The sequence below is a fragment of the Meles meles genome, chromosome 20, assembly GCF_922984935.1.
Source record: "Meles meles chromosome 20, mMelMel3.1 paternal haplotype, whole genome shotgun sequence".
Taxonomy (NCBI): Eukaryota; Metazoa; Chordata; class Mammalia; order Carnivora; family Mustelidae; genus Meles; species Meles meles.
In genome coordinates this window covers 43568413-43640501 of record NC_060085.1, presented here as the reverse complement: position 1 = coordinate 43640501, position 72089 = coordinate 43568413, and the positions used below count along the sequence as shown (strand labels likewise).

General features: G+C 38.0%; 1 long non-coding RNA gene across 1 annotated transcript; it reads right to left on the bottom strand.

Moving 5' to 3' along the window:
• Nucleotides 1-11816: 11816 nt before the first annotated feature.
• LOC123933068 lies at nt 11817-70092 on the bottom strand. Its single transcript, XR_006816503.1, has 4 exons — nt 69963-70092; nt 65106-65245; nt 60907-60981; nt 11817-11888 (listed from the first exon to the last, which is right to left on the bottom strand). It is a non-coding gene; the product is annotated as an uncharacterized LOC123933068 (long non-coding RNA).
• Between the last annotated feature and the right edge of the window lie 1997 nt (nt 70093-72089).

Here is a 72089-nt window from a genome sequence, read left to right as displayed (position 1 = left end):
AGTTTCAAGTTGTGTTGAAAATTATTATTTCAGATTCAAAAACCATTTACCAGGACCTGTGTACACATCATTCTCAAAATTTTGCTTCCACTTAGAAAATGGCTTGAAGAGAAAAAAATAAAATCTAATAGCACTGAAAAACTATTTGGAGAACAAGCCTTCTGATTTTAAAAGCAGTGATGTTTGATCAGTGCCCCCTGCTGGTCATGTGCCAGATTAAAGTGTAAAGAAAAATTCTTTCCCAGCCTACAATGGCCTAGATTGAAGCACCAAAATAAAATTTATTTTATTTTATTTTCCAGAGAATTATCAACTTAGATGTATACAGTCAGTTAATCAGCACTCGACTATACCATATGTCACATTGTCAAAAGAATGTTAGCTCTCGCTCACCTTGATGAAATATGTTCTTATCTTGAGCCAGTGGCGTTAATTAAAATTTGGAGGAAACAAATGGACACACAACTACTTCTCATTCAGCAAATCCAAATGGACGCTACTAATGGCAGCGTGGCAGTAAGAAATTTAAACATGATAAGAAATTTTTAGACCAGATGACTAGACATTTTGTGCAACTTTGTCTCTGGAAGCAGTTAAGACTAGAGGCTACTGTTAATTTAATTTGGAATCTCAAAATTCAAGTTGCAAATGATGACCAATAAATAATAGCTTCTCAGGTAGAACTTCCTGGCACTGCTTTTTTTTTTTTTTTTTTTTTTTAAGATTTTATTTATTTATTTGTCAGGCAGACAGAGTGGCAGGCAGAAGCAGAGGGAGAAGCAGGCTTCCTGCCAAGCAAGGAGCCCGATGTGGGACTCGATCCCAGGACACTGGGATCATGACCTGCGCCAAAGGCAGTTGCTTAACCAACTGAGCATCCACGCGTCCCTCCTGGCACTGCTTTTGATGGTGGGGAAAAACAAATTTCAACAGAAGGTTCCTACTGCTGCAAATACTATTAGGGTGACTAAGAATATTCCTGTATTTTTCCAATTTGGGGGAAAAGTTTAGTTTTCTTCAGTTGTTCCTCAAGAAAGTTTATAATCCTTGGTTAAGTGGCTTCAGGTGGTATGAGCAACATTCAGGAAGGTTGTGAATAGGACCACCAAAGGAATGTATAACCTTCATAGTGGACTTGTTTCCTCTTGGAGCCCAGCTGTTCTTTCTCTCCCTTAAATTCATGCCTTCAGTACAAGCACACCTCTGGCTTCTGTCCTTGTCCTTTGACTTTCTCTCTCACTGAGGTCCTGATGATGCTTCACAAAAAGTCCTAGGATCAGCTGGCAAAGACAAAATTCCCTTAGATTTGGACAAAGAGAAGAGAACTGAAGGATTGATTAATAAACATTAAATAATCTGTTGTGGTTGCTAAGATAGGCTGAAAGCCCATGTCCACATTTATTCTTCTGTAGCTTTTATTGTTCAGGAAGGGAAGATGTACCATGGATGTACCAGGGAAAGAAATTGTTGAAAATGAAGAAATGGTACACTGCTTTTCTTTACTGCCACCAAAGTCAAATAAAGAAGATCTTAAATTACACAAATGGCTCTTTTTGAAAAATGTAGTGAAGTGTTTAAAATAATGTCTTGGGAGTCACATGAAGCCCACTCTGGATCCTGGTTCCACCATTTACTAGATATTTGATGGGAACCAAGTTCTTAACTCGATGAGCCCTTCATCTATGAAATGAGATGATACCCTGCCTCCCTTGCCTCATAATGTTGTTATTGAGAGTTCAACGAAATATGCTTGCGAATTGCCCGATACATTGCACATCCTTCATTTAAAACCCACTCAGATGGGCACCTGGATGGCTCAGTGGGTTAATCCTCTGCCTTTAGCTCAGGTCATGATCTCAGGGTCCTGGGATCGAGCCCCACATTGGGCTGTCTGCTCAGCAGGGAGCCTGCTTCCCTCTCTCTCTGCCTGCCTCTCTGCCTACTTGTGATCTTTCTCTCTCTGTGTCAAATAAATAAATAAATCTTTAAAACAACCAAAAAACTACTAAGATATATAAGGGGTTTTGATCCTTAAAATCCTTAAAGAGATGTCTAAGTATAAATCGTCAGTGATTTATAAGTTCAAATCGTTTAGGAAATGTAGTAGATTGCCTAGTAGAGAAAACTAACTCCCACAAAGCTGCCCATTCCCACTAATGCTATCCTAGTTCAGACTCTCAGTTTCTTCCCCTGGACTTTTACAATAACCTCCATGTTCTGTATTGCTGCATAATAAGACACCCCACGACTTAGTGGCTTAAAACAATGATTCATTATGTTTCATGACACTGTGGTTTGGCTGGGAGGTTCTGAATCTGGTCTAACCTGGGCATATTCTTGTGATAAATAAGCTGAGAGCTTCTTTCTCTTAATCATCTGGTGCTTCTCTTTCATTGTGGTTGTTCATCCTCAAGGACACTACCCTGGGCTTCATACATCGTATCTAAATTCCAAGAGAGCAATCCCAGCACGGCAAGCACTTTCTAAGTGGCATGGGTGTCATGCTTGTTGATGACTATTGGCCAAAGCAAGTCACATGGTTGATCCCTGAGTCAGAATGGGAGGGGACTCCACATGTATGAACAAATGAGAGGCTTAACTCACCTGGACCATGAATGCAGATATCTGCCATCTCGTAAATGACTTCCCTCCTCCAGTCAGCATTAGCATCTCAGCTGATTTGTCCCCTACTTCCACTTAGAGAACCCTTTTTTTATTAGGATGAGTGGGAAGAGGAATACTACTAGCATCTAGAGGATAGAGACTATAGTTGCTACTAACCTTCCCACAGTGTGTAGATCAGCCTATTGCTACAGGGGATTATTTACTCTGAAATATTAACAGTACTACAGTTGGGAACCTTTGTTCTAGTTCTAAGGTTCTGGGATAATACTAGGAATGAAATTAGACCTTATCAACTCGGGGACTTATTTCTTATGGGGGAAGATAGATAGGTAAAGAACAAGTGCAGTGAAATGACAGATGCTTTAAAATATGGGGAAGAACCTGATGGCATGGAGACCAAAGTCTGTTCTATCTGAGGTGAGAAGTCGGGCAACAGTGAGGAGGAAAGGTGAGAATGTAACCAGAGTAGCGTATGAAAGCTGGAGAGGCTTGGAATAGATGGACATATTCAAGAATTTATCATTCTTAAAACATTGCTGAAGGACAGGCTATGGACTGAGAAGGAGATGAGGTTGAGAGAGAAGCCAGAGATGCAAGCAGAGGACAAATCATTGCTGTCACAGTTCATGTGGCTCATGACAGAGATTCTCACTCATAGCTATACATCAGAATCACCTGGGGAGCTTTTAAAATGTAGCCATTCTGAGCCACACACCAGACCATTTAATTCTGACTCTCTGGGCAGTGGGATTCTGATATCTGTAGATTTTAAAAGCTCCTCAGGAGATTGAAGCGTACAGTTGAAATTGAGACCTATGCTGACTTTCTCTCGTAGGCAATGGGGAAACAGAGTTTTAAGCAAGAGGCAGTGTGATATTTTAGAATGGTGTATCAGGGTGTGGAAAACAGATGGAAAGGGGGCAAGACTAGACACGGAGAGAGACCTATTCTACTGGGAGATGACCAGGGCACTCTCTGGAGAGAGCTAATGAGGACCCATCAATAATTTGAAGTAACAGAACTCAAGTATCCGTTTGAAATTGAAGGATAAAAGGGAGGAAGTAATGATAGAGAAGAATTTAGACAGAGGACAAAGATTGCATGATTCCACTTATATGAGGTATTTAAAATAATCAAACTCGGAAACAGAAGAGTGGTGCTTGCCAGGGGCCAGGAAGAGGGGAAAACAGGAAACTGCTGTTCTGCAGGTATAGTGCTTTAGTTGCATAAGATGAGTAAACTCTAGTGATGTGCCATACACATTGGGCCTATAAAGTTAAAGAGGGGAGATCTTGTGTTAAGTGTCCTTACCAAAGGAAAGAAGAGAGGAATTGAGAAAAACTTCTGATTTCCTGGTTTGCCTATTTGATGTAATAGTAAGGCCAGTTACTGATTTGAGATCATGATATGGGTTGGAAGACTATGAGTCATGTTTGGATATGTGGAGTTTGAGATTCCTCTGCTCCAAGCTGCTGTTAGTGTGTAGCATAAGACTGCTGTACAGCAGAGGGACCACATTTGCTTATAGTGCTTGGTGTATCATGGAAATCAATGAGTCTGCACACAGAGAGTGAGAGGAAGAGGCCAAGGACTGGCGGAGAAATCAGCAAAGAACATGGATAAGGAAGGTTCAGAGAGACCCATTCCTTGCCCATACGAGGTCATTTTAGGCTGTTCAGTTATAACAGATGACTGTTCAATAATGAAAATATGACTTCCTTATTCCATTGTTTAAATTCTTCAGTGGTTCTCCACTGCTCATTGGCTGAAGGCCAACATTGACTTTTAAACCTCTTCCCACTCCAGACTTTGTATGCAGTTTTTCCTGGCTTCATCCTTCCCCATAACCCAAGAGGCATGCCATCTCTACTAGCCCTGGACCACTTTAAACTCTCTGAACTTAAGAGGTTTCATGCCTCTGGCCTTTGCACTAGGTTTTCATCTGACCTACCCACCTTCCCCCCTCTTCTTTGTTCTCTTGCTGAGTTCCCATGAGCCATTAAAAATTCATTTTTTTTGTTTCTTTTTCTTTTCTTTTTAAGATTTTATTTATATATTTGAGAGAGAGCATGAGAGCAGGAAGGGTCAAGAGGGAGAAGAAGGCTCCCCACCGAGCAGGGAGCCTGAAGCAGCCCTCGATCCCAGGACTCCAGGATCACGACCTGAGCCAAAGGCAGTTGTCAAAATTCATTTCAAATGTCTTCTTTCTGCTCTAATCAGAAAGCTCCTTAAGGGGGCGCCTGGGTGGCTCAGTGGGTTAAAGCCTCTGCCTTCGACTCAGGTCATGATCCCAGGGTCCTGGAATCGAGCCCCACATCGGGCTTTCTGCTCAACAGGGAGCCTGCTTCCTCCCTTTCTCTCTGCCTGCCTCTCTGCCTGCTTGTGATCTCTGTCTGTCAAATAAATAAATAAAAATAAAATATTAAAAAAAAAAAAGAAAGAAAGCTCCTTAAGCACGTTATATAGACCTTTATGCAGAATGGCATTTCCCAGGAAAAGGCAAATAGAACATAGTGCTGAAAAGCCAGAATTCTGGAGCCAGAACGGACTGAGTTCAACACAGGATCCCCCATTGTACAGTAAGCTTCTCTTGAGAACAGACATGCCTTCTTGCTAATATCACCAGTGGGTTAGCACAATCCCACTTACATTAAAAAAAAAAAAAAAAACAAGTTTTAATAATCTTAAAAAAATCATTTCCTTTTTTCCTATTATTCTCTTAGTATTTCCTAGTATTATTTTCTCATTATTTAAAAATATAATTCTTTTAAAGAGCATTTACATGGAATATTTTATAGGAATATTTATAAATATATCCATAAATACTTTATTTGTTTTAAAGATTTTATTTATTTCTTGGGGTCGGGGGGAGAAAGAAAGAAGCAGAGGAGAAGAAGGAGAAGTCGACTCCCCACTGAACAGGGAACGTGACACAGGGCACAATCCCAGGACCCCAGGATCATGACCTGAGCCAAAGACAGCTGCTTTACCCACTAAGCCACCCAGGTGCCCCAAATTAAAAAATTAAAATCATTTTTTAATGATTTTAATTATACCAGGTAATAAATTCAAAAGCTAGGACTTATAATTAAATTTAATTTTTTAAAATTTTTTAATTTAATTGTTAACAAAAATAATAACTTTCCTGTGTATGTTAGGAAACAAATGGATATTTTGTCAAGGAAAACATTTTCTGTCTTTATATCCTCCATTAACTTACATAAATTTTGGTATGTGGATAACCACTTCCCCAATGTAATCAAAACTGCAGTAAAACAGTTAATTAAAATACTGATTCAAGTAGAATCATCCACCTCAGCTGCTGGGACAAAAGTACTTGAACATCATCTGTTAGAGGCCTGAGTCAGCATATTTTTATCAAAGGAGATGGTATGAATTGCTCTGGCAAGCTGGTTAAGTGGAAAGGTTAAGGGAGTCTCTATTCATGTAAATTTTAAATGTAGTTTCCAAGAGATAATAGGATTCAGGTTCAGAATGACTGGGTTCAAATTCTGCTTCTGCCACTTCCTAGCTACATTTACTCATTCGTGTTACGAATTGTCTGTTGAGCTCCTATCATTACCCAGTCCATTTTGTTGCACAAATTCAACTCTGCACAAAAGCAGCCACAGAATGACTAGACTATATTCCAGTAAAACTTTATTTACAAAAACACTGGCAGCCAGATTCAGGCCACATTCTATTATTTGCCAATACCTAGAGAACAAGCTTGGTAACATACCAAATTTTATCTGTCTTTATCATTAATTATTATCTATTTTATTAATACCATTATCTGTTATTCCCATTATTTCACATTTCTGAAGGAAATGCTTTTTCATCAGAGGCATCTTACTTTACTTTCAGCCAGATTTGTATTTGTGTCTGCCTGTTATTTGGAGCACCACGTTCCTGACAGCACTTTAAATTGTCTGCTTAAGGTTTCTGAACTTCTCTTATAATGAGAATACATATCAGAAATCCATGTTAATAAGAGCTTGTCGTCCTAATTCTGAGGGGAGTTGTCTTTTTCTTCCTCCTATCCTGTGCCAAGGTTGAAACATGAAAGTTCCTTACTGCTCTTTTCATGGTGATTTTATTACTCATTCGTTCTGACACTAAGGATTTAGCTCTTGGGTGTCCTAGTTTTATGTGGAGGTTTCCTATTAGATCCCCATCTTAAGCATTTTTTTTCTTTCTTTATAGTACTTAAAATAATAGCGCATTTTACAATCAGTGGGGTCCTAAATTTGATGAAATGTGTTAGTAAGGCTCAGGAAATACTACCTTTTTTTTTTTTTTTTTTTTTTTTTATCATTTCTGCAATGGACACTATAGGGTGCTCTGCCTAAATTCCCTTTCCCAGCCAGTACATCTATCCATGCCCCAGCTGTTCTAAGTGCTTTTTCTAGCGCCACCTGGAAGGTTACTCATACCTTCCCCTTCACAGAGGTGGCCTACAGCCACTGAATGACAGATTGGTGGATGTTATGGGCTGAACTGTGCCCCCACGCACAGGCATATGTGACTCCTAGTACCTCAGAATGTACAGTATTTAGAGATAGTTCCTGTGTATAGACTGATTAATAAAACTGAGGCCCTGAGGGTGGGCTCAAACCCAATCTGATGGGTGTCCTTGTAAGAAGAGGATATTTAGACAGAAAAAAGAGATTCCAATGACTCTAATGCAAAAAGATAGGACCATGTGAAGAGGCAGCAAGATGGTGGCCATCTGCAAACCAGAGAGAGAGAGAGTCTGGAACAGAGGCTTCCCTGTGGCCCTTGGAGGAAATCAACCCTGCTGCTTGATCATGGACTTACAGCCTCCAGAACTGTGAGACAATACACTTCTGTCATTTAAGACCCCCAATCTGTGCTATTTTGGTAAGACAGTTCTAGCAAAATAATAAACTGGGGTAGGAAATGCTGACCTTCTACCTCAAAGTAGAGCAACTCTTGCTGATCTTCTTCCTGTCTTGCTTCCTTCAGTCCTTTCCTCCTGAGCACACTCCTTCAATAAGTCAAGTCAGATTCTGCTTCTAGATAACTGGTCTAAAATAAGGTCTATATTTGTCTTCATCTGTTCTAGCTGCTGTGCCACAATACCATGGACTGAGTGAGTTAAACTACTGAAATTTATTTTTTACAGCATTGGAGGCTGAGAAGTTCAACATCAGGGCACCAGCAGATTCAGTAGCTGGTGGAGGCCCACTTCTTGGCTCATAAATGGCCATCTGGTTGATGTGTCCTCAGATGGAGGGAGGGGAGAAGGAGCTCTCTGAAGCCTCTTTCTTAAGGGCACTGATCCTGTTTATAAAGACTCCACCTTCATGACCTAAGCACCCTCCAAAGTCCCTATTTCCATATATCATCACATTAGCATTAAATTTTAACATACAAAATTGGTGGGGAGGGGACACAAACATTTAGTATATAGCAACACCTCAAAACTTTTCTACATTCCAGAAGCCTCTCAGTTTGGGCAGATAAATGGTAAATGAGGACATAAATCAGATCAGATTATAAAGATCACTGTTGTCAATCATCTCTTAATGATAGTGTGTTTTTACATCTGTGCTGATATTCCCAGCATACCAGTGCATTCCAGTGATGTTAAAATATCACGTGTATATACTACCACTGAAATAGAAGACACATTCAAACACAGCATCTGAATTGGCAAAATGACTCAGGAAAAACCTGGCATCCTTAAGCACATGTGGGGAGCAGATTTTTAAATACTCACATCAATCTAATTACAAAAAAGCAGGGAAAAATATTAATATCCTAGGCATATGCAGGAATTTCAATTATCTTTTGCAATATGTTATAATTTTGCATGTTACAAAACATTGTTATTTTTAATCATTAGATCATGATTCATACTGAGAAACTTTAATTTCTGTGGACTTTTTCAAAGTTTTCCTTTATTAGAATGCATTAACATAAATAGCTACATAGTGTATATGTGTAAGAGAGGAAAGAGAACAGAAAGATAGATGTACAAATGTGTTCCTGAAAAAATTTAGATATTCATTGTTCCATGGTTTTAGAAGCAAAGAAACTTTAAGTATATGGAAAAAGGTAAGGGATTTTATGTACTTTTTTATAAGGTGCTGTGGTCTATGATAAAATTGTACCTTATTAAAAGAGAACAGTGCAAGTATTGTTAGGATCACTCAACCAGGAAGTAAATTATGGTTTGGTCTCTACAGTCTGATTGAAATGGAAACTGAAACAATTATCAGGTAATTCAGTGAATTTCAAAATAATTGCCACAGTTCTCCACTCCCACTTTCTATAAGTCAGGTGAACCATTCCAAATTAGAAACAAGAGGTCCCTAAAACCTTGATGGTGATTATATTCTATCTCATTCTTCTTTTCCTGGACAATACTGTGTCTCCCTTTTATTTCCCCAAATTTATCTCCAAGCTAATAAAAACATGCACATGCAAATAAACAAAACAAAACAAAACAAAAACTGCAAAGGACAAAAGTCATCCTTTGCCTCTGTGAAATAAGAATTTGGTTAGCTCCCTTACCACCTCCTTCTACCCATCACATACATGAACATACTTGCTGCTTATCACTTGGAGCCGCAAAAGATGTTTGATATTAAGTCTGGTCCTTAAAACAATGTTTCCCAAACCTGGCTCTTCATTGGGATCACTTGGGAAACTTCTTGGAAGTTTGCATTTCCAAACCCCAGCATTCACAGCTCTAATTCTATAAGTACTGGAAATATTCCCCTAGAGCAAAGAAGTTAAATAATAGGAAAGTTGAGTCATTTGGCTCTTTACCTTTATAAACACCAGGAATGCAACATGTTTTACAAATACATGCGACCGCCCTCCCTCTCAGATTCATGATGGATGTCAGTAGTTGGTCATGATAATCTTTCCACTAACTTGACATAGTCAAAATCCTTGTTACCACATGATTGGTGGCTACTAGCAACTGATGTTGGGGGAGAAAATCAAACCCCTTTGCTTTAAAAGAGAAAAGAGAGAGTTGATTCAGTTGCCATAAAGACAATAAAAACTTAAGCATAAAATACATTTATATCAGAGTTCTTCCATTTGCAGTATATAAATTCATTTTTTTCCTTAATGTCATAAGCTGACTTAAATATAAAGAACAGAACAACCTCCTCTTTACTCTAGAGTGGTCCATTTTATGTGTTACCCAGAAGATAACTCATAGAAGTCAAGTCAACAGACAACTGTCTCATTAAGTAGCATACCTTCTTAAATCTTCATTAGGAGAAGCAAAGATAAAGGTATTAAAATCTGCAAACCTCCCTTCCCATTTTTTCTTCATTCTGAGAACACATTAGTTTTAAACTATCGATATCAAGAAGATACTGATTTCTAAAGCTTGAGTGAAAAAGTTCTAGTTTTATAAACTTAGTTGAGGAATGCCACCCTTCCAAGAGTAGAATAAAATTGTGACTGAGAGCTTGTTCACAAAGACAACAGGGAACGCAGGGTGAAGACAAAAGTGATGTTGGAAGCACAGATCCAGAAACAGTAGCACAGGGCAAATTAATCATGTGATGTAATGATAATCAGAGGGGTGTCCAACATTAACATTTAATTGAAATGAAATTCAGACAGAAAGCTTCAGCTTCTACACTTCTTCCTTTAAAAAAAAAATTATTTATTTGAGAAAGAGAGAGCAAGCACACGCATGAGGGTTGGAGAGGGGCAGAGGGAAACGGACAAGCAGGCCCCGAGCAGAGCACCTGCCATGGGGCTCAGTCTCATGGCCCTGAGATCATGACCTGAGCTGATAGCAAGAGAGTCAGATGCCCAACCAACTGAGCTACCCAGACACCCCATCAGCTTCTACACTTCTAACATGAGCTTTTCAAGGTGACATGATCTTGAGAGGCCAGACATCTCCACAATGCCTTTCCTTTGCTATTTTCCTTCACAAATAATTGAATTAGAATACTGTGAATCAGTAAGCCTTGGACCATGCATCCAGGAAAAGGTGGAAATGTGAAAAATATAATGGATATTTGTTTAGGCTTTTTGACGTATGGCAGGGGCCATGGTGTTATTTATGGCCTAATTGAGTAAGAAAAGATTTCTCCCGAGAAAAAGAGGAAGGTTTTGGCCCCCAAGTCCCATGCTTTTTAGTATGGGAGTGGTTATTAGGTAGGAAATGGAAAAAATGAAGGCGGATTTGAGATGATATTAAAATGTGTGAGCTTATTAAAGTTATGTGATAGCCTATTTTTCTTAGTCAGACCTGGCCCTGGACAGAGCTTTATTTCCATAGCTGGAGGGATGCCACACAGTTAATAAAAAATCCAAAGCTTGTGCAAACCAAATAGGTTTTGTCTTAATTCACATTACTCTAGAGCCAAACACCCCCTGATATACTGGGGTACTGGGCATGTTTTACCCTAACAGATAAGAGCAAAGTGTTGGGGTTCATCCTGAGCCCATCTCCAGGTAACTGCTTCAGCTTCAGTTTCTCTTGGCCTTTGTACGTGTTGCCTGACTCAGAGACTAGATAAAAGGGTTACTATTAGTAACTTTCATTTGTTCTTCTTAAGCATATGTTCATATTTTAAAATAAATAACATTCACTAATTATTTTTACACAGTATATTTGTTGTTATTTACCATTTTTTATAAACCTAAACCCCAGCCTTCCTGTGGCACTTTTATAACATGCTCATTAGTATCTGTTTGAAAATAGAAAGTTTCAGTCCAGTTGTCATTTTTTTTTCTATCAAAAAGTTTTAACTGACAATTTTAATATATATAACAGAGTCTTTTTGCTCTTGGTGGTGTATACAAATGTATGGAACTTTCCAACCCCCATCACCCTCAGTGCACGCCTATGGAACTCACATTCACGAGGTAAATATCTGGTGACAGGGTTATTCCCTTAACACTTAAATGCAAATGTTATATAAGCCAGAAGGAAAATAATAATGTAAAATGTCTTCTTCAAAAAAAGATGAGCTCTTTATCTGAAGCGTGGGCTCTGCCCTTTGAACATAAGGGTGAAATGAGCCTCTGACCTGTCTAATGATAAAATCTCTTTTTGGGGGTTTTTAAGACCAAGTTGGCTTTAAAAGGATCTTTTATATTTTATATGTTACTGAAACGTATCCATGTAGAAACGTGTTTGATATTGGTGTGGTGCCAACTTACCTCCAGAAGTGATGGATTGAAGTTAAAATCGAATGTACCAGAGGTAATGGTAACTGAAAGTTTTGGGGTTCTAAGCCCAGTTACAGCATCTGTGTGAGGAAGAAATTGAGATCTAACAACTTCACATTTAACATGTGTAAAATGAGGATAATAATAATACCTATTTCCAGGATTGATGTTCAGAATATTTAACTGGTTGGGCACAAACAGAAAAATCAGAACAGACACACATTTGCTTGAAATAAATGCCAGTGAATACATGTACCACTGAAGATTAACTGAATTTCAGCCATTTTAATCTCATCAGATTTTTGGCACATATAATGAGACCACAGGTCTTAGCTATGACCCCCGAGGATTCATACTTTTTACCAGGATTGGTCTGTGTGACCAAAAGAAAGAATACAGGAGAAGGAATGGCATGTAAATTCTTTCTGAGGTTACATTATAAAAGTCACTGAAGCTTCCATCTTGGTTGCTTTCGTCCTTCTTCTCATTTGTCACTCACTCTGGGGAAACCCATGTTACAAGTGGCCCCATGGAAAGGCCCCTGCAGTGAGGAACCTGGCCCCTGCTAAGCCTGTGGCAGTAGCCATCTGAGCAGGATGAGAGGCAGATCCTCCAGCCTGAGTAAAGCTTCAGAAGACTGACACCCTAAGAGCTTGATTATACCCTCATGAGAGATGCTAAGCCAGAACCACCCAGCTAAGCTGCCGCTGGATTCCTGACCCTCAGACTCTGTGTGAGATAATTTTGTTATTTTAGGCTTTAAGTTTTAGAATAATTTCTTATGCAGCAAGTTAAGAGAAAGATGAGAAAAAAAAAAAACATTAGGACATAAAGGTATGTAGTTCTTCTTAAAGCTGGAATCTGAATAACGGAGAGATCTTAAACAAGAATCTTTTTTGGCAGAGGTAGTGTTGAGGAAAGATCATCCCACTCAGTTCTACAGGTTGTACTCCATGGAAGAGAGACCCAACCATGGATGTGAATGGAGGTGAAAATCAAACCCATGCTCTATTCTCCGAGATGTGTGATCTGGCTCAGAGTTGCACCTATCCCAAGAAGAGGTAACTTTCTCTAATTCACATGGAGGCTAATTCTTCTGCCAAGATGGGTATCTATGAGGATTTGTCCCCATGGAGGAGGCATCTCTTCCTCATAAACAAAGAGACACCAGTGGGCTAGGAATGGTAGCAGTGTGGGTGGGGACACAGGATTTAAACCTTCTCGAAGGTTTTTTAGTTTCAAATCCTGCTTACCTCATTTATTTTCTGTGCATCTTTGGATGAGTTTTATATGTCAGTTTTTGTGAATAGTAAAATGAGAAATAACAATATTATCTCTATAAGTGGATTATGGCAAAAATTGTATGACATAACTTTGACAAGCTCAGTGGGCTGGTACGTAGTAAATTCTCAATAAATGCAATTTTTCTCTATCTTCTTTTTATCTAAATTTTGGCAGAATGAAAAGGCTGTTTATGGAAGAACTTGCTAGCCTGCCAAAGAAGTCAAAACTCATATTGCTCCCTATTATAGAAATTACTAGGAAAGAAAGCTTAAGGAAATGTGTAATGGGCAGACTGTTTGTGTCTCCCTCCACAGTTCATATGTTGAAAGCCTAATCTCAAAGCAACAGTACTTGTATGTAGGGCATTTGGGAGACAATTAGGTCATGAGGACAAAGCTTTCATGAATGGCATTAGTGTCCTTTGAAGAAGAGGGCAGAGAGGTAACTAGTTCTCCTTCTCCCATGTAAAGACATGGCTTTAAGATGACTGTCTACAATGTGAGAGAGAGCTCTCACCAGAACTCAACCATGCTAGCACCCTGATCCCAGACTTCCAGCCTCCAGAAATGTGAGAATAAATTTCTGTTGTTTTAAGCCACTTAATCAATGGTTATTTGTTATAGCAGCCCAAACTAAGAATGCTCAACAGAAAGTCCTGAGCTATCTAGCTGTCAGTATCACAGAAATGAGATATATAGGTGGATGATGGATGGATGGATGGGTGGATAAATAGATACATAGATAGATACATAAATAGAAATAATATATAGGGACACCTGGGTGGCTCAGTTGGTTAAGCATCTGCCTTTGGCTTAGGTCATGATCTCAGGGTCCTGGGATTGAGCCTGGCATCCATCTCCCTGCTCAGTGGGGAGTCTTCTCCCTTTGCCCCTCCCCCCTGCTTATGCTGTCTCTCTCTCTCTCTCAAATAAATAAATAAAAATCTTTTTAAAAAGAACATATAGAGAACAGATATCTATATAATGAATATATATATCATATATATCAAATATGTATATAGTGTATATATACACAACACAGAGACTAAGCTACATTACACCCCTATTGTATAATAGATGTAATAAGTTACCAATAAATAAGAATTTAGGCTGTTTTTCTCTAGATATTTAATTACTGGATTTACTCTCCTAAAATGAGTAGGGAAAACAATTTACATGGTTTACCAAGAATTGAATAGTCTTTTTTTTTTTTAAAAGATTTTATTTATTTATTTGACAGAGAGAGATCACAAGTAGATAGAGAGGCAGGCAGAGAGAGAGAGAGATGGAAGCAGACTCCCTGATGAGCAGAGAGCCTGATGCGGGACTCGATCCCAGGACCCTGGGATCATGACCTGAGCCGAAGGCAGCGGCTTAACCCACTGAGCCACCCAGGCGCCCAAGAATTGAATAGTCTTAATTAAAGATTTCTATATCAATATTACATATACTCCAAGAGATGTAAAACAATCTATAGGGGATGATGAAATTCTCAAAGGGGAACAACAAAAAAAAAAGCCTTGTTGTAATGAATTTCTCTGCCCCCGTATTAATTAATCTCATATTGGAGAAAAATGTAAAAATAAAGTTATGCCCTACTTTATTAATTCAGGGTTTTTAAAGGAGCACAAATACTGAAAAAATATTAACTTTAACAAAATGAATCGATTAGAAAGCTTTCTCTAAGAGTGAGTTGGACAAGAGATGTTGTTCACTGAACATAGTAGTAGCCATGGGATTTCTGGAGGCTGTGAAGGAGTTAGGGAGGACAGTCAGGACATTGCCTTGCCACAGTCAACACTGCAATAAGTTGTCTGCATCATTCCTTCTTATCCCTTTTTCCTTTACTCACGATCCAACTTAAAAGGAACCAGCATGTCATTGCTGAGCTTCAGTGAGCTTTGGTTTGGTCATTTATTTGGCAGGTACTAGAGCGAGGAGGGTAGAACTGGTATATCAGTCTTCTGTATCAGATGTCCACTACCTGGAACTACATTCACATCAAGACTAGAGATACCAGGACAGAAATACATCCCCAGTGGGAAGCCTTCAACAAGACAGTCTTCATCTAAGAGCCAGCAAGGAAATGAGGTCTTCCAGCACCCATGTGAGTGAGTTTGGAAGGGGGTCTTCTGAGGCCTGTCAACGGCCATGAGAACAGCGTGGAAGACGACGTGCCAAGACGACGTGCCTGGTGAGCCTGGCCCTGACTGTAGCCAGAGTTGTCATCTGAATTGCAGCCCAGTGAGATATGTCAAGGCAGGTGCAACAGGCTAAGTTACACCTGGATTCCTTACTCACAATAACTGAGCTGATAATATACGTTTGAGGTTTCTGTTGTTGTTAAGTTTTGGAGTTATTTTTATGTAGAAATAAATAAATATATATATAATAAGAATATAATAATAATAAATATAAGAAATAAATAATAGGCATTAATTTTTGCAAGAAATGATTTTGCCAGTTACTAAGCTGTTGCCCATACCCACCCATGTCTGCTTGGCTTTGCACTGCTGAAGCTAGAACTCTGCAAACTGTTTTTCATCTTTGCAAGAGGCTCACTGTTAGGTTTTTCCAAAAGGGACAATAGAGAGTAATGGAAGGCTTGAGGAGGAAAAGGGAATTGCTCTTTCTTTCTTGCATGCTCTGGGCCTCCCGTTCTTGTGCCCATCACCTTAGCTATTTTTCACCCTGGAAGCAGCTGCTTCTGTCCTACACATGTTTCAGCACCTGCAGAACCAAACTCATTATATGTTCGTTGGAAATACCAAGCCTTGCAAATATCACAGAATCTTGTAGCAAATACATAACCGTACTTTTAAATCACTACATTCGGGGATGGTCTGCTTTGCAGTAACGATGACTAAATTGAGAAGTTACCACTACCCTTAGGCCCGAAGGAGAGAGGGAAAGTGTTGGTTACTAAAACCCAAGAAGCAGAAGGAGGTTTGTGCTATTAACTCTCCCTCTGAAGAGAGGAAATGGGAAGAATAAATATCCTAATCTCACTATTTTGCCTTCCGAGGAGCTCTTGCTGATTCTCTCACTGGATGAACCCAATGGGAAGCCAGAGGATAAAGATGCCTATTAACAGAATCCATTCAGATTAACATCCAGAGGCACAGAAGAGTTGAAAAAGTTATCAGAGTTCTGGAAGGGGAGGGGAAATATCCAACTCAAAACCCTTCAACTAATAATCAGGGCTCTATGAAATAGTCTAAAACCCACTGATCTAGATAGCACACACCTATGGAAAAGACATTCCCCTGGAATTCCCCTACTGTTTGAAATTCTGCTGTGGATCATCTCATCTTTGTAAAGTTATATACGTGGATACATGGATCTACAGACCTCTAGATAGATCAATATATAGATACAAAATGTGAATGTGGATTAAAATTACAACGTCAAGATGTTATTGGCAATTATCATTTAAAATTTTCTCCTTTCGGGATGCCTGGGTGGCTCAGTTGGTTAAGCGGCTGCCTTCGGCTCAGGTCATGATCCCAGCATCCTGGGATCCAGTCCCACATCAGGCTCCTTGCTCGGCAGGGAGCCTGCTTCTCCCTCTGCCTCTGCCTGCCCACTCTGTCTGTCTGTGCTCGCTCGCTTGCGCGCTCTCTCTCTCTCTCAGGTAAAATAAATAAATAAAATCTTTAAAAATAAATAATTAAAAAAAATAAAATTTTCTCCTTTCTTGTGCCTTTATTTTGTTTTTCTATAGTGACAAGTATTACTTGTGTCATTCTCAAACTCATTATTTAAAAACAAGTCTCAACAGAAATGAGGAGGGAGTAGAAGGCTAGCTAAGGGGAAAGCACAAGCGGACACCCAGCCACCTCCCCCTTCACAGCACTCCTGGGTGGGGCAAGTATGACATTCTTTCCTGGAAGCCTCCAACTATCTTAATGTTAATACTTCACTAGAGGGAAAAACAGCCTTAACTTGACAATGGCTACCTAGGTCTCCACAGTATGTTGTAGGTTCTCTTTAGCATATGAAAGTTCTTTTGAATACCTCCATATTTCCTTACCTCCCCCCAACCCCATAGTAAATAATGAATTGCTCCTCACAACCCCTGTGCAGCTCTTTCTGCCCACGGGTCCTGTCCCTGTGCTTTAATAAAACCACCTTTTTGGTTCCATACAAATTTTAGGATTGTTTGTTCCAACTCTGTGGAAATGTCGATGGTATTTTGATAAGGACTGCATTGAAAGTGTAGATTGCTCTGGGCAGTGTAGACAATTTTCACAATGTTTATTCTTCTAATCCATGAGCATGGAATATTTTTCCATCTCTTTCTGTTTTCCTCAATTTCTGTCCTAAGTGTTCTACAGCTTCTAGAGTATAGACCGGTTACCTCTTTGGTTAGGTTTATTGCTGGGTATCTTACGGTTATTGGTGCTATTGTAAATGGAATCAATTCCTTAATTTCTCTTTCTTCAGCCACATTGTTAGTGTATAGAAATGCAACTGATTTCTATGCATTGATTTTGTATCCTGCCATATTGCTGAATTGCTGTATGAGTTCTAGTAATTTGGGTGTGGAGTCTTTTGGGTTTTCCACATAAAATATAATGTCATCTGCGAAGAGAGTTTGACTTCTTTGCCAGTTTGGACATCTTTTATTTCTTTTTGTTGTCTGATTGCTGAGGCTAGGACTTCTAGTACTATGTTGAACAAAATTGGTGAGAGTGGGCATCCCTGTTGTGTTCTTGACCTTAAGGAAAGAGCTCTCAGTTTTTCCCTCAAATTGCCAGCTAATTGTTGAAAAAGAAAACCAAAGCTGGGGGCATCACAATGCCTGACTTCAAGCTTTGTTACAAAGCTGTGATCATCAAGGTAGCATGGTACTGGCACAAAAACAGACACATGCATCAGTAGAACAGAATAGAGACCCCAGGAATAAACCATCAACTCTATCTTCAACAAGTCAGGAAAGAATATCCAGTGGAAAAAAGACAGTTTCTTCAATAATAGTGCTGGGAAAATTGGAGAGCCACATGCAAAAGAATGAGACTGGACCATTCTCCTACACCATACACAAAGATAAACCCAAATGGGTGAAAGACCTCGATGTGAGACAGGAATCCATCAAAATCCTAGAGGAGAACATAGGCAGTAACCTCTTTGACACTGGCCACAGTGACCTCTTGGAAAGTACATTTCAGATAAAGGGCTGGTATCCAAGATCTATAAAGAACTTTTCAAACTCAGCACCCCAAAAACAAATAATCCAGTCAATAAATGGGCAGAAGACATGAACAGACACTTCTCCAAAGACAACATGCAAATGGCTAACATACACATGAAAACATGTTCAACATCACTAGGTATCAGGGAAATATAAATCAAAACCACATTGAGATACCACCTTCCAGCAGTTAGAATGGCAAAAATTAACAAGATAGAAACAACAAACATTGGTGAAGATGTGGAAAAGGGGGAACCGTCTTACACTGTTGGTGGATAATGCAAGCTGGTATAGACACTCTGGAAAACAGTATGGAGGTTCCTCAAGACATTAAAAATAGAGCTACCCTACAAACAAGCAATTGCACCACCAGGTATTTACCCCAAATATACAGACATAGTAAAAAGAGGACCACATGCACCCCGATGTTCATAGCAACAATGTCCCTGATAGCCAAAGTGTGGAAGGAGATGAGATCCCCTTCAACAGATGAATGGATAAAGAAGATGTGGTTCATATATGCAATGGACTATTACTTAGCCATCAGAAGGGATGAATACCCACCATTTGCATCAACACGAATGGAACTGGAGGGGATTATGTTAAGTGAAATAAGTCAAGCAAGACAATTATCAAATGGTCTCACTCATATGTGGAACATAAGGAAGAGCATGGAGCACCACAGGGGAAGGGAGGGAAAGCTGAATGGGAAGAAATCAGAGAGGGAGACAAACCATAGGAGACTCTGGACTCTGGGAAACAAACTGAGGGTTACAGAAGGGAGGGGGTGGGTGGATAGTGCAGCCGGATGATGGGTATTAAGGATCGTGATGGACACTGGGTGTTATACACCACTAATAAATCGTTGAACACTACATCAAAAACTAATGATGCACTACTATATGCCGGCTAATTGAACATAATAATAATAATAAACAAAACAAAAAAAAAAAAAAACACCATTTTTTGCACCAAAGACATCTCAAGAATTCTTTCTTGGCTGTTGGCTCTGGACCTCACCCCACCAAACCTCACCTATGTTCCAAAAACCACATCACAAAGATTCTTTTAAGTTTGTGACCTTCTTGACTTAAAATGCAAATCATCCTAGGATAGTGAGAGTGGGTTAAGATGTAAGCCATCGATCCTTTAAGGTAATGCAATACATTTTTAGGACGCAAAGGCTTTGAAGGGATTGCAAAGGAGGCCTTGTGGAGAATGGAAGAGGAGATGCAGGTGAAGAGATACAGTAAAATCACCAGGCGAGGCTTACAAGGGTTAAATTTTTGAGTCTAAAGAAGATTTTTGAACATTCAGGTTTGATTAACAGCAGGGCTACTGTTCAAAGAACAAGGTCAGTGAGTAACAGCGGGTGATCGCAATGGCTGCCACACTGGAGGGCTTGTTCGCCTACATCCAACTCAGTCCTCCTCCCAGTCGCTGATCTGCCTGGGTCTCTGAGGTACTTTGGTATCATCGAAGAGAGGCCAGAACCCCAAGTCTAACAAAAAGTAATTGTGCCAATGCCTTGAACTCAAACCCTGTATTTAAGAATCATGTCTCTGTAAACCAGTGACCTAATTTATAATATGAGCCTTCATGATACGGTTACAGTCCAGCTAGACACAGGTTCAATGGCCTCAGGAGATAGGACCCAAGGAAATCGGAGCTATATTTTGGATTGTTTGGAAGAATCCTATTAAACATTTCCTCCAAAGCAGTAATCCAGGCTTTTGAGAGTCAGCATGACACTTAAATGAATTATTCATGCAAGACTCTGCAAGATGGGCAAGTTTCCTGCCAAGAGATGCACAGCAAGGGGTGTTATAAAACTGAAATTTGTATGTGTAGAAGGGAGCTGATGGAGAAGATTTCAAAAGATGATCTCTTTGCTGGGGGGGTAAAAAAAAAAGAAAGGAAGAAAACCTCTAGACCCTTAAACCTTGCTTTCACAGCAGAGAGCTTTCTAAATGCTCTGATTCTCCCCTGCCTTCTCTTGTCATTCAGAAGCCCAAGATGCTAAAACACAGTCCTCTCCTAAGCTAGTTTAATTAGAATAAGAAAGAAGTTATAAAATAGACCAATCACTGCTGAAAGGACACGCTGGCATTTCATTGTGTGACTCTGGTTACTCCTTTCTGTGCGGATGAAAGGGGTTTGAATGGCAAAGTTATTGCAGTGGCGGGGAAGACGCTATCTTAAACAAACAAGCAGGCGGCACATGGCTGTATGCCTTCCGTAAACGCACAAACCCGAAAGTTAACTTCAGTGCTGACATATGGCAGCAGTACAATGACGATTGCCAGTCCGAGGATTAAAGCCTTTGAGTTTTCCCCACATTTGCAGGATTTAATACTTTGATGCAGTGCTCTGCATCTATAAATGAATAAAGCTTATGTCACTGATGGTACATCCCGCTGAGCAGCAGTAAGTAAGCTCACAACAGAGATAAAAGAAGCCATACCCGAGTAAGCAGTCATAAGAATAAATACAAACTGCAGATATTACTTATCTGGTCAGGCTGTACAATTTCTGGGCGAACAAATCATTCAGCGCTGAATAGTCCTGATAATGACATTATGAATAATGCAAACCGTCAGCAGTGCAAAGGAGGCCATCATTAATGCAAAGCTACTCCAATGCCTCTGAAAATGCTCTTTTTATTTTAATTTATATCTTAGTGAATGTCAAATACACACCATTCACAATTAGGCTGGAGAGCTTAACAACCGTTTATTCTAATTCGGTCTCAATTAGGGATTTGGTGGCAACCCAATCCTTCCTTTCAGCAAAGCACAAAGTGATAGTCTGCGGGTTATTATCCCAATTCTGACAATCTAAGAAATAGCAGCTGGAAAGTAATGAAAAATACATGTGAGCTTGAGGTTCCTGCTCTTTCTAAAATGCTCTTAAAGATTGTGTACATAATCTTTAGAGAAACACAAAAATGTTTTGCTACAATGAAGTACAGAACATGTAGATACCTCCCTGGACTCTCACAATGCTCACACTCAAATCTTGTAACTTGGGCTGGGTGAGGAATGCAGATGGACAATGGGGAAGTGAAATGTTCTGGGGGATGGTTTCACTTTCAAGATACTCAACCAGAATTATTTATTTGTGACTGGGGATTTGCTGATGAGACTTATGCTGATATTACTAAACTTCCCTCTGGAAGTTGTTTTGAGTTCCAAATGGGGCATCTTTTTCCTCACAGATCAGCATCACTGGGACTGACTAACTGGGGTATTGTTTTCCTGAAAAATAGCATTTCCATTCTATTGGTCATGGGGATGTTTGAAAATCCTTCAGAGCTTACTTCCATGCTCCTAACTTTTAGAATTACACTTAATTCCTGAACCCCCAATTTAGTTAAGTGATTATGATTATGATTCATGAGGAAGCACAAACTATCTTATTTCAGATTTGATACTCCCCTTTTGAGTATCTGTGGTCCATAATTTTGTTGGGCAGTAACTTTCTAATTTCAAATACCCAAACTTTTAAAGTACAATCATAACATTTCTCTAGAATCACTGAGTAGTTGATTATATATGCAGAATAAAAAGTAATCCTCAAATTAGCTCAGTAAGTAGAGATAGCACTATCCAGAATGTTCTCTATATATCTTAAAGATCCAAATGATTTCAAGTTGTTACTGGCAGAATATTAGATAATAGGAGAGATAAGTAAAAACCACAGTTAGGTACAAATAATGGCAAACTATGTTGTATTCAAAGCTATCACCTTATCTTTGGATACTTTGTTTTTTGAATTCCTATGAATTTGGCATAGATAGTTATTAGGTATTTGGTCCATGATGTCTCCAATAATTAATATCATAAACACATGCTCAAAATACACCAAGAAAGAAAATGCTGCAGTTGGTTCTTTTTATATTTTGGTAAACTCTCATATTTGATCAAGATGGATGCATTTTAAATAACATTAGAGTTAAATGTAGCCAGCACAATTTCAGCATTTTAATTATATACTTTTTGCATAGGTTATGTCTATGCAAACATAACAAATTAGATTATAAATAAATAGAAGGCTGCTCTATCCTGTTAATATCTAGCATAACGTTTTTCATTACACACAGGATCAGAATTTCCAATGCTTATAGTCTTTACATTTTTAATTTGTTCTGGGCAAAATGATCTGTATCTTTGAAAAGTTGATAAAAAGGATTCTAGGAAAATATTTGTGCATCACGTACTCTGAGATTTCATAGTTATCTTTTTGCTTTGATAGAGTTCCCTAACATGGATGGAAAATTTCTATAATTTTACATAAACTGAACAGCTACTGGTTGAAATAAGAATGTGTATCAAATCCATTCACATGCTATCTGTCATTATAACATTTAGCCAATATCCATAACTGCTGAACATACCCACTTGAAACACAACCGAATTCTTTACAACAAAACAGAATCAATAAACACCTAGAAGGATTTTGTCATCTGCTTATTTTAGAAATTGACAATATTAAATGATTTTGTTCACACTTCATTCCCATAGTTGCTGTTATTATTGATAACAGGGCTAAATTGGATCCTTCCAGTGCCTACAATTCCACCACACCTCTGAGTTTCATATTCATTATTTTAGGCAGTCAGAATCTCCTTAGCAAGTAGGGTCACTAAGTGAAGAATGTCTGCATAATGAAATCTTTCAGGATGGTTTATTGTAAAGAAGGAAGTAGCTAGTTGACTATAAAAATTAAGTACTATATTAAATTTTTAAACATATCTTACACCTTTTTCATTGATTCATTCAAAATATGTTTAATACCTTGTATGATCCAGGCATTGACCTGTACTAAAAGATACAAAATTGAATAAAAGGATACAACCCACAAGGGACTTAGATATTCTAGTTGGAAGGTCAGAAAAGTAAAAGTGAAAATCAGGAAAAAAAGACATGCATTCCTTAGTTAGATAGCAGGGTATTCCAAAATGTCTTTCCAATTAGCTGACTGAGCTTACATTCCATCTTGAAGGAAAAGTGAGGGCTCCAGTAGTCATGCCAAAGAAAATGTATTTCCAGAGAGATACACAAGTGCAGCATGACCTGGGAAATCTCAGTCAAGAAAAAAACACTGGCGGAGGAGAACAAAATTCCTCCTTACTCGGACAGTAGTACACAACAAGTAAAATGTACCTTCACAAATTTGAAAGGCTAATTTTTGAACCAAGTCTTCCTTATATAGTGAGAAATAAAAAACTCAAGAATATTTTGGTTAACCCCAAAGATGATATAAGTTTTAACTAGTTTCATAATACAGTTTCAAAGAAGATTAAGTTAATGGTAAGGAGATAAACTCTAGGCATAAAACTGTAACAAAAATTAAAACAGGAATATTATATAACACAGGCAATACACCTTAATACATTGACTGACTAAATCCTCCCAATAATCTTTTGGAATATAGATTCACATTGCCAATTTACAGAAGAGGGAACAGGGGCTCGGAAATTTAATGGAGGTATTCTAGGCTCTTTAGGGATGTATTTCTGACCCTTTAAGGATGGTATCAGAGAGGGACAGCTAAGCCTTCACCTGGGACTCTGCATCGAAATAGAGAATAGAATTCTTTGTAGGCTCTAAGTCTCAGTGTAGTAATTTTAGGTATTTTATGAAGCATGGGCCACACAATGATGCCTGTTAAGATCTGCATTAGAATAACCTGTACCTCTTTCTAAGATCCTGTGTTTTGCTGGGTGGGCTTCAATATGCTTATTATGGAGGTGGATAATCTTGAGGGTACAGAAATTCACAAAGCAGGCTTGGAAACATGCATTGGTATTTTCAGTCCATCTCCATCACTTGCCTCAAAGCACAACTTTAAGAAATGCCATCCACCACCAATGCTGACACACACAGCACTGCATAGATTATGAACAAAATAATTTCCTATACTACTCAGTTATAATGGATTTACAAATACTTATTATTTCCCCCCAGGGCCTGTTTGATTTTGCCTATGTATATTAGGTGCTTGGTACTCTAATCTAGGTTGGATATAACATTAAAAATAAAACAATCTCATAGGGAGAAAGTTGAATTATCAAGCCATAATTTCAAATTGAATTTCTGGTGAGCACACAAACCATTTGAGCTTTGCACTCGTGTTTTCTATTGTCATCAGTGGCTCTGTGAGGAATTACAGCATCTCATAATTCAGACTTGTTTATTCCAGGGTTAACAGCACAGAAAGTGAACATCTTTTTATGCTTAAAACATATGGCCATGTATTAAAAGTGTTGGAGATGATGTTTGGCCTTGTATCTAGGTAAAAATAAAAATGGACATTACATGGATTTTATTCTTTCTAAAATATTGATTGTGTGACAGCTGTGTACACAGCACAAATGGATGCCATGGGAACAGAAAACTAGTGCAATAGAACTACTGTCCAGCTGAGGGGGTAAAAAAGCATATATGAGTGCCTATATAAACATTTCTTTTTAAAAATAAGAGTAGTTATAAAATGAACTATCAACAAAATTATAAACATTTCATCAAAACAAACATTAAATGAGAATGATCATTAAATGATGAAAATGGAGTTATCAAAGTGAGAGAGATGGGTATTGTCAGAATAAAGTTTTTGAAAGAAAAAATCTTAATCCAAGGCATTTTTTTTAAATTGAAAATTCTCGGTAGCAAGCAGAAATCTGCCTTAGCTAGTACAGTTTATGATACAAATTTTTAAAGAGGATACCTGGGGATTGATCTCATGGAATCCAAGAACAGGAATGTAGCTTGCCTCACGTAGGACAGAACTAGGACCCAGAATGACCATAGGAAACACTCTTCCCATATCCCTTGGCTCTAGGCTTTCTCTGTGACTGCATGGGCTCTCATTCTTGCTTCTTGCTGAACACAGGCCACTTCCTGTAGGAGCCCAGAGGATGTGCTGCCTGCGTGTGAAGCTCAGCTTCTTGCTTACTTACTCTCTTATCCTGCGCAAATTATGTTTAATCACTCTTGCTTCATCTTTCTCATCCATTAGGTGAGGATCATAATAAAAGTGCCCACTTCATATGCTTGTTGTGAGCATGAAATTAATAGGCACCATTATTCTTTATTCTCTGGAATTTTCCACACCAAGACTTTTTTTGGAAGATGGGTTTTATGAGTTATTATGCAAAATGTGTTGTTATATGAACAAATTAGTGTAGTAGATGATGGGTTAGTACTACTTAACTAGGCATCTTGACTACCAGATTACTCAGAACCTAATCTGGGACCATGGTGAGGTGATGAGGTAATTGTCTCTGGAGCAAAATTCCAACAGACACCAAAAAAACTCAATAATTGAGAGAAATGTTTTAATGTAATTTTAAAAATTGGCCAACTACAGCCCACGGGCTGGCTGGCTGTTTTTACAAATGAAATTTTATTGGAACCAGGGTGAGATGAGGAAGGAAAGACCATGAAATGCAATATTGAATCCTGACTTCATTTGAAATTTTGATATTATACTCATCATGGGTTTCCTTCATTAAATTTGATTTTTAATTAATATCACCTTAAATATTTTTAGTTCTTATTACTGAAATTTTGGTCACCCAATAAAGTTTTCGGCCCAAAATGAAGGCCTCACTCTCCTAACCCCAGTCCTAGTCCTGAGATGTTCACTATGAATTCACAAGATTCTAGCATTTTACTAATTGGAATGATCACAGAATTCTTTTCTGCATGGAGCATGTAGGATTAGTGTTTGGAAAAAGGTAACAATCTGGAATTGCCAAGTACTTTGCCTTTGAAAGAAGAGGCAAAAGGATTTTAGTAAAACGTGGCTGATCGAGGATTTTAAGTCCATTAAGTTATACCCTGAAATACTCAGAATAAGTTTGGCAGCCAACGCAGAGTCACAAATGGGCTGCTTGCAAGCAGTGCAAACGGTCTTATTCTGAATTTAGAACTCATTCCCAACCACCTTTCACATAGAGGGTGAGGCTTGAGCCTGATTTATCATGTAACTGAAAAGTGTAAAACCAATTCTAATTGGATTCATAAGTCCATAGGGCCACATTCTGTGGTCATTTGGGACCCCAGAGCAATAAAGCTGACTAACTCAGTGCAATCTATGGAAACATTCGGATGGAATTTAAGCAAATAAACAGAATTTCAAGTAGATGCTCTTTCCTTATCCCAGCTTCCAATAATACATCCCCCATTTCTTTATCTGAATCACACTAAGGTTTACCCACACATTTTTTTAGGACTCATCATAGTTGATCTTATTTTATAACTGTCAGAAGACCTGAGTTTGAGTCCTGACTATGCTTTCAGAAGCTATGCCTCCTTGGGAAAGTCTGTACCTTAGATTTCTCAAATACAAAATGTAATTGTATCTGGGTATTTCATTATGCCCATTGGAAACTGGACATAACCTCTTGTTTCAGAAAGAAAGGCAAAGTGCTATATTAAACTCCTAAACTATCTTCAGATAATACACAATTCAAACCTCAAACCTTAAATCAGAAATTATATTACTCAAGACCCATTAAAATACTAGTATTAATAGCTAAGATGTATTCAGCACCTTGGCGGTGGGGAGTACTCTGAGTACTATACAGTTCTGAACTCATTTATCCTCTCCAAAAATCAACGAAGGTAATGCTACTGTGACCCCAGTTTTAGAGCAGAGAAAACTGTGCCTAACTACAGAAAAAAAGCAGAAGGATAATCTAGTTGTTTCACTGGAATGCAATTTTACTTTGATGTCATTTTCTTATTGTAAGAAAATATTTTTCCTATCATTATAACAAATTCCAAGTCCCATACTCCCCATCTTGTAGCTGAGCCTTCTGGGGAGTCCCTTAATGGTGTGGAAAAGCCAGAATCAAGCCTTTTTGTCTCACAAAAAGTATAGGAGATTTTATTTCCCTGATGTCACCCACTAGCATTTTCTCTAAGCATATAGAAGACACACTTTGCCTACATTTCCTTTCAATTGTTCTACCCATATTGTTCTACCCATATTACCAGAACAATCCCCAACCCATGAAAACATTAAGATTCATTTTGTTGTCCTGAGCCCCTTCTTCACTAGTTAGGTTACAGAAATAGCAGATGCCTGCAACCATCCATGCCTTCAAGATCCTTATGTGATGTAGTATTAGCCTTGAAATGTCTGGACCCACCCTAATCAGGGGTGCAGGAGATTATGGTGAGTTTCTGCAGTGGTGAGGTCTGCAGCAGAAATAAGTGAGAGGGACTGAGCATACATACCCTCCTTTCTCTGCTTCCTTACCCTCCCTTATAAGAAAGGATGTACCTACAACAGACAATTGATCAGCACAATCTACTAAAACTTTCTTATCCATAGAAATGAATCTGTGCATGTAAGATGTATATGCAAATGGATATGTAAAGATAAGTGTGCACCCACACATACATACAGATATATATCACATGTAATTTGAAAAAGCTCTGCAGGCAACTCTGGCTTGGACCGCATTGAGAAGCACTGAGGCAAAGAGAATCAGTACGCCTGGCAGCGGCAGTGTTTGTGTACAAGTTAGCCTGTTGGCTCAGTCTGTGCACATGGTGCTACTGTCAGGACTGCTAATTGCTGGTTTCTAATGATGAACTATATGTTTCAAATAACCGTAAAGCACCTCCCCTACAAAGCAGTCTTTTTGCCTTAAGACCTTTAGATCTACACTAAGCAAAACCTCCAAATGAAGATACTCTTTTTTCATATTCAAACCTTTCAGGGTGATTTCTGTTAGGAACCACAATAAAAATTAAGTAGCAGTGTAAGTAAGCCTTACTGAGTCCCCATTATGACCCAAGGGGAAGGCAAATAAATACGATGACAAATAAAAAGTGGCATTTACAGTTCACAAAATAAAGTTCCAAATAAACAAGAAATAGATGGACTTGGAAATTGCTGAACATGTTTTCAAAGGCAGAACTCTCAGTGTTGTCAGCTAGATGTGCTCTGTGGCCTCCCTGACCTTTCCACAAAAATATTAAGGAATTATGTTACTTGCAAATTATTAAGGAGGGGAAGTAGCACACACTGCAGCAATAACATTTTAAGTATCTCTTATAAATAAAACAAAAGTTCAAATTTTAATTAGGAAAGGTTAATACAAAACATGTTGCAAAAAAAAAGAAAAGCTATCCTTTCCTATGATTTTTGTACAAGAAGGAGATGTGAGAGTGTTGGATTTGAAGAATCTGTAAGGGAGACGATCTATGAACACGTAACCTTCTCAGGTACTTCCTTTACAATATTTTTACTCCCTCCTAAACTGTCTTTACCCATTGCATTATCCTTTCTCATTTCCCTTGAAGTATGTCCACACCTGGTTTTGATTCATTTTTGCTGATGTCATCCTCCAAATAAAGTTCTTCTACCTACATTTACGTACGTACGTGTGTGTATGTGTGTGTGTGGGTGTGTGACTAAATACTTCCATATTTATATCTCCTTCCATGGTAGGTTCTACTAGATTCGTGAGTTTTTCTTTTGGGTTATTATTCCTTATGCATTATGTTTAACGCCCCAGATACTGTCCCTGTCATATAATTTTGGTTTTAGGGAACAGAGACTTGATCAAAGAACCTCAGGAAAATGGGGAGGCTTTCAAAGAAGGTCCATACAGGGCATCTCAAGAGTGCCTCAGCACTCAGTCTTATGAAGGGCAGAAATGCAGGCAGCTCTAAGGTCCAGCCATGACTCCACTTCTGCTACAAGGATATTGCATGTTTGTGTTTCACAAAATATTTACTCAATTTTTACTTTCTTTTCTTTTTTTTTTCTTCCTCTCACTCCAGTCTTTTCAGGACTTCTTCCACTGCCTATTATTCTCTGAAATGGCATTCCCAAGACCAGCATCAACATGACCTTCCAGTTATGGCAGCCAAGCTCCTAGTCAGCTTTGCTCTAGGATTCTCAAGTACTCTCTCTGAAAGAGGTTAAGAGACAGCCAGTTTTCCAATCAACTGTACCATGGAAGCAGGTTATGTAGACTGCTGCCTAGTCAGAAAGGCAATAGACGGACATGGACAAGAATGTACCCTTTCATTTGCTTAGCACACAGGCAAACTTCCAAATTCCTCCTAATCTCTTCAGAACCCATTATTATACAAAGCTATAGCTCCTTGGTTCATTCCCATAAACTATCCTTTTGTGCCTGTCTTCTGCTTTCTCTCAAAAAAGTCTAGTCATTACCGAGGCATGGTTTCATGCTATTTCAGCAGGTTACAAATGGAAATGGGAGAGCTATGTTTTTGTCTACTTTATGAACAAACAAAAAACTTTTTTATTTGAAACACAATTCATATTAAAAAAAAAAAAAGAGGGTCGGGAGAAAAGAGAACAGATTCTCTGTGTATGTATACATGGAAGGATTCCCCCAAGATGTTTGTAAGAGTATGTCTCCTCAGTCCTACCAAAATAGGGCTTCGACCCCATAAAACCGGTGTGCTGGCTTCCCCATTTCCCCTCCCTTTGTGGGTCACTATGTTACAGACCACTATTAAGGATGAAAGCTTCATCTGAGGAGGAAGGAAGTGATCTCAAGTATAATCGAATGTCATTTTCACTGATATTTCATGGGTATACACTGACACCCAGAAAAAGTCTGGTGGCTGGTTCTAGCCCTGAAGCTGGTGAACAGCAAGATACTGAGGAAGCTCAGAGTTTCCAGATGGGATCATACATCTAGGAAAAAACTCAACCTTACTTGGAAATAGTTAATGCCACCAAGACTGGAACTTACAATGTCATGGGGGCAGGAGATATGTTAAGGATAAGGATTCCTATATTTATTTTCAGATTGTTGAAAGAATATTTGTCCATAGTGCAGATAATTGTATATTTGCTTAAGAAATTTAAAAAACTGTATGAGGTGAGGTCACATTTTTGGATCAGCATAATAGAGGTGTCCAGCAGAACACCCTTGGGACAGAATAATGAACACTGGACTTGAAATCAGGTTAGAAAATGTGCATTTCAGAGCAAATTTCAACAGTGTACAGTGTGAGATACCAGCTAAGCAGAACTGCCAGCAATCTATAATACACTCATTCAGATTGAAAGACATCACATAATGACATGATAAAAATGCTCTTGCTCATTGTTCAATTTGAGATGTTAACTTAATGATAACTATTGGCATGATGTTGATAGCATCAGGGTCTTCATATGAGTAAGGGATGCTGCTCCCCCTCAGAATGACTGTGTGTTGTACATTGTAGATATTTTAATTATCTATTGTTGTATATCTAGCCACTCCAGCTTTTAGTGGGGCTTTAAAAAACAATTACCATTTGTTGGCTCCCAAGTCCACAATTTATTCCAGGCTTACTGGGGATGTGTCCTCTCCGCAGAGATTGAGTTGACTTGACTCACTTATGCAGCTGCATTTAGCTGGAAGCTCGGCTGAGTCTGGACCATCTGAGATGTTTCACTCACATGTCAGGTGTCTCAGGTAGAGAGGATGGTGCTATTTCTCTCTCTCTCTCTTCATGTCTGTAATAACTCGCCAAGTTTTTAACATGGTGACTCAATCCCAAGAACATAAAAGTCAACGTTGCTAGCCTACACCTGAAAGTCACACGACAGTACTATGGCCACTTTCTATTGGTCGACTCAAGTCCTGCAGCCAGCTGACGCTTAAGGGCAGGGGAAATAGAACTCCCCACTCAACAGAATAAAAAGCCAGGCATTCAGAGGTGAGAAAAGTTGGATACTACTTTTATAAACAATCTGTCATGGTATATAGGAGAGCTATATAACCAAGGATGCATGATACAAAACAGAAAAGAAAAGGTAAAACAAACCACAAATAGCTCATGCTTATTGAGCATCTATTTTTTTTTCCAGATACAAGAACTATATCTTACTAAATCCAAGAAATAAAATGAATCCTGATAAGTGAACACATCTTTGTAGATGAAATCATGTTTGTTATGCAAATAAAAAAGATTACTTAGTATAATTAGGCAGAGGAGAAAAGGCAAAGTTTATTCCAAGTGAAGAAAACAGCAGGAAAATGGCAAATTGCAGTAGTTAAGGAAGAAGCTTGGGTGATAGAGGGAGGGGGGTGTGTGTGTATTTATGTGTGTGCGTGAGTCTGTGCATGAGTATTTAAAGAGTGAAGCATAAACTGAAATATGTGGCATAGATTTAGTCCTGGGAGATGTGGCTAGAAAGACCTTATGGAAGCTGATGGTAAAATGTGTTAACTGTTGAAAACATTACAGCCAGCAGGGCAACATGATCTGTGATTTGACCATAAGGGATAGTTCTCAGATTTTCTAATTTTCTCAGGGTTGAGCCCATGCTAGCCTTTTATCATTATACATTACCTAGGTTTCATTTAATTTACTAAATTAAAAAAAAAAGTAGATCCAAATTGAAGTCCATGTCCTCAAGTGTATTTCGTGACACAGTGGGTACCAGTGGTTGTGTAGAAGAGACCCTGTTTTATCCTCATCAAAGCCTTTGCCCTTTATGACCCACTTATCTCCGGTAAGAGTTCTGATGGTGAAGATTCAGACCCTACGGTGCTGGCATACTGCAGGCACCGAATGATTATTTGCTGACGGACTGATAAGCTATCTCCTTTCTGAGTCAGCATCCCCTCCTACTGCCTGTATATCCTCTGCCAAATGAGATTACCTGAGGAATCCATAATTGGCCCTGTCATTCCCAAGGAGGATTCTCAGGGTGCCTAAATGCCTCCTGTCAGTGCTTGCCAGGGCACAAAGCTCCATTACCATCACATTCAAACTGTCACCCTTCAGATTCACAATTTAGAAACACCCCTGCAACACCCTGGATGTCTTGGTGGATGGATGCCATTTTGGAAATCATGTATCCTTTGGAGATATGAATAATTGGCAAGTCTGGACTGTAGTGTGCACTCGTCAGACGCTAGAGTGTTGCCAGTAATCAAACTTATTCTCATGTCAGCTACTTTTCAACATCATTCTTTTCTGTCTTACAGCAAGATACTTTCTGGGTTGACTGAAATAACGAAAGAGCAACATGTATGAAAAAGTGAGATGAGGCATTCCAGACCTGGCAGGGACAATTTATGAACACACTCTGGAAACAAGATATTTTGTTGTAAAGTTATGAGGCAAGAGTCCATCCTTGTAGATAGAGATTTACACTGGACTTTAATATTTTTTTCTTTTAATTTTCCTACCTAAATGGCTAACCTCATGAGCAATTTTGAAAATGGTATTTTTAGTCCGTGGCTACTGACCTTCTCTGAAGGGTTCTCAGATCATCTTCTCACAGATAAAATGTAATAATGTTGGGCTTTAGTCTGTTAATCTGATTTTGTGGCATATAAGCCTCCAGCTTAAATGAATTTACTTTAAAGGAATCAGCCATGTTTTTAAAATGGAAATATGTAACAATACTTGGGAAAATTGGAGAACATTATCTTGGTGTGAAACCACAGTGTTGCTTTTCTTGCTTAGTATTTTTATAAAGCTCTGTGTAGGTTTGGAGAAGAGGAGTAGAGAAGGGAATATAAAATCTGAAAGGTGAAGTTTATTAGTGGTTAGACTTCATCTCCCTGCATGAATATTCATATGTTCATTTCAAAAGTTTGTATTGAATTTCTAAGAAGCTTAAATTTAACTACTGTATTAAATAGGATGCCATCAGCTACAAGTTATAGAAAAATTTAACTCGTGTTAAACAGTAGGAAATACATTATCTCATATAACAGTGTCTTGAACAGGCAGTTTGAGGGTTACTTAATTCTGTGGCTCAGTCAATGCAGTTATCCATACCAACTTGTCTATGATTCCCTTGATTTTCACCTCATGCCCCCAGGGTAGCTGCCAGAGCCCCAAGCATCACATTATCACCAATAATATCCAAAGGCAGGATGCAGTATGGCTCTCCTTGTATCCTGAGATGTCTGTCTGATAGAATTCCCAGGCAACTCATCTGTCAGTGTTTTATCTGTTGCCCAGCCACTAGCAAAATGCATGGCATCACTGTGATTAGCATACACTAATCAACATTTACCCAGCTGGCACTGAGGAAAGGTTTATGAAACTTATCATGTACCCAATTCCTGAAGACCATTAGTGTAGTGATAGAAAGAAAGAGGAAGGGAATGGCCATTGCACAGACCACAGCCAAGAGTGCCTACTAGATACAAGGCTGGGTAGCAGTTAAATTTTGCTTCAACAAACCACCTCAAAGCGTAGTGGCTTAGGCAGCACCATTTATTTTACTCCTAATTCTATGAATGAGCCATTTTGGGTGAGGCTCAGATGCACAGTTTTCCTGCTGGTCTCAACTGTTCTCACACATGCATCTGCAGGAAGCTACTAGTTAAGCTAGGGGCTGTTTGGTCTAAGAGAGGTACTGTTCTAGGGAAGGTTCTTAGCTCTAACAGCTTTGCTCTATTCCATATGTTCTTTTATCTTCTAGAAGGCAGGCCTTGTTCACATAGTAGTGAAAAGGTTACCCAGAGCCATAAAAAGGCAATCTCCAATGTACAAGTGCTTTTCTGAGTCTCTGTTTGCATGATGTTCACTAATGTCTCATTGTCCAAAGAAAGTCAAAAAGCCAGTTCTGATTAAAGGGGTGGAAAATTGTCTCCACTTCTTTTTTTTTTTTTTTTTTTTAAAGAGAGAGATCACAAGTAGGCAGAGAAGCAGGCGGGGGGTGGGGAGGAAGCAGGCTCCCTGCTGTGCAGAGAACCCCATGTGGGGCTCGATCCCAGGACCCTGAGATCATGACCAGAGCCAAAGGCAGAGGCCCAACCCACCGAGCCACCCAGGTGCACTGCCACTTCTTAATGAAAAGACGTATGGTGTTACATTGCAAAGGTGTGGATGCAGCACAGGAAGAATGCATGGCTGTTTTTACAGTCTGCCACACTGGTTATCTAGAGGTTGTTATGCTGAGCTTCTTTCCAAATTTCTTATAATACATAAACAAAGGCAAAAATCAGAAGAATAACAACAGTTACACATTCATTGCTTTTTATATACCATATACTATTCTAAATGTCTCACATATTAAATTAATGATTACACTCTTACAAAACTTGAAGTCCACAGTGGAAAGTAAATGATATAATGGAAAGAATAAGGGTTTTCAGGTCATAAAGATTTATGTTTGATTCTGGCATTTTCCTTTTCCTAGCAATATGTATGTGACTTTGGGAAAGATAGTTGGCCTCTCTCTGAGTTTGTTTCTAAGCTGTAAAATAGGAAGTGTGAGCTTAAGATCTCTAAGAAACAGACAACAAGACAGAGATGTATTGGGGAAAATACGTGTGAAGGATAAAGGGATGGAGCCAAAGTAGGCAGAACTTGAGACTGCAAAGCAGGTATGGCATTTGTGAAAGGGGGAAGGGAAAGGAATTGAGTATGAGGAATCTTAGACCACAGCTCAGTGCCTTAAAAAAAAAAAAAAAAAAGTCTTATGGCTATTGAAGAATCCTACAGCCAAATTTATCCACTAAAAGAATCCTGCAGATGGCAGAAATGGCCAAGTTCTAGTGTGGCCCCCCGCCCGAGGCATAGTCTATGTATAGAAGCAAGCCGCCCAGGGAAAGCATGGCCTGGTGTGAACACTGGGCATATTTTAAAAGGGGGCATCTAGAAGCTGTCAATCAGCAGTGCTCCCTGAAACTGGTTCTGTCGAGGGACAGGGTAAACAGTGCACTTGCATGGTTGCACAGAGTATCACAGTGCTAACCTTGTAGGACTGCTGCATTAAGTGAGCATTAAATGTAAATAGTCTGCCGTACTGTCTGGAATATAAAAGAAACTATATAATGATACTTTCCTTCCAAGTGCTGGAAGTATAAATGGCCTCACATTTCAGTCCTCTTACCCAAAGTCAAGTCCAATGCTGAATGCAAAGTAAGTGTTTAATAAAATACTACCAAACACTCGTCAGCTATAGTGAGCATGCATTATACTGATTATCAAGCCCAACCTCATATTCAGAGACAATTCTCACTCTAGTTTCTGTGACTCCTGTTCCTCAAATTATGTCAGTACAGCCAAAGCAGCCAGGTCTATATTACAAATCTCCACCATCTTGAATACAGTCTGTTGACATGGACTAGGTAGCTAACCCAAGAAAAACTCATGAACTCTCTTACCTGGGAGCTAGAAGATGGAAAGAGTCAACCCAGTTATTCTCCAGGTAGTTGGACCAATAATAAGAAAACTCAGGATATCACAGAAATTAAATTTCTAAAATGTGCTTCAGTTGTGTTAGAGAATAAGTGGGAAACAGAGAATGCCAGTATGTTACCAGGAAGAAAAATGACGTAGATTTAAAAGGAGCAGATACAAAAGACAGGATGAGGTCCTTTCAGTATTTGAATCCTTTATTTCGGTTCATTTCTACATTCCTGATGCATTCCTGTCATTATATGTGTTTATGTGATACATAAAATAAATACCACATTTCCCTCATTTCTTTATACCAGCTTAAGTAAGCTTTGCATATATAAGCAAATGTGGGCCAACTGATATATCAACATATGTATATGTATAGTCTGGTTGCAACTAAGCGCCAGATAGTTTCTTTCTTTAATAAGTTATTTGGAAGTTATAACAAAAATAAGATATAATAAACATGGAAAGAGGCCATCTCTGTAGCATCTCTGTCTGCTTTTGAACAAATGGAAACTTCCTAAACATGAGTCCTTGGTGGCATCAAATTTAGAATGAGAATATTAAATATACAAATTGAAAGCACATTGAAAAATATATTTAAACTCTAAGAAAACAAATTGCTTGAAAAAGCTTACCAGCATATGATTATGAAAATGAATATAGGGATTTTAAATATTAGGGATTACTAAATAAAGAAAAATAGTTCACTGGACTGCTTGTTAGTGTAAGAATTCTTCAATATTAAAAGATATTCGTGGGGTGCTAGTAAAAATTATTTAGCTGCAAGCATTTAAATAGATGTTGACTGATTTTTCTCCTGTGGTTATATAAAATAGATTCTACTGTGGACTAGAGACTGAGCCAGATTATGTTAAATCCATAAATTCCCTGATTCAAAAAGACCACCATAAACAATACAGTGTATGAGATATGAGAAAAACTGAATAGATTCCAATAAATGTATAAGATGTTCAGCCTCATTAGAATCAGAGAAGAGGAAGCAAAGCAATAATGAGAAGAATATTAAATAAGCATATAGCATTAAGTGTTGACAAGAAGAGAAAGAAACAGGAAATCTTATTCTCCACTGGTGGAATATAAATTAATTCCTATCAATTTTCTTAAGTTAAGAAATAAGGCTGTAGCATAGGAAAATTGATAATGAATACATATTGCAATCCAATAATTTTAATTCTAAGTTTATAAACTAAAAATTACTCTCTGCACATGTGCACAGTACGACAGGTACACAGTGTTCATTGAAGCCCATTTTATAATAGCAAGAAAAAAGGGAAACAATATAAATAAAATAACCATCAATAAAAAAATAAAAGAATAGATAAATAAGATGTAATATATTCATAAGACTGAGTCATATAGATCAGTTTAAAATAATGAACTACATCTATATAAAAATGGGCGTAGGAAAAGAATAAATGAAGCAAGATGGGATCAGGAGGGAGACAAACCATAAGTGACTCTTAATCTCACAAAACAAACTGAGGGTTGCTGTGGGGGAGGGAGAGTGGGGTGGGGTTATGGACTTTGGGGAGGGTATGTGCTATGGTGAGTGCTGTGAAGTGTATAAACCTGGCAATTCACAGACCTGTACCCCTGGGGATAAAAATAAACTATATGTTTATAAAAAAAATTTAAAAATTTAAGGGGTGCCTGGGTGGCTCAGTGGGTTAAAGACTCTGCCTTCGGCTCAGGTCATGGTCCCAGGGTCCTGGGATCGAGCCCCACATTGGACTCTCTGCTCGGCAGGGAGCCTGCCTCCCCCTTTCTCTGTGCCTGCCTCCCTGCCTACTTGTGATCCCTGTCAAATAAATAAATAAAATCTTAAAAAATTTTTAAAAATAAAAATTAAAAAAAATAATAAAAAAAAATGGCCAGATAGCAAAAGCATAATACTAAATCATGAAAGCTAAGGTAGGATTCACATGGTATGAAATCATCTCTGTTCATCTGGATTCTCGAAGAAACAGTCACAACAGAAGACAGAACATTCAAGAAAGTATGCTAGGAAAGACAGGGAAAGCCAACAGACTCTCAAGCTAATCAGACATTGAGTGAAGGAGAGAGAAAGAAGCTTGTGTGAAAAAGACTTATACTGCCTCATTGTGTAAGGAAGGTTCAACAAAGCCAATAGGGAGTCCTTGAGCAAAAGTCAGTGACATGTGTCTCAGACCAGGTCAGCCTTGTATCCCTTAAGCACTCAGTCACTGACAGGGAGCAGCCTAGGGAAGATGTGGCCTCAGCACAAACACTGCAGTAGATTTCAAAGTATAGCAGTTGGGACTCTCCCCGCAGAAGGAGGTCTGTGAGACACATTCTCACAACTGCTGTGCCATAATCAAATCAATCAAGCACCAACTATAACAAATATTGTTCATGGAGAAATTTATGTATGTGAAACATTTTTTTAGTGAAAAAGTTTTTTAATATTTTTAAATAAAATATTTTTTTAAATAAACACACCAAAGTCATGATAGTGGATTCCTTCCAAAAACAGAGGGAATGGTAATAAAAGGAAATCCAACTATAATTGTAATGTTTCATTATTTAAAAAAAAAAAGAGGACAAACTTTTATCTATCACTAGTCAATTCTGACTAGTATATATGATGTTTTATTATTTTCTTTTGATTGGTTCATTTTTTTATTTATATAAATTTTATTGTATTTCATTTGGTATTTGTTGAATGAGAATAAATATCTACAACACAAATGAGCCAATTCTAAACAGTTACCATTTTACACTATTTTATAATATGAACTGGGATGATGGCATTAAATTAATACCTGAATGATGAGATTTCTCATCTTAGTGAAGCATGCATTTTCTTCTGACATAAAGGCAATAAAAAAAATACTAGCCTAGTAGGTTTTGTCCCAGGAAACCATACCCAAGCTATAATATATAATATGTAAGTTTTTTTATGAGAAAATTTATAATATCTCCCCATCTCATTGAGGCTCCCCTACATCCCTGCCTTTTCCATCCCAAAGAGATAATTATCCTTCAAATGTACAAATCCTTATTTTATGACCATTGATGGTAAAATTGCTAAAGAGAGTCTTCAGAAGTCAATAACTGATGGCAATTTTGGGGAATGAGAAAATTGATTCTGTAACTATTAATGTAAGAGGCAGTTCTAAAGAAATCCTGAAGGTTTTAAATAGGCTAATTTAGTACAACTTGTTTTTCTCATTTAGCAATAGAATTTTGAGAAACTAATCTCTGGGAGTTAAGTTCTTGTGGACTGGAGTCTACTCTAACCCAACAGCTTATATTTCTGTTGAGATCAGTCCATGCAAACCCAGGTTATGAAATTAAGTTATAAAATAGTATATCTTAATAAAATAGTACATTAGACACTGTCATTTATCTATTTAAAAGTTCAATCCTCCCAAATATTTCCTCCTTAAAATAATTACCTTCATTTTTTTTTTTTCCATTTTCACTCTGTTTCTGTATATCCTCCTTCTCCCTGTGAGTATGGCAATATCTTCAGGTCAAGGGTCACTCCTGAATTGTTTACGCCAATTATTGTAACCAAGCTCTGGCAATGACTGGTTCAAGGGTGAGCATGTGGCCTGTTCTGGACAATGAGGTAGATGAGAAATTCCACTGCATGGCTCATGTATATTGTCTTTCCACAAACAGACAAACAAAGAATACAGCTTTTACTGCCTTTGGATTCTCCCTCTAGGTGATTATCCCTAGGAATGGTGTGGTCATCTAGCCATCAGCCTGAAGATAAAGTGAGAACAGGAAGGAGGACAGATTTAAAAAAAGTCCAACGGGGAAAAAAAAAAGGACCACCATGCCTAAAATTGTCCTACATATGTACTTGGGTAAGTATACAATTTTAAGATAAGACATCCCTTTGTTGTTTACATGATTTGAGTGGTGGTTTTTCTATTATTTATAGCCAAAATATTCTGGAAAATAATATTAGAGATTTTTGTCTCTTAATTTCATTCAGTGTATTATTTGTTTTAATCTGGTATGTGCTGTATTTGCCAGGATGAAATATCAAGATAATTCTAGATTTATTTTTGGCTCATTATAGAATATGTGAAAAAATATAGGTTTTAGCCTTTTCCTCATTTTTTTAATCATTTGCTCTTTGGTCCTTTCACTGTTATTGGTAATTTTTTCTGACATTGATTTTTAGGAAGAGTTGAAAATTAATGCAGACAGTTATAAAGTTTCTATACAGTTCTAATAAATGTGTGTGTGTGTATGTGTGTAGAATTGTTTTGTTCACTGATAATTACAATGTAGTAGAACTGTTGGCTGAAAGTGATTGAATCTTTTGTTATGCTGCAGACATAGCCTTACCATTGCAGACAGGGATGCAACCCATACATAGGATGTCCCATGAGTGCCTAGCTAGCCCTAATGACTAGAGCAGATTGTGCTTCTGAGTTCCATGTGACATGTCCTATACCAAAAATGTCCTTCAAGACTGGGAGAAGTAGTTGATTTGTCTAATCATAGAAATAAAACACAGAGAGTCAAACAAAATAAAGAAAGAGAGGAGTATTTTCCAAATGAAAGAACAAGGGAAAACATCAGAAAAAAAAATCTTAATGAAATGGAAATAAACAATGTATGCTGATAAAGAGTTCAAAATAATGGTTATAAAAATGTTCACTGAACTTGACAGAATAATGAATGCACACAACAAGATCATCAAAACAGAGATCCAAAAACAAGAAAATTCCAAACAGAAGTTATACAGCTAAAGAATATAATAACTGAACTAGAAAACACACAATAGATAAAACTCTCAACAAAGTGGACATAGAGTAGGTATAGACAGAACAATACCCACATATAACAAAGGTCATCTGTAACAAAACCACAGTTAACATCATACTCAATGGTGAAAACTGAAAGATTTTCTTCTAGGATCAGGATCAAGACAAACATAACCACTCTTGACACTTTAATCAACATAGTACTGAAAGTTCTAGCCATAGTAATTAGACAAGAAAAGAAAAGGCAATAAAAGACATCTAAATCAGTTGGGAAGGAGCAAAACTCATTGTTTACAAATGACATGATACTATATATAGAAAACTCAGAGGACTCTACCAAAAAAAATGGTACAACTAATAAATGAATTCAGTAAGTAGCAGGATACAAAATCAACATAGAGGAATCTGTGATGTTTCTATACACCATAAGAAAATATCAAAAAAAGAAACTAAGAAAAAAGAATCCCATTTAAAATTGCATCAAAAAGAATAAAATACCTCCTTTAACCAAGGAGGTGAAAGACCTGTACATGGAAAACTATAAGGCACTGATGAAATAAATTGAAAAGGACACAAGTGGGAAAATATTTTGTGCTCTTGGATTGTAAATATTGCTATTGTTAAATTACCACACTTATCTCCCACACTTATATCACACATAGATCCCAAAGGAATCTATAGACTTAATGCAATTCCTATTAAAATTCCAGTGGCATTTTTCAAAGAACTAGAACAAATAGTTCTAAAATTTGTATAGAACCACAAAAGATCCTGAATAGATCCTGAGAAAGAAGAACAAAGCTGGAAATTTCATGCTCCCTGATTTCAAACTATACCACAAAGCTAAAAATATACTCCAGTGGAACAGAATTGAGGGACCAGAATTAAATGCACATATCTCTGGACAATTAATTTACAACAAAAAAGCCAAGAATATGCAATGGAGAAAGAAGCATCACTTCAGTAAATGGTGTTGGAAAAACTGGACAGTCACGTACAAAAGAAATAAACTAAACCAGCATCTTACACCATACACAAAAATTAACTCAAAATGGACTAAAGACTTAAATGTAAGAACTGAAATAAAATTCCTAGAGAAAAACATAAATGGTTATCTCCTCAACATCAGTTTTAGCAATATTTTTGTGTACCTAACTCCAAAGGCCAGGAAACAAAAGCAAAAATAAATAAATGCTATTGTACCAAAATAAAAAGCTACTGCACAGTAGAAGAAACCATCAGCAAAATGACCACCGTCTAAGTGGGATAAGATCTTTACAAATCATATATCCACAAGGAATTAACATCCTAAATATATAAAGAGCTCACAAAACTCAACAACAATGAAACAACCTTAAAAAAAAAAAAACAGACAAATGTTTTGAATAAATGTATTTCAAAAGAAGACCTGCAGATGGCCAAGAAAAAGTGTTCCACAACAGTAATTACTAAGGAAATGCAAACGAAGACTACAAGGAAATATCACTTCACACCAGTTAAAAATGGCTGTTATCAAAAAGACGAGAAATAACAAGTGCTGGAGAGGATGTAGGAAAAAACCGAACACTCCTACACTGTTAGTGGGATACAGCCACTGTGGAAAACAGTATGGAGACTCATCAAAATATTAAGAATAGAACTACTATACAATCTGGTTATTCCACTTCTGGCTATTTATCCAAAAAATACAAAAACGGTCATTCAAAAAGATATATCCATCTGTATGTTCACTGTAATATTATTTATGATAGCCAAGATATGGAAATAACCTAAGGGTCCATCAGGAGATGAATGGATCAAGAAGATGTCTCACACACACACACACACACACACACAACAGAACATTACTTAGCTATAAAAAAGAATGAAATGTCATTTGCAACAATACGGATGAACCTTGGAGTTATTATGCTAAGGGAATACACCTGACGGGGAAAGACAAATACTGTACGATTTCACTCCTACATCTAAATCTAAAAAACAAGACAACACAAAACAAAAACAAGCTCTTAGATACAATGAACACATCGGTGGTTACATGAAGGGAAGGAGAGTGGGGAGGGGGTAGATTGGGTGAAGGGGGTCACGTGTATGGTGATGGATGTTAACTAGACTTAGGAGTAATTGCTTTACCATTCATATAGTTGGCCACAATATAGTTCATACAGATGGTTATAATATTGCACAACTGAAACTTATATAATGTGATAGACCAATTTTACCTCAATAAAAAAGTAAATAAATAAAAATTTATTAAAAAGGGTAGGGGTGCAAGAGAGGGGACACAAATGATTGGCAAAGGTCAGCTGTGTTTTATTCCAATGAAGAGTTGTTAGTGGCATGAGTCTGTGAAGACGAATTAATCCAAACACTGTTGATGTCTCTTGAGCAAAGTAGCTCCCCTACAAGGCACTTCCTCTGGGAACTGTTGATGCATAACTTTATATCCCAATTCCAATTTCAGCACGTTCATCAATCTAACAGACCACATGCTCGGTGTTTCCCTGGCAAAGCATTTTATTTTATGTTAGTTTAATGCATAGTGCAGTTCTGCTCTCGTGTAGAAATTGCTATTCCTGGCTTTTCAATGAAGAATATTTCTTCAGTGAAGTTTCCATAAATGGGAAGATACTGAATTTAAGCGGTATATTCTCTTGTGTGGTATTAATTAGCTGAACATAATTGAATAAAATCCATCAAATTGGGTAGCCAGTCAATAGAAACACAAGAAGATTTTTTTAAAAATCCAATGTGTAATCTTCTATTAATTATTTTTCACAAGATGCAAGGCTACACAATTTTATAAAATGTCCAGTATATGATAGCTTTAAACATTAATATCTAATCTTTGTAATTTTTGTATTCATTAGAATTATTTTCCTACTCTCATAGCAACTAAATCATGTTGACAATATATAATCTTATGATTTACATAGAAAAGAGTTTTCCTAATTCCTGAATTATCAGTCACATTATACCATCCCTTCCCATCACCCTAATAGTATCTGGGGGTGTTCTTTAATGTAATTAAAAATATAAATTTCATATAATTCATATAAAATATAAGTTAAGACTGCAAAATTGTATTTATTAAAAATTGGGAGAAAACATGACTAAAATGTGTTGTAAAATAAAGTTCACCATTAATATATATTTAAAACAGTTGAATTAAAAGTAGACATTTAAAATTTTTATTTATTTATTACCTTAAGATTTTTATTTATTTATTTGAGCGAGAGAGCATGTATAAGTGGCAGGGAAGGGTGGGGAGCAGAGGGAGAGGGAGAAGCGACCCCCACTGACTGCTGAGCAGGGAGCCCCAAGGTGGGGCTCAAAGCTGGGCTGATTCCAGGACCTTGAGGTCATGACCTGAGTCAAAGGCAGACACTTAATGGACTAAGCCACCTAAGTGCCCCCAAAAGCAGACATTTTAAATAGCCTCCAAAACACTAATACCATAATAGCAGTAAAATGGTTCTTTCTTTATATTGTTTGATCTTATTTCCATTTTTGAATGTTACGAATATCAGTAGGTTATTTCTACCTTAAAACTTACAGCCCATTTTACCTGTACTTAGTAGAAGATGCTGATATAAATTAGGATATTCAGTGGTCTATAAAAACATCTGATTTCCAGGGAGCGCCTGGGTGGCTCAGTGGATTAAGCCGCTGCCTTCGGCTCAGGTCATGATCTCAGGGTTCTGGGATCGAGCCCGGCATCGGGCTCTCTGCTCTGCAGGGAGCCTGCTTCCTCCTCTCTCTCTGCCTGCCTCTCTGCCTACTTGTGATCTTGTGATCTCTCTGTCTGTCAAATAAATAAATAAAATCTTAAAAAAAAAAAAAAAATCTGATTTCCAAACTGGACTGATATAATTCACAGGCTAGTAAGGGGTCCAATTCCCAGCACCAGAGAAGGCTGACCTGACGGACCTGTAATTTATTAGTAAACATGATTTGGGTAACTTTTCTAAATCCAAAGTAACTTTGCAGTGATCATTATATTTGGAAAATGATGACTAGCTGATCTGCTTTCATATTTGCATTATTTTGCATATTTGTTCTATCATAAGCTCATTTTGTAAACATTGGTAGAACTAAGGATATTTATATAGGTTTGTATGTCATTTCTTGCAAAAAATTAGTTTATACTGTGATGGCAGGATACTTGCCCTCTAACTTTCTTCACACATTCATAAATGAGGTTCTAACTAAATGAAGTCAAAAGAAAATTATCTAGAGATGGGAATAATTTATTATATAGCTAGCATATACCTGTGTGCGGACATGTACTTGCCTCATACCTTCTCTTTCAATCAAACTAAGACGAAATTCCAGGGTAACATTAAAATATTCTGATAATTTACCTTTACAGCCTCTTCACGTATTTTGGGAAAAGTCATATATGTTAGCCCTGTATTTGAATAAATACCATAGTATTTGATATAGATCTGTACTGGGGGCACCTGGGTGGCTCAGTTGTTAAGCGTCTGTCTTGGGTCCGGTCATGATCCCAGGTCCGTGGATCAAGTCCTGAATCAGGCTCCCTACTAAGCAGGAAGCCTCTTCTCCCTCTCCCTTTGCCCCTGCTTGTGTTCCTGCTCTCGCAGTCTCTCTCTCTAATAAATAAAATCTTAAAAAAAAAAGATATAGATCTGTACTGATCAATGTGATAGCTATAAGCCACATTTATTTTATTTTATATTTATATTATTTATAAATTTGTATTAATTTAATTTAATTTAAATGAAAACCTCAGTTCCTTGGTTGTATTAGGCATATTTAAACTGTTCTATACAGTTAGTTAATTGAATTTAAATTTAAAAAATTATTGGTTTAATTTAAAAAATTATTAAAATTTTTTTAAAAAAATTTTTTTAATTATTTATTTAAAATAAATAAAATTTATTTTATTAAAAAATAAAGTGTTCAGAATATATAAAGCAAGCATACAAATCAATAAGGAAAAAGCAACCCAACAGGAAAAAAAAAAATGGCCTACAGTGAATATTTCCATCATCACAGAATGTTCTATTGGATAACCCTAATATAGAAAGATCACACCTTACATTTTTAAATAATTTCCAAAGAAATCTAGCCACGTCTTCTTGGTGTTTAGTGATGATTATTATAATTTTTTTAATGAGAAGTTTATTTTGTGTTTTGTTCCCACTACAAAAGTAGCTCCCCTCATTTCTGCAAGCCAGCAGATGTGGGAATCATTGGCAAAGTGATATCCTAGGAACATAATGATGAAAAAAGTCAAAACAGTGTATCAAATGGTGCTAGTGTTACTAGAGATAAAGGTGATCTTCAAGATAAGTAGAAAGTAGCCATAGGTAGGCCCTTCTGCCCCCACCTCCTGTGTTTCAAATAAGCCACCACTGGCCCTTCCTCTGACTACCTTGAGAACATTGTACCCTCCTGTTCCCCATCTGGTTATGTGCTTACTAAGGGCTGGCTGCATTTGTCCCCCAAACCATGTATTCCAGTTGAATGTTAAGCTTTAAGTTTTATTTAAATAGTTAGAAACTGAAGGAACATGTATGTTTTTTCTAAAGTAAGTTAGAAAGGGTATCTTGCTCAACAATTACTGAAGAATTAAGTATATAAGTGGTTTTAGATAATTGGGGGAAATAATCATGAAAACAAAGACCTTACAGAGTGAGCAAATTAATGGTGGAAATAGGAATTTTTTTCATGAATTCATTTAGCAGGGAACCTCTGTCAGTGGACCCATACTCAATAAACAAAGAGCTTCCACTGTGCATTAAGGAGAAATAAAAGAACACTGATATTTCTATACTAAAACTGGTCGTGTATCTACTGTATGATCCCATATGTTAGGTGGTGTTTTTATGAGTGATCAAATATCAAGGCCAATTACATCAGATTGGGTGTCTGCTATATACTTTACCAAATAAATGCTAAGAACAACAACTACCAAAAAAAAAGTACTTGAATTCTTTCTTCCTTCCTTTCTTTCTTTCTTTTAAAATTTATTTACTTGACAGACAGAGATCACAAGCAGGCAGAGAAGCAGGCAGAGAGAGAGAGAGAGAGAAGCAGGCTCCCTGCTGAGAGAGATCCCAGGACTCTGGAATCATGACCTGAGCCAAAGGCAGAGGCTTTAACTCACTGAGTCACCCAGGTGCCCCAGATTATTCCTTATTAAGAAAGAAAACATTCACATTGTTGCTATTGTTCCATTGTTCCATTTATAATATTCAGTCCGATTTTCTAATTTATTCCCTGAACCTCAGTTTCCTCATTTATAAATATAGATATCATCGTACCAACCTCAGAAATGTGTTGTGAGGATTAAATGAGATAATGTGATAAAGCATTAACTTTATGTCTGGGACTTCAGAGCATAGTACATTTCATAAGATCTATTTACACAGTATTTTTCAGAACTTACCAACAAGACTTAAAATTTACAGTCCCAGATCACCACTGGGAACAGTAACGTTCAGCCCAGAAATTGGATGGACAAAAGAAAACAGCTGGGCCAGTGGCCAGCCATCTGGTTACAGGGCCTGGCCAGACCTCTTTTTTTCTGCAGGCTGGCACAACTCCCTGTGTGAGGTGCTCAGCTGCTATCAGCACCATTCTCGGCCCTCCTGGCCCCCATCCACAGGGAGCCTGATCAGGGGACATGGGCAGTGTGGTCACTGTCTAACAGCCTGGCACACCTGGGCATGGGAAGCACTGTCTGCCTATTGCTGCGAACCCAGGCGAAGGGTTGGGGGCAGGGGGGGAAGTGAGGCTGCACTGCCACAGTTAAGCACATGCACAGTATTATAAAATGCATATCTTTGTCGTTCATTTTTCTCTTCCATTTGGATCTTGATCTAACTCCTAAGCCAACTCAAGAGTAGGTGCTCACAAAATGTTGGTTAAATATTAACTTTGGTTATTCCGTGCCCTTTCTTGGTCTAAAAGACCGCAGCCCTGTGCCCTCGTAAATGAATCCTAGCCACCTAGATAGATCTCTGGCAGCAGGAAAGACTCAAAATCGTTTGCCCTTAAACAATGAGATTGGCAATGCTACAGTATAAATAATGGGAAAAAAATACATGATAGAAAACATTTATTGAATGCTTACTATGTGCTAGCAAACCTTCGTGTATTATTCCATTAGCCTTCACAATAACTTTGTATGTTATATACTATGATTTTCATTTTATTTGCAAGCTTATGGAAAAGCAGAGGAAACCTAGCCTAAGTCATAGAACTTGGATTCACTTTCACATCTATCTCATTTCAAAGGATGGGCCCCTCTGACAATTAAATTAATGCCTTCTTAGAGACAATAAGAATGGGGTAAAGGTGGCTAGCTGAAAGATAAAGGGATGTAGGCCATGTAGCTCTTTTAAAACATGGCTACAAATGCTTCCCATGCTTCTCCCATGAGAAGGGGGGGTCTATGACCCCTCCCCTTGAGCCTAAGTGGTGCTATGTATTTTTAAACCAGTATAACAGAGCAGGAGTGACTCTGTGTATCTTCCCGTGCTGTCGTAAAGGGCTGTGCAGCTCTGCCTTGTTCACTGGAATACACTCCCTGAGCTAGCATGTAAGAATTCACAGTAGCAAAGACCATTGGTCTGGAAACGTGTTCCAGGAGACAGTCTAGATAGCCCCTCAAGCCACCAGTCATGCGCACAGAGCTATTTTGGACAGTTGAGGTCAACCCATCCACCTGCTAAATACTGTAACATCACATCTGTGACAGCCATGAAAATGCACTGCTCAGATCTTCAAGATAACTGTTGTTGGGGGTAGGTGGGTCGGTATATATGACTAACAGCCAGGATCCCCCATCATACTTGTTCCCCGGCCACCTGGACTCCTCCCATCCAGTGACTGAGTACTGGGAAGCTGCTAGTAGAAGTCCATTCCCATAGGATAAATGATTCTTCTCCAGCTATTCTGCAGCTTTCCTGAACTCTTCTTAAACCAACACTGCAGTCTGAGAATCTCCCTACCCAATCCTCACTCCTCCTCTCTCTTATAGGTGTGAAACCTTCATGACAGTCTGAGGCTTTTCCTGCCTATTCCCACTCCCTCTCTTTATCCTTCACAGGCATCTCCTCCAGTAATCCTATGCATGTCTACACTCTATTTTACATCTGCTTGAAGGTTTCTTCTACACTATTTTACATCTGCTTCTTAAAGGCTCAAATTAAGGCAGTTTGGAAAAGAATAATCACTCGAGTAAGCCCTAACCAATTCCTGACCCACAAAAATGCTGAAACAATATGAAATTTTTAGTTTTCAGCTACAGAGTTTTGGGCTACTTTGTAATGGAGGAACAGGTAATTGGATCAGCAATGTTTTAACACAAGCAACATTGAGAGTTGAAAAGGTTGTACATGAGGGTGTGATGTGTTTCTGAAGCAAATACTCTTAAAATGATAAGACTTTACAAGAAATGACCAGCTCAGAAAACGAAGCCTCAACTAGAGTGACCGCTTCACCCAGGTATTCACAGACTTTCTGGTTTTAGCACTTAAAGTTCAAGGTCCCAGGAAATCCCTCACTCTAAGATAAACAGTGGCAGTTGGTCACCCTACCTGGAACTCGTCAAGCATGTTGCTTTTCTTCTGATGAGAAGAGAGTTTCTCTTCCTCTAAGAAGTCCATTATCTTTGTTACGGAGCCTGGACTGGATTGTCTGACGGAAGAACCAAGCAGCACCCGAAGATCTTTTTTTTTTTTTTAAGATTTTATTTATTTGACAGAGATCACAAGTAGGCAGAGAGAGGGAGGAAGGGAAGCAGGATCCCCGCTGAGCAGAGAGCCTGATGCGGGGCTCCATCCCAGGACCCTGAGATCATGACCCGAGTCGAAGGCAGAGGCCTTAACCCACTGAGCCACCCAGGCACCCCGGCACCTGGAGATCTTGAAGGATAGGAGGTTTATTTATTGCCAGCTGGCTCAGAAGAAAGTGATCTCAAAAGTCTGAGTGCGGAGCACAAGCAAGGGGAGTAATTTACACACTACTACCACCACCGCATACTTGTCGAGGCAGGGAGAAGAACCCGGAAGAGCCCCAGGGCAGGGACAGGGACTCCCCTGCTGGCTCTGTTGACCATCTTTAGGACACAGATTTTCCTCATCATCTTAACCAAGAGTCACACCACTTAATATAATTGTTTAGTTAAGAACTCAAGGTCATTCCTACTAAATTAAAATATGAAGATAAGCTATTTTACTACCATCTCCTCTCTCAGTGAACTCCTCTGATGCAAAATGCATTCAACTTAGCTTCTAGGAAGCTTATAGAGAGAAACTATATACCACAATGCAGCCACCACTTTAGTGCAGGATAACATTTCCCAGAAAAGATCACTGTTCCGAATTTTTGCACCTTAAGAGGCTTTAAGAAAGCAGGCGGGGGGGGGGGGGGGTAGCCCACAGTTGGTCTGGGAAACACTGCACCTTGTGTATCCCTTCTGGAGAATCTCAATGCACGTTACATATTAAGAACCTGAATAGACTTGCAGAAAGGTAATCTTTTTGTAGCAAAAATGCAGATCATAAGGAGACCTATTTTACTCATCAGATTGGTAAAACCAAAAATGATTTGTAATATCTTTTGGCAAAAGAATAGAGAAACAGTTTCTAGAATAAACTGTGAATGAAAGCATTAAATGGTAGAAAATTTTTGGAAGGCAATTTGACAGTTATATTTAATAAATCTACCACAGTCTTCTTTCCAATAATCCTACCTCTTGGTATCCCTTTTACAACTACTCATCAGTACACGAAGATGTGTATATAAGGGTTTTTCTTTCCACAGCTTTGTAAGAGCAAAAACTTTCAATCAGCCTGAATAACTACCCATATCATTTATTTCACAAGTGTTTATTGAGTGTCTGTTACATAGTTCTAGTCACAGGAGAAAGACCAATGAAAAATGGAGGTAAGATACTGATTGTCCACCATGGGGTTTATTCAGATGGAGTTTATATAACAGTTAGGGAGAATAAGGAGGGCCATGAGCAAAATAATAAGCTAACAAAATCTAGTAAATATATACCTTTTAGATTTAGGTTTAGCTTGGTATAACTGGTTTGAACAAGGGAGTTTGTTTCTTCCTTATGTCAAAGTCTCGATAGGAGGTGCAGGGCACCTGACTAGGGCTGACCCTAGTCATCCGAGGCCCAGTTACTTCCAGCTGTCAGCTCTACCATCCCCAGGAGTAACCTTCATTCTTAAGGTCCAGCATGGAGCTAGGATAATCACATCCACATTCAGGAGAGTATCGAAAGGTGGGAAGAAGCATGTATGTTGGAATTTATACATACAATGTTCACTTACTCTTACTAGCCAGACTCTAATCTTATGGCCATGATTCACTGCAAAGAAAGCAGGAAATTAGGGTTTTTCTTTGCTTCTGACCAGAACTTTTAGTGATGAGGAAGCAGGAGAGAAGAGATACCTGGTGATAACTAGCAGTTTTGTAATAAGATAGCAATAAAATATATAGAAAGCAAACTGATTTATTACTGAGGGTTGGGCAGTAATTTTAGATTAGGTTGTCTAGAACAGCCTTTTTGATGATTTATAATTACTTTAATACCTACATGAGGAGAATAAACCAATTATATTACCTATTCTAAGTATTAATTACCCCAAAACTTAGTGGCTTAAAATAGCACACATTTGTTGTATCACAGTTTCTGTGGATCAAGAACTTGGGCATGACCTAGGTTGGTCTTCTGCTTCCCAGTCTATGACAAGGCTAGAATCAAGGTATGGGCCAGGGCTACAGTCTCATCTCAAGGTTCAACTGGGGAAAGATCAACTTGCAAGCTCAAGGGATTGCTAGAAGTCAGTTTGTCACACCTTGTAGGACCAAGAGCATGACTTCCTCACCAGCAGTCAGCCAGAAGTTGTGCCCAAGTATAGCTCTAACATGGAAGCTGGCTTCATCAAAGCATAAAGCTGGGAAGGCAATAAAGAGAGTCTACTGTCAACATGGAAGTCTCAGGCTTTTGTAGCCGAATCTCACAGTGTCTTCCCATCATCTTTTGCCACATTCTATTCATTAGCAGCAAGTCACTAATTCCAATCTATACCCAAGGGGAAGGGGTAATATAAAGACAAGCAAATAGCAGAAGGTGGAACCTTCTTAAAAGACTGCATGCCACATCATCCATGAGAACATATGCGGCAAAATCATCCCAAGCATAGGGACCAAGTAGCATAAAGATCCTAATTATCTTACACCCTCAGCATGCTCACAAAAAGAAGGAAGGCATAAGTGTAATTGCTGGTGTACAGGGGAAAGGAGTGACATGAAGTGAGGACACAGTAGTGGGTGGAGGGGAAATCATGTAGGGTTTTTTTCAGTCAAGACAAAGAGTCTGGATGTTAATGTGCTATGGAACCTCAGGAATATTTTGAGCAGGATATTGTCTATCAATGTTTTAAAAGGTTCACTTTGGGTCATTGTGCAAGATATGCCAAAGGGAACTAAGATAGCATGGCCAGTGGGTAAGAAGAAAACCGTCAGTGTGGCATCCTGGAAGGCAGGAAAAGAAAATAGTTTTCCCTGTGGTGCATATTCCTGAGAAGCCAAGCAGGGGACAGACAGCTGACTCCTGGATTTGGAAACATATGGCATTTAGGGATACTGGAAGCAATTTTGGAGCAGGAGTAGGTATTGAAGGATGACTGGGTGGGGAAGATGATGAAGACACGGAGGCTGCATTAAGAAGTATTGCTGTGATGGTGAGTGAAGTGAGAGATCAGAGGATGGGAGCATGATTTTGTGCAGGATGTCAGTCATGCTTGGCGTAATGTGCAACGCTGATTTAACAGACAACACCAACACTCAGTAGTCTAGCACAATTAACATATCTCTCCCACGCTACAAATCTAATTAAGGTTTTGCAGGGGATTTGCTTATCATTCTGACTCAGGAAACCAGGCTGATGATGGAGGCTCTGTATGAACACTTGCTTTCATGACCACCTGGCTTGAAGTAGAGAACATAGGGAGTCTTACACTGGCTTTTAAAGCTTCCTCAAGAAGTAACTGACCAAAGCAAGTCCCATATCCATGGCTAGCTAACTTAAAACACGTGTATTTGCAAGGAGAGTGAAACCCTTGAAAACATATGGAAAGGAGACTCGAAACTATTTTTAAGAACATCTGCCATTAGATATATTTCAAAAACTATACAAGATGACTACCCAAGTCGTGGGAAAGAGAAATTGATGATACAGGACAAGGGAGAATTGAGAAGGTGAATGGTTATCCAAATTCAAATAGAGGAAATATTCTTAACTTAATATTTAATTTATTGTAACTATTATAATGAAAAGGAATACAGGAAGTTTTGAGAGACTGGTATAGTATTTGGTGAGACTATTTAAATTACAACACCACATCACTGCTGGCTTTTAACATGAAGTTCATACACATTGATAAAGACAGTTATCTAGAACATATTGTTAGGTTAAAAAAAAAGTTGGATAAAATGCTTATAAAATAAACTATTCTCTGAAAGTATAGGAGTTGTGTATGTAAACAGCTATCAGCACACATACACACGCATGTACACACACACACACACAAACATTTCCTGTGTGGCACTACATGCTACTGGATGGTATAGGGAAAAGAAATCTGATGTTTACACATTCAGCTGATAACAAACCTTGTTACTTTGGGAGACTAGAGCGGAACTGGAAGTGGAGACAGAGGAGGAGAACTTTTGTTCAACTGTTATTTTTTGTCATTTTTATAACATAACACTCATGCATTATTTGTATAATTATTTAAAACACTAAGTAACTTTGTTTAACCTGGCATTCCCTAAATGAAAATTCCCTTAAAAATATGTATAGCACTTATTAAATTCCCAAGGAGCAAATTGGGAAAGCATGTCTGACTTTTCTCCAGGCCCCCACTGGGGCCTCCATAAGACTTAATATTCCACATCCATATCCCTTCCAAGGTTTATCTTGTCGCTCACCCTTCAGTAAAACTGGAAGACTGGACAATGTTCTTTTTTTCTTCTACATTCACATCCTTATAAATAAATTTATCTTTTTTCTTTTTAAAATATATATCCATGGTGTCCAATTTTGTCCACAAAGTTTGCCAGGTTAAATAAAGTTCCTTTTCTTTCCCTAAAAAAATGTTAGAAACACATAAGCCAATCAGTTAAACAGTTTCATTTAGATGTCTTCGTGAAAGTGCAAGGACTTCTAGGTGGAGCCACACCATTGTACTCCATTTCACTGAGAGGAAAGGTAGAGCATAGGGAGTGTAACCAATGGTATTATAATGACATTGTATGGTGACAGACGGCAGCTACACGTGGTGAGCAAAGCGTAACATATAGAGTTGTCAGAACCAGTATTTGCACATCTGAAACTAACGTAACATGTGTCAACTATAGTTCAATTTAAAAAATAAAAATTAATATAAAAAATTAAAAATAGAAATAAAATAACATGTTATGTGTTATTTTGAAGTGAGACTTAAAAATCACTGGTATCTTTATCATTACATGTCTATTTCAGAAATGCCAATCCAAATATTTATCATCAAGTAGCTGAATCTATTACTGCAGAGATCTGTGCATTGACAAAAAAGGTATCGACTCTGTAGAAGAGATGATCATGTGCAATAGGTATATTTTTGGCTAGAAAGAGAAAATTATGATGAAACTTGACCTAAACAAATAGGGTATCTTCCTACATGACCGGAAGGCTCCAAGGCTCCATTTGCCAGGTCAGCAGCTCCAAAGTGACTGGAATGTCTTTAATTATTTCTACTTTCCCTTATTTATCACAGGATGACTGCAGCACTGCCAAGCATCACAGTCTCCATCTCATTTAAAGGCTTGAGGTGAGGGATGCCTGGGTGGCTCAGTCAGTTAAGTGTCTGCCTTTGGCTCAGGTCATGATCCCAGAGTCCTGGGATAGAGTCCTGCATGGGGCGTCTTGCTCATTTGGGAGTCTGTTTCTACCTCTGCCTGCTGTTCTCCCTGCCTGTGATCTCTCTGACAAATAAATAAATAAAATCTTTAAAAATAAACAAAGGCTTGAGGTAAGAGATGGTAATGAGCAGAGCATTTCTTCTTAAGCTCCCACCTTGAATAAGGGAAGGATTTTCCCCCAGATTTCATCCAGTTTATATCCCCTTCCGTATCATTGGGTGGAACTAGCCAACATTATCAATACCAGGAAAAGGGTTTGAGGCCCTGTGACTTCAGGAAAAGGATGCATGACCAGGGTCTGCATCACTGACCTTAAGAGTAAGTCCCAGTCCTTATAAGCCCTTATACACGGCCAGGCATTTTTCGAAGCCTTTTATAAATACTAACTAAATTACTCCTTAAAATAGCACTATCAGATAGGTACTGTAATTATTCCCACCTCACTGATCTGTATACTGAAGAATGGAGAAAGTAAATAAGCACACAGTGAGTAAGTGTTCTTAGCCAGGACTTGAACCCTCGTTGAGAGAGTTCTTAACCACATGCTAAATTGTCTCACATGATGTAAGTGGAATGATGCCTAAAAAATAATGCATATGGAAGGGTCTCCTACAGTACTGAACAGTCTGCTCTGTAAACCTGGGAGGAGAATCTTGCACAGATCTTCCAAACCTCGCTCAGAAAGGGATCACTCCATTATAAATGAAAACTCAAATACAAGGAAATATAAACACAAAGAATTAAGCAAGTTTACATATGTAGTCATAAAAATTTTTTAAATGACATTCAAATGGCAAAAGAGGTAAGAAAGGGAGCAGGAGTATTAACCCAAAAGATACAGATGTAGTGAAAAGAAGGGCCATCTGTACCCCAATGTTCATAGCAGCAATGGCCACGGTCGCCAAACTGTGGAAAGAACCAAGATGCCCTTCAACAGACGAATGACTAAGGAAGATGTGGTACATATACACTATGGAGTATTATGCCTCAGAAAGGATGAATACCCAACTGTTGTAGCAACATGGACGGGACCGGAAGAGATTATGCTGAGCGAAATAAGTCAAGCAGAGAAAGTCAATTATCATATGGTTTCGCTTATTTATGGAGCATAAGAAATAACACAGAGGACATGGGGAGATGGAGAGGAGAAGGGAGTTGAGGGAAATTGGAGGGGGAATTGAACCATGAGAGACTATGGACTCTGAAAAACAATCTGAGGGTTTTGAAGGGGCGGGTGGTGGGAGGTTGGGGGAGTCTGGTGGTGGGTATTAAGGAGGGCAGGTATTGCATAGAGCACTGAGTGTGGTGCATAAACAATGAATTCTGTTACACTGAAAAGAAATTAAATTAAAAATTAAAAAAAAAAAGAAAGAAAGAAAGAAAGGGGGCAGGAACCAACTTAAAAGAAAACCAAGAAACAAACAAGTAAGGAAGAACCAGTATAATCTAGGGACATACTGACTTCAGGCCGGAGTCACTTTATTTTCCTCTTCATAGAACCACAGACAGAAAGTCAGGCTTGAGATAGAGACTCATCAGAGTGAAGGATCAGGGAGCCAGGAGAAAATGACTCACATTCTTTCTCCTTTAGTATCTGACAAGGAAAGCATTGTGATTCTGTCCTCATGTGGAGAAATCAAATATAATATCCCAATCAAATTTCCCCGCTGAGGACCCTGACTGAAGTTAGCTAACACAGGGGACCATTAGACCATAAATGATGTCTTAGCAGCTATCTCATCATTTTAAAGACCACCTCTAACCTTCTGGCCCAGGTCACAAATAAGCCAAATTTTTAAAAATCAATATTAAAGAAGACCTTCTAGCCTGAGTTAAATAAAGAAAATTTAACACATTCACCAGGTAATGTAGACCGAGAACTGGTTTTTAAAATTTCTTTACCATACAAAGTAATTTTTTTACTCCTAAGAATCACTTTAAAATAATGATTTTATTTTAGATAGCTGTCTTAGGTTATGGAGGAATTTGTATTCCTTTCATTTATAGAAATGGACCAAAAAAATTCTACTCCTTTTTCATCAACTTACAGCCAAATATGCGAGTGCTTAAAAGCAGCAAATTTTTCATATACATTAAATACTACACACACATACACAGTATTCCTAGGCAAAAATATTTACTTTGGCTTTTAAAAAAAGTAACCTTCTTGTTTACTTACAATTTCCCCTGCAATCATGGTCTTTAACATCCATCCTTGTGTTGGTTGTTTTAAACACTGTGACCATTTTTCTTTCACTGTAGAGTAATTTTTATTTCCTCTTGGGGGTCAATCTAGCATTTTGGAACTACAAAAAGCTGATGGTATTTTATTGATGTTGATAATATAGAATCAGGATAGGATCAGCAAACTTTTTCTGTAAAGGATCAGACAGTAAATATTTGGGACTTCGCCGGCCATGTCCTCTGTCATAAGGACTCAACTTTGCAGTTGTAATGTGAAAATAGTCAAAGGCAATATGTAGATGGGTATAGCTGTATAGCTATCTTTCAGTGAAATATTGCAAAACAGTAGGGGCCTGACTTGGAGCATTGGTTTACTGACCTGTGGGAATGCCAGCTCTTAAATGACTAAAAGATTTAAATATGCATCTATGTCAATGCTATTTGGTAGCAACTTAAATACAATAATAAACTTAGAGTAATAAGTATGATAGAGGTGCAACTAATGTCCTGTAATGCATATCTTTATGTAATTTTAAATTAAGTTAATAATGTGCTTTTTTTAAGCAAATTATTGGTGACTAATGGGAAATATGGAAAAATTCATAATTGCATGTTTTAACTAGGAAATTATGTAGTGATACATTAAAACAACAGAAGAATTCTAAATCCTGATAGCAGTTCAGTAAGAGGTTACATATTTTGTACTATCTCCCCTTTGTAGTCATTCCTCCATAATCACAACCAGCCTCCTTATAGGACTTGAATTGGCCTTACAACAATATAGGATAGATTGGATTGTCATTATTCCCGACATTTTACGTGCGAAAATAAAGGTTGAATGATTTGCCCAAGATTCACAAACCTATGTAGTAGCAAAGCTGGGACTGGAACTCAGATGTCCTGACTCTGTTCAGTGCTGTTTCTACCACAGCTCTCTGCATTCTTGGTAGAAAGAATTCCCCACAGGTCCTTTATGGTGAGTGACCTTTTAGTTATTTCATAGAATTTCCAGAAAAAATACCCAGATTTGGGGAAGTGAGAGAGACAAGGCTCCAGATACTCAGCCAATGCTGACCAGACATTGGGATAGTGCCAAATGGTGCTGAATGGGGTCTGAGTTGGTGGCCTGAGTCTCAGCACAGCCTTCCATGTCTTGGTGGTTAACAGCTGGAAGTTGATCTTCAAGTACCTGTTAGGCAGTTTCCCAGGACTTTAGCAAATATCCCAATCTTTATGCATTAAGTTAAGGTCTACTTAACGCTCAAGTCAAGGATGCTCAGCATGTGGAAGAGTCATTAATTAAAATGATGTATGTGATAGAATGCACATCCACACCATGGTTGCCATCACTTACCAATCACAGGAGCCTTCACATCAATGCTGCCTCTGAATCTTGAAGGGACACCCCACGTAGACTCCATTTGTCAGATCTAAATTTTCACGACTGAAATCTATTTGCCTTCATAACCCTAGATGACCATATTATTAACTGTAGTTCAGATCAGAAAAGGAGATTTTCTGCTATTCCCACTGATGCTTGTTGGACTTATTTTTGGAGTAAAGGACATTGTTCAGTGTTGCACTGGTAAGTCAGTTGTCTTTTATTATCTGACCAATCACTAGTGTTCTGTGAGTTTTCTGTAATTCATTCCACATCTTTCTCTTACACTTGGTTATATATCTGACTTGTGTGGCTTCATATAAACCTTTTACATAGCATAACTATATAATTAATATGTCCATATTTTACATAAATGTGATTTATCTGTATTCAGAAGAGTATGAGGTAAACCATAAAAAAATCTTAAATTGTGCAACACCTTTCTCTCCCCCTAAATTATGTTCAAATTTAATTTGATTTCATAAGTGCCTATGTAAATTGTAAAGTGTGTTTATGCTTTTGTTAACTGGTATTACCTTCTTTATCTGACAGATATAAAACCCACTTTATTGGGGATGAATACCCAACTTTTGTAGCAACATGGACGGGACTGGAAGAGATTATGCTGAGCGAAATAAGTCAAGCAGAGAGAGTCAAGTATCATATGGTTTCACTTATTTGTGGAGCATAACAAAGAACATGGAGGACATGGGGAGATGGACAGGAGAAGGGAGTTGAGGGAAACTGGAAGGGGAGATGAACCATGAGAGACTATGGACTCTGAAAAACAACCTGAGGGTTTTGAAGGGGCGGGGTGGGGGGAGGTTGGGGAACCAGGTGGAGGGTAATAGAGAGGGCACATATTACATGGAGCATGGGGTGTGGTGCAAAAACAATGAGTACTGTTACGCTGAAAATAAATAAATAAATTTAAAAAAAAAACCACTTTATTGGGATCAGTCTTGAGTTATGCAAGTTTGAATTACAGTGGGCCTGTCAGAACACCCTCTGGCATGAAGTGGAGCCCCCTGAACATCAGAGTGTATTAGATAGAGTTTCAGAGTGTGAGTAAGTAAAGACAGGGGAAATATCTCAAGTCTGAAAAACCATTAGCTCTATAAAAACTCCTGAGCCCAAAGGAACTCAGATAATTATGAACACAGCTCCATAGCAATGAGCAATCTTGTACCTTCTCTAACTACCTGGAAACACTAAAATATCACGGAAGGGAAGAAACTATGCTTCATTGTTAATCGAACCAATAACCAAGTTTGTGTCTGTAGTTCTGAGACTCCGCACCCACTTAAAATACACTTGACAGCTGATACAGGATAACTGTGAGCAATTACTGACAATAAAGACTCAATTATTATAGCAAAAATTAATCTGTATTTTCCACTGTGCCAAATCTATCAAATAATTCTACTGGTTATTATCTTGATAATGACAACACAAGAAATCAGTATAGTCTTGTCAAACTGTCCAGAATGTGGAAATAGAGATTATGGGTGGAAAAGAGATAGATATGATGTACATCAGTTAATCCTTCGTCTGATCAAGAATTTTATGGTCGACTCCAATTTATATTGTGTTTATTTTATTCAGACTAAAGCTAAATGTCGTCTCCCTCTCACACTTATATTTACTTCACAACGTTTGTATATTGCTTTGGTTTTCACTTTCCTTCTCTACCCTTATGATTTGGGATTCCTTTGACCATTATTTCTTTTTCTATTTCTTCATTTTTTAAGGCGAGTATTTCCCTTTAGCCAAACAATGTACAAGAAATGATTGTCTAAGAGCTCCCCCCCCCACTCTTTTTTGAACTGCCTTTGTGTTTAGAATCCTGGTTTCTAGCCTAGAGACCTGTGCCTCAACAGTGTCTTTTAAATCATACAGGGAAATAGAAAAATTTTAATTAGAAAGCCAAAATGGTTATTATAGAGGTCTCTGAATTTTAATCACTCCCTATGATTTTCATCAAATATGAATAAAACTTTTTTCCCCTAGGAAGGTATATACTATGGAAATATTGGTAAAAGGCACAGATACATGATTTTGAGACTGTGTTGGACTATTGGATTTGGGTGGGCTAAATTTGTGGGTGCTAGGATCTGAAATGAGAGGGGGTTTCATAATGTGTTCTAGCTGGTAATTTTATTCAAAGGCATTTTATGGATGTAAAATTAAAATTTTGTATACTAAATTTACCATAAATAATTTAGCCTTTTCAGTTATTCTAAGAAAAGCTAAACCAGTAGTTATTTATTTGTTGTCCTCCATAATTTGCATCCCGTTGCGAACTAAATGTGTACGTTACTTGAAAATTCCTATGTGGAAACTCTAACACCCGACGTGATTGTATTTAGAGACAGAGCCTGTAAGAAGGTAATCAAGGTTAAACAAGGTCATAAGGGTGTGGTGCTGATTCTGTAAGATTAGTTTCTAAAAACAGACACCAAAGAGCTTGTCTCTCTCTCTCTCTCTCTCTGTGTCTCTCTACCTTGTGTGAACAGAGCTAGAGGCAGCCATTTGCAAGCCAGGAAGAGAGATCTCACCAGGAACCCAGTCATCTAGCACCCTGAACTTGGACTTTCCAGGCTCTAGAACCATGGGAAGCACAGTTCTGTTGCTTAAGTCACTCAGTCTATAGTATTTTGTTAGAGCAGCCCAAGACAAATAAGACAAACCCATTGTCAAGAATCTAACAGTGCTCTTTCATAGGATAGAGAACCCAAGAGACCAATGCCTGCCACTCTCTGGATTAGGGTAGGGTTTTGAACTCTAAATGGTTCAGGCTACAAAACTGGCTGTGAGACTTTGGGCCTCTCTAAGTGTAATTTTCCATATTTGAAAATAGTTTTGATAATAGTAATTCAAACTTACTGAGGCTGTGAAGATTAAAGAAGATAAACAGTGTTTGGCATGAAAAAATCAGTAAATGAAAACAATTATTAGTATTGTATCTATAAATATTCAGAAAACATGAGCAAACCACTTAATATAGCTGAGGCCTCACATTAATACTGTTGAAATGTAGAAGTAAATACAAATAGCTGGATGACTTTTGAAAATTAGACTTAGATCTTTTCTAAAATAAAATCGCTTTTGATTCTAGAATACAGATTGGCACTTATCTACATACAGATAATTAAGGTGACATGCTGAATTTTACCTGAGCCCTGTGCTCCTGGAATACAGCCAAGATTGAGAAATCCCATCACCCTTTTGTGTTCTGAAAAATGGCTTCCTGCAAAGAAACATGCAATGTAAATAATGAGTCATGGCACCCCCTGGTTTACCTATGACAAGGGTACACACTGACCCTCTGCATTCCCACTCTTTATCTCTTTAGCGATTAGCTGAATAATTTTGTCTCTGCCATCATTGTAACCAAGTATTTCCTTTTTTTTTTTTTTTAAGATTTTAATTTATTATTTGATAGAGAGACAGGGAGAGAGGGAACACAAGCAGGGGGAGTAGGAGAGGAAGAAGCAGGCTTCCTGCTGAGCAGGAAGTCTGATGTGGGGCTCCATCCCAGGACACAGGTATCATGACCCAAGCCAAAGGCAGACACCTAACGACTGAGTCACCCAGGCACCCCAATAACCAAACTGGTTAATTTCCTCCCCTCAGGCCTATGAATTTTGACCCATCCTCAGCTTGAGCCACGACACAGCCTTGCTTAATTAGGCCCCTCTAGAAATTAAGCTATCATTAGGGCAAAACATTCTTCTCCCTCATAGCACCTCCTGCACACCAGGTACTTCCTAGTCTCTGTCACCCTGCCTTTCTAAAAGAAAAATGAAAAACCTCTTCCCTAAGCTCTGGAACACTTCCTGATCCATAGTCAGAGAATCTCTCCCTATTGCATTGGTCTAATTCACTACTTTTAATAATCTCTTAGAATAGTTTCTCCGTACCTAAGTCCCGATTTATTTTTAATTTGACAAAGGAAATCTGAATGAAATAAAAATTTGTCAAAATCGTCTGGGAGTCTTAGATTAATTGGCTCTTCAGACTCTTCTCGCCTCACTCTTAGAGACTGCCACTATTTTGGTTTCTGCTCCTATAATTGCAAATTGATGGGTAAAATAAAGTAATACATGATCAAGCTGGGGAGTTTTAGCTTCCAATTAGGAAGCTCTCCATCAGTGTTTTTACTACCTAACCCAATTCTAAGTATGTTAATAAAGTTTCCTGTTATTCAGAGTCTTTTGCGGAGCTGGAAACTAAGCTATTTTACCAAATCAGTTTCAGGGCAATTTTATAAGATACATAAGATACATGAAACAATTTAAACTACCTTTACTCTAAAGAGCAGTCGATGTGATTAAATAGTCCCGTGATATTCCGATGAAAGGTGTGCATATTAAAATGGTTGGGATTCTCTCTAGAGCAGTATGCTCTACTTAGACGTAAGTTGAGCTTGGATTTGTCATGACCTGGAGAGACTGTGCCTTAGAATCATGCAAGTTTATGCCCCAGTTTCAGTTTGCTGTTCTGTAGTGGCTGAATGACTTAAGGACTTACCTCTGTCACATGAAAATTGAAATAACAACACTTCTCTCTCATGGTTGGTGGGAGCATTGAATGTGGGCAAAGTGCTTAGCACAGTACCGGGGACAGGTTTAATAAAGAAATACTGTTATTATTAATAAGTACCTTTATTCAGTTTTCTTCTGCCCCTTTGCTCAATGGAACAAGGTTTCTCCCTGTCTTTGGATGAAAAGTTAGGCAGTCCTAGGACTTTTCTGGTCAATATAAAGAATTTCAAAGTACTTTGTCAGTTTAAGTTACAAAACACATCACCAGTTTGGAAACTAGAATGTCTAGATCCAGATAATATTGATTTTAAAGTAAGCAATGTAGGGGCCAAGGGGAGGCTGCTGAAAAATGCGCCACTTGGGCAAATTGATTATTTTGAATTAAAAGTTACTTAAGAAAGCAACCAGTAAAAAAAAAAAAAGAACACTCTGACCCCTCCTTTGTCTCCAGAAAGCAGGAAATAAATCTCTGATGTGACAGGTATACACCCTGTACCGGGAAGGAAGGAGACATTCTAATCACCAGATATGGTGATTGAGAGCTGAGAAGGCTGCATAAACAAACCTTGTTGCTTTACTAATTTACTGCCCCGGTTTAATTTCTGTTTAGAATTCCTTACCAACTGAAGCTCCCAAATATAAGTTTTCTTGGTCTGGTCAACCCCTCACAGATTTATTGTTTTGTTGTCTAAAATGTACACAAACAAGATGCCATCGCATTTCTTTAGAGCTCAGCTTTATTATGGGGCCTCCACGTGCACCTGATGAAAATTTTTTTCTCCTGTTGATCTGTCTCATGTCAATTTAATTTTTATACCAGCTAGAAGTATGCTGAAGGGTAGAGTAAAATTATTCCTCCCCAACACCAACATATGGGATCTGGATGGGGTGTTGGAGTTTTTCTCTGTTTCTCCATCTCTCATTCAGGCAGGTGTTTATTGCCAACTCTTCCTCTCATGGAGGGTTTTGTGGGTTCTTTGGAGAACAACCCCCTTCTATTGTGGGGGAACTCTAATCTCCAGCTCCGCTGACTATAGCAAATAGATTTCATTTCTGCTGGTCACTTACTTCTGTAGTAATGCCTTTCGGACCCAGAAGTCCACTGCCAGCTTTTCTCTGTTGATGCTATTTCTCCCCCAGGAGAGTCTTCTTGGACAAGATTTGACAATGACTGATCTTCCATCCCATGCTGTGTCTTACTCCCTCATGACCCTCATGAGAACTACCAAAAACATTTACTCATCCCGAGGCCTCAGTAGACTTGGAATACAACATGATTCCAAAGCAGGTTTCTTTCAATTTATCTGCCCTAAATTATTCATCCCTCACTTTTTGGATTTTTCCCCTCACTTTTTGGATTTTTCAGATAAAAGTTAGACATTGGTCTCCTGTGTTCTTTTAAACTTAGGTGACCTTTTCAAAGTCTCTGTGGTTCTCTTGAAGAAGTTATTGCCTCTGGAAGCAAATGGAGAAGCACTTCCAGCCCTTCCCTTTGGGTAGGAATAGGCAAAGCGGGACTCAGAGAATAAAAGATGGTCCACAATTCTTACCCTCAATGTTTTAAACTTCTTCAGAGACATCTAACTGGTTCTTGACCACCTAAAGTTTGAAAGTTCTATCAGGTAAGCTTTTTTACAATACTCTTAGATCTCTGGCATCTGATAACTGATAGATTTGAATCCATTTTAATCTCATTTTCCATTATTATTGCTTTATTAAAGCTATTCAACTCAGTATATATAAAGCCTGCTTCATAGTTAATACGTTGGTTATTGGCACAATTAACATTAGCTCGGCAGCAGAAAGGGTTTTGTCAGATGATCCAAGGAACTCCCAAAAGGCCCAGAGGGGAAAGTAAGTAAATAAAAAAGAAAGCATAAGGGTGAGTTTTAATGCTCAGCATAAATTTCAGACCAACATCAGCAACATGGGCATCAGTGAAGTGGGTGGTACCAGCTTTAGAGTGGACATTTTAGCTTCCTTCTCAATTTATATCCTCACTGGTAGAATAAAAATAGTAGCAACTACCATAATACAATTTACTAGCCGGCATTGTGCTAACACTTTTATATTCATTATCTCATTTAATCCTTATGCCATTTAGAATGCCAAAAGAATTTAATAATCTGTCCAAGAACACATGATTAACAAACAGAGGTTCTGAACTGATACTAGATCTATCTGGATCTTTAACCTAAGCTCTCCAACACTGGACTGTTGATGTTATTCAAGACCGTTTCTTGGGTTTTGGAGAAAACTTATCCAAAGCCTGGTGTTTCAGTCATGCCTGGACACACTCGATCAGTGAGAAGGCAAACATGTCCTGAGAGTTTGTTCAATATTTTTTCTTTAGTTTGGCTGAAAGGTATCAAGTCTTTTACTAGTTTAGAGAACAAGATTCTCTAAATCTTCCTCATGGTCCCCTAGGGACACAATCAAAATCAAAATCTATAATTTGGTCATGGATTCAAAGGGTGCATTTTGTGAATATAAACAAAAGAAAACAATTTCCTACTTCTCTAAGGAGAACCAGACAACCCACCATTAACTAGAGTGTTAGAGATGAGGCAGTGCATGGGTTTTAAATGCCCAAACTCAACAGATCTAAATTTGTGGAAAGAAAGCAAATAGCCAAGCCAAGTAAGAGTTGGAGAGAAAATGACTGATTTTTACAATGTCTTGCACGATGTTAATAGAGATTCTATGAAAGAGCTCTAAGAACAACCAAGTATGTGAAACACTAGACTGAACAGACTTCCATCCTCTTACTTTCTCAGTCTTTAAGACTTGACTCTCTAAGAAGGAACATAGTTTACAGAGGACTCACATTTCTTTGATCATAGAAGGCTTTGTCCTCTCCATCCATCCATGCCTCAGAAGGACCAAATAATAGAGAGTGGGCTGTCAGGGCTCCAGGGACGCTTCTGTGAGAAATGGCGATCTAGATGGTCACAGGTGGTCACTTTTCTAGAAAATCAATGTGAAGTGTGATTATTAAAGAAATAAGAGTCAGAACTGTACAGGTCTTTTCATCTAAAGAAGAAAAGTCAAAACGGTTTTCTGGTGAGAAGGAAAGTGTCCAAGTCAGATGTTTCACCAGTAGGAACACTGCATAATGAGCTTTCACATTCAACCTAACCATCTGATGTGTGTACCCTGAGACGGATGGCAAGACTTTGGCTTCTCTTTGAAATTTTAAGTGATAAATGCTTATTTTTGGCACCAAAAGTCACGGTCTTTTTTAGATACTAATTTCCCAGCTGAAATAACTCATCATAATGAGATGCACAGACTGTACACTACAGATAAACTTCCTTCTGCCATCTGTAAGTGGAACATAAACAGTAGGAGGGCACTGTGGCTACACTATGCAGCTTCTTTTAGTAAAAACCAGAGAAGAACAGATGTTCGCAAGGAGAATGTTACAGTGCTTTCTCATTTATTTATTATTTTACATCCCAAAGTGTTAAAGGAGTGATATCAATCTCATTTTGCATTAGAGGAATCAGAGATAAGCTCTTCTGGTAGAAGGAAGCTAACTCTTTTGCTGTGGAAAATAGTGCCATTAAGATCCCCTTCATAGAAGCTGGATTTCCAGACCCTCCTTCCACATGGCTAAGCCCAACAAAATTGTCACCCATCGAGGGCTCCTGTTGACAACTCAGAGACTGAACAGCCTTATGCCATGACCCTTATAAGCTAGTTCTCAAGTAAGTCACTTGGCCATTCCTGATCTTTGTGGATGACCCCACAATTTTAGCAAACATTGCAACCATCAACTTTCAAATCTGTTAATTCTTCATGGACATGGTTGTTGAGATTTCTGACAGCATGAATTCTTTCCCACCGAACCTAAAGGATTCCAACCCAGGGAATTACCTCTTTAAGAAGTTTTGTTTTAATAATAAAATCATCTTAAACAGATGCAACAAGATATAAATATTAGTAATCTCAGATATTGTGTAAATCTGTGTGTGGTGTTCTTTGAGCTTTCTGAAAATTTTAATGACATTAAAAGTCTTTCTTTATTTTTACTACATACATTTTGAGTTAAAAAGTTCACCCTTTTTAAGTTAGAAATTACCTTTGCTTGCTGTGTCGTGATGAAATCTTAAGACAAGCTAGTGGGGAAGAGGTACTTAAAATCCAGCCATGTGAATGGCCCGAGAGCAGTGGCTGAAATGGCAGAGCCTGGGTTCCTCTTCAGGCTCTATGTTTCAAAGGTCAGCACACCTTTCACTATACCACAGCATCTCCTGCAAATGTTATGCTTTCAGGTATTTAGTTCTGGACCTGCTTGAACGGGATGACTTTTGGGAGTTAAGAGGATAAGGGATTGCTGTGAATTCTTAATGTCTCTTCTGACTACTTACTTCTTCAATGCGTGATGAACCTGAATAACTGTTCTTTCTTTTCAATATCCTTCATAGCAGTAGAAGAGTACTACTTTATTGAATGTTCGACTATACACCAGCACCACTTGACATGTATTTCATAGTCGTAAGCAGAAAGACAAGAGAAGGAGAGAGAGAGTTTCCTCAATTACAGGTTGATGAAAATGAGTGCTATTGGCTTTGAGAGATTAAAGAACTCTCTCAAGATCATTTAGTTATCTAGCTTGCAAGTGATGGTGCCAGGAATTAATCCAGGAATCTCTGACTCATAAAACCTATGGTTATTACCACAGACTCAGGAAAGGCAAATGCCCTGTGTTCAAGCTGCCACTGTCCATTCCTCTGTCCATAGCAGACATTGCTAATTGATCACGGCACTCTCTGTTTGCCTCTGTCAATGTACCTCCCCTTCTGGACAGCCATGACTGTGGGATTGGAGTTGGCATGTGAAATGAGTTCCATTCTTTCCTTAACTGTACTGACTTCACAAATCACACTCTAAAGTATTAGCACATACTTTGAGGGGGAAAAAAATAGCTTATATTTTATCATTGATTATTATCACCCTGTCACTGTTAATATCATATAATGCTATTTATATACATATTTTAGTTCTTGACAAGTAGGAAATAAAGTGAATGATTATTAATTTGGTACTGCAATCATGCAGCATGAGAGTGATGATCACATACTTTGCTTGATATGGAGTATGCATTTTAATTATTTAGGCAAGTGGAGTCGTTGTGAGTAGTTCCAAAGTATAAATAACATTTTGGGTACCATGTGTCTAACCATCTGCAGTATTCCAGTATAATGTGTGTCCCAGTGAACTTAACTATACAGTAGGGAATTGTACAGGCAATTAGTTGCATTCTTTGTGTCCTCTGATTTCAGCAAGGCTGGCAGAGAAAGAAATAATTTTGTAAGGAAAAGAATAAAGAAAAATACATACTTTTAATGGATGGGATCATAAATGCTATGATGTTATACCCATAGTCCCAAAGAAAGTACAGGGGCCCTGAAATCCTTAAAGAAGATTAAGATCTCCAGTGTTTCATTAGTTTCTGAAAATCGCCACTTAAACTATAAAGATAGAGAACTACCCACTCAAGAGAAGCCCAGAAGTGGGCTACCATTAGGAGTCCGTGCTCTACCACTTGTTTCAGTTATAATGATTCTCAATTTTCTGAGTAAGGCTGCAGGCAGTGATCACTTTTGACATCATGATTTTAACTGGAGTACAGTAGTCCCTCTGGGTCTTGCTTTTCCAGGTTTCAGTTATGGGCAGTCAACTGAGGTCCCGAAGATGATGATCCTCCTTTTGAGGTTATCATCAAAAGGTCAATAGTAGCCTAACGTTACATCACAACGTCTATGTTCAAACACCTCACTTCATCTCATCAGGTAGGTGTTTTATCATCTCACATCATCACAGGAAGAAGAAAAGTGAGTACAATATAAGAAAGTACTGTGAGAGAGAGGGAGAGACTGTATTCACCTAACTTATTACAGGATACTGTTATAATTCTTTTGTATTATTAGTTATTATTGTCAACCTCTTACTGTTCTAATTGACAAATTAAACTTCTTCCTAAGCATGTATAGGAAAAGACACAGTATATACAGGGTTCGGTACTATTTGCAGTTTTAGGCACCCCCTTGGCAGTGTTGGGAACATATCCCCTGTGGATGGTTGGGAGGACGCTGTACTGGGGAAGTGGCAGGGGCTATTAGAGAAGCTTTACTTCTAGCAGTGGAGTAGAAAGATGTGTGACTTCTGGGGGGATAAAGACTCAATAGTTCCTACTAAAAAAATGTTTGCCTGTAATTTGTGGTACAGATGGTGGTTAAGATGTTAACATATTTTATAAATATCTGTAACATAAATTATGAGGGATTTATATTTTTTATAACCAGTTATGGAAGGCTCCATTTTAACCATCATAGTCATTATCTTACTTGCTTTCACACATGACAATCATTATTATCTTACAAGTATTTATCTCTGTTTTACAGTGTCCATCAACCATTTGGTAAGAGACTATTTTGTACATTGTTATTTTAGTTATAATTTTCTCATTCATTCCTTCCCCCAAACCTGAAAGTTAGCTATTATTACAGAGGAGAAAATGGAATTTGAAGAGGCTTGCTAGGTCAGACAACTAAAAAGTTGGGGAGTCAGTCTTTGAAATCTGGAATATTGGATGCAAGTCTACCTAAAAAATCAGAGGATACCTACCTGCCTTTTGGCTCTCATCGCTACAGATAAGCAATGTAACTTTGGCCACATCTCTTCTACTCCTTCTATAAAATAATGTTATTAAACTAGATACCCTTTTTTTTTCTGAAAAGGGATTTTAATTTGAACAGTGACAAATATAAAAGCACAAACATCAAAATGTGTTATGGAAATTTTATATATATATTTTAATATAGAGAGATATATAGATATATGGATATAAATAGAAGATAGGGAACTTTGCTGTTCCACACACTTTACCATACATTATAACTAGAGCAGTGCCTTTGAGAAACTAATTTTCTTACAGTCCAGTTTCCTCTTGTATTAGATGTGGGATTTACTAGATAACCAAGCTAAGACTGGTGAATAAACTGGGCTTCAAAGAATTTCCCACACCTCCTTTTAAATGCAAAACTGCATATAAGCAGCTTTGAGAATCAGATTAAAGTTACTATGCATTTTCCCCAGAAAATATGTATGTGCACATAGATGGATATTATATATATATTTATATCTATAAATACACATGAGTATTGACTCCCTGATTATGAACTCCAGCGGTTTTTGTTCATTGTCACTATAAAATGCTATCTTCATAACAGATGTTATTTCAAAAATATCATTTTTAAAATTTGCATTACATTGATACTGTTCCCATTACAGTTTAATATAAATTGTAGGAAATGCAGTATTCTTAATCATGTTCCAATATCTAATTATATTTCTAGAGTATATTTTGAGGGCTTCCTCTATGTTTTAATATATATCACCAAATAGCTTTAAAAATTTTTTTTTTTAACCAATCTGTGCTACCAGTAGGAGTTATAAACAGTTTACTACTTTTCCTTACCAACTGCAAGGTTTAGGCTCGTTTTTTATTTTTGCCAATTCTTTGAGGACTAATCGTGTTTTGTTTCTTTAAATTTTAATTCTTCTATTATATTATTGCCCTGGGCTTACGCATGTCACATTTGAACTTGCCACAGCTACAACCTAGGTTGTATATTTTTCTAACATCACGGAAAAACCAGAGAATGAAGAATATTACCTCTCCGATAAGTTAGTTTCAGGAAGTGTTACGGAAGCTGGACTGGATCCTCACAGAAGAACCAAGTGGCACCCGGAAACCTTAGAGGATTGAAGATTTATTTAACGCCCATGGGCTCAGAGGAGAGCAACCTCCCAAGGTCTGAGACCCGAGCACAAAGCGGGTTATTTTATACTTTTACTTCCGGATCTGGGCCACTCTAGCGCCCCCGGCAGGCGGGGCAGGAGGGAAAACCCGGAATGGCTCTGAGGCCAGGACTGGGGTTCCCTGGCTGAGTTGGTCGGCCACCGTAGAACACAGATTTTCCTTATCAGAAGAAGTACTAATATAGGTGCTTTATCTCTAGAGAGCAAAGTTCTAGCTGGTTCACCTTGAACAGTAGTTTGCATTTTGTTTATCTTACCATGGAGAATAGGTACCCCCACGAACACAAAAACATCCTAAATATTTGTGAAACAGAGAAGTTTGGAGAATCTAATCCATGGGAAGTAGGCTCATTTAGAAGAGGTTTAGGTTGTAGGCATGCACTTCCACAGCTGTTGGGAGGATAAAGAAATAGCAGATGGAGGGTGTAGGAACTGATTAAGGGTATTATTGAAGGATTTAAGGAAGTTCTGTGTTGCTTATCCCAGTACAGAGGGACTTTTCTGCTCATATTGGGAGAGAACCGGGACCAAATGTGAGATTGCTCTGCCACAAAACCAAAATAGACGCTGCAGCAATTTTCCAACCATTTTGTAACTTCTTAGAGTCCATCAAGATGAGCTGTTTCATTTGCTTAATTTAAAAAAAAAAAAAAATCTAATACAACAGGGAGTTGAGCAATTTTTCCTGGACCAGCATTTCTTGGGGTAAAAAATTAAACATCTGTCAGATATTACAAAACATTGAAAATAGATATTACTGTATTGTTGATTTTAATCCATAAATCATGAAGGGATACGCTATTTTCATTCTGAAAGTCAGTGTCCTACTTCTATGAAAAGAATATCCAGAAAGCTGATGGAACATTTCATTCTTTTTGAATTTTTCTCAGGTTCAACTTATTGTTTTTCAAATTTATGCATTGTTGTAGGTCAGTGGTTCTCCAGGTGCCCTCTCTGAAGCAGCAGGGGAAACAACACACCTGGGAACTACTTAAAAATGCGAAGTCTTGGGCCCTATCCCAAATCTACAGAACCATAGATTCTGGGGATGGAAGCTAGCACTCACACTTTAACGAGCCCTGCAGGGGATGCTGATGCTTGCTGAAGTTTGGGACTATTAATTTGAGAGCTGCCAATTATGTAAAGGTATTTAACTTTTATGTACTATAGTTCAAGTTGACTTTGATATTAGTGCTTCATATGGTTATATGTCAACTCAGATTTCACCTAATGACCTTTCTGGACAAAATAGTTTATTTTAAATGATACCTTATTCTTTACTGCAGAATTATCAGCATGAATATAACTATACCTTCTCTGTTAACAGGTAGTTTTGTAAAAGTATTTGATCAGTACATCATAATGTGTAATTAGCACTTTTCACAGAGCTGAGTTATTTGAATATTTTTATCTTTACAGTGGTCCTATGATATGGGTACTATTAATATTTAGCTGTATATATATTCACCAGAAATTATTTTATCACTCACCATACCTGGGTTATTCATATATTAAAGAAAAGAATTGTGAAGTATCAATTTGTTTAGAAATAGACAATAATATAAATCATTTAGAGATCATTTTTATCTGTTTCTACCAGAAAGAAAAATGTTAAACTAAGAAACTATTTTTTCATGTCCTAAGTATTATAATTTATCACACTTTGTTACGATTTGAAAAATACTGATCCCTTCAAAATTAGGAAAGACCTGTATAATGCACAAAACTTGAATACTGAAGACCAGTAATAATTGTAATGAAAACACAGTTTAGAAGTGAAGGATTAAGTGTAAAATCCCTAAGCAATACACACATAATACACATTTAAATCTTGAAAACTGCCAAGATAAAAAAAAAAAAAAACAAAAGAAAGAAAAAGCGCTTTGGCGATAGGGTGCTTTCTGTACAGTTTATATTACTTTGAAACACTTCCATCTAGTGGTTGAGTCTTTTAATTACAGATTTGATTAGAGCAGTACAA